Genomic DNA, 72,089 nt, shown 5'->3' with positions numbered 1-72,089 from the left:
CAGCATTGAAATAAGCTCATGGCACGCACAGAGCTCTGCCTTCTGTGCCTCCTTTTTTTTTCTTTTGACCTCACTGCTATCAGAAAATAATTAAAATCTCCAATCAAAATATCCCTCTAAAAACCACATCAGCAGTCGACTGTTTTGTCCACTCTGAAGTACACAAAAACAAAGAACAGCTCTTTCAGACTACCAGAAAGCAAATTCTGTCAGACTTGTCCCCATCCATGCTTAAAAAACATGTTTCCTACTAAATACCAGCATGAGTTCTTCTTGAACCATGAATCAAGCTCATTGAGCATGATCCTTGTTCCTACCTATACTGAAAGAACAAATATTAAAAAAATTTTAAAAAATGAATAAAACAACTCGACCCTCTAATACACATATTGGAGTCTCACATCACTGAAGACTGGTTCTCAAAGAACCCAGTTTGAATGCAAAGAACATCTTCCACTCAAGCAAAACAAGCACTTTTCATCCCTTGTTCAAGATTCTTCCTAGATTCTCCTTACTTATGTACAGCAGGCTCTGCTCACGATGCATCTTTAATTGGCCAAAACCAACAGCTTACTAAAGCGATGGACATCCACAAGAGCTCACAGACAGAGACATCGACTCGGCAGATTTGTAAGGTGTAGCAGCCTGAGTTTTACACTTTTCTCCCTGCAAGAAGAAGTGCCACTTGCGCTTCCATTACTTTCTTTCTTTCGCCAGAACAGAAATCTGTGGCCTTCTCGACCAGCACAGAACGTTCTGTTACATTATCACAAACCACCTCCCTGAAACATGACATTCCATGCAGTACAACTTGAAGTTGGGTGGGTGGAATAACCTTTGATTCTGGCATCACCACTTTCCGACCCCAACCTAAATGAAACACTGTTTGAGGAGATGATAGTTTCTCATAAACCAAAAGGAATTATCCTCTGGGTCACACTCAGTTTATTTTTTCTATTTTGGTGTTAGATGTCTTAATCTCAATTTTGGAGGGCTTGAGTGTTTAAAGTCATACATGCCAACATGGAGGTTGTCCAGTACTGCAGGGGCATTGACAAGGTGCAATGACTGAGATACCCCACCGGTCACCCTATGGTTGGCGTGGAAGGAAGTTTTGAATATCATGGAGGGTTACATGTCTATTGCCCTTTGACATGCTCTGGAACTGAGGTCCCTGAAACAGAAACCTTCCCCCAGACATCAACAGTTTGGGGTATCTTTGCAGAGGGACCATTCAGTATTGTTTGTCAATTCTTACCAACCAGATTTCTTTGATAAATAACCAGTAAAAATACAGTTTGGCTGTTCCTGGTTGGTTGGTTGATTGAGCTTATTAAAGGGACTTTAAGCAACCGTATGTTGAATGCAAGTTTATCTGTAAGCACGAGACACATACAAATAACTCGTGTTGCTTTCAGCCATCAATGGTTTTCAACCTCTACCCATCTAGCAAGACAAGGCACGCATACAAGACAAGAACCACGTGTCAATCACGGAACATCTCTGCAAAACTGCTTTACATTTTCTTGAATTGCAATGCCCTTCTTGGCTAATGCTGAGGCCTACCATTGGCATGCATACCGATTCTATTTGTTACATAATGTGATTTGTACTTGTTGATGCTGCTATCCGTCTTTCGCTCCTCTCTCCATTCCTTCCTTCCTTTCTTCCTTCCCTCCTTCCTCCTCATGAGCTGCTGCTTTCAGCTGCCGCATTTTTTTTTTTTTCATCTTGATAACATTTTGTTGTTCTCACTGCCGCCATTTTCTGTTAATCATCAGCGCTGCTGCGATGTGCTGAGAGTTGGGAGCGTCCTTACTCCCAACGACGTCTGGGTGCTTCCGTGCCTCCTTCGTCTGTCTCTGCTTCTCTCTTCTCTCTCTTCTCTCTTGTTTTTCTCTCTGTCGCCTCCCGATCTTCCGGTGGTAAGATGAGCGTTGATTCTGGTTTCTAACTCAGCTTGGTTGGTGATACACGCCTCTGTCCGCCACGGGGTGGAGGGAGTGCCCACTCCCCCATCCAGCCTGGGAACTAATAGCCGAAGCCCTGCGTGTAGTTGCGGTCTCCCTGGTAGGTGGAGTCCTGGGAGAGGGCCGCGTCAAGCTGCGACTTGAACTCCGACTCGCCCATGTAGCTATCCTGTTTGTAAAACATGCCAAACACAAGTTGTTTGTCAGTACTTGGGATGGAAAGTAGGGGTTATGTGTTCACTGAAGTTCCTAAATTGTCAATGATTTTGATTTCAAGAAGCTTAATTACATACTGACATCTTGCAAATGGCAAGTTCAATGGACTTCACTAGACAGAATGGCTAATCTTAACCATCATTTTCATAAAATTTGTAAGAAGAGGAAATCTTGTATTGGATATTGTAAATACAGTAAAAGTGGAAATTTTTGCAGTGTGGAAATTTTTGCGCATTTCGTGCAACCAGGAGACAGCACGAAAATAAAAGCACACAAATATTTTTGCATGTCATATGTTCCACTAATTAAAGTCCTTACTCTGCTGTATAAAAAACACTTGAAATTCATCTTACCCAGTCGAGCACAAAAAATTACTCACGCGAAATGTCCATTACTACTGTACATAGTCTTAACCCATTGAGGATGAGTCCCGAGTATACTCGGGACTCATCCTATGGGAAATTTGTGTCGTAGCAAAATCAGCCCATTCTCAACAGGTTAAAGAATGCAATACATTTACACCAACATTCACGGATGGAGAATCAAATCATCAACTCAAAAGTCCCTGAATGTTTCCATTTGACATTAGGGATCTAGACTCCAAGGACTAAATGGGCACAAAATACTAGTACACATTCAACAGGGAATACCAGGGGCCCGTTTCATAAAACATGTTATCAGTGACAACTGCCACATTTCTATGACAAACTTGCTCTCAGCCAATCAGATGCAAGGATTTCGGTAGTTTGTCACATCTAGGACAACTTGTCACTGATGACAAGTTTTATGAAACGGGCCCCAGATCCAAGAACTAGAAGCAGAGGCAATCCAGTGGAAGAACACTCTTCTCTGCTATTCAATATCACACATTCTATTAGAGTACATACAACAACACTACATAGGGCCTCTGAAATATCTTACCAGGGCTGCCAACCGTCACACATCAAAATCTAGGAGATTTTGCAGGGCAATCTGGGAGATATTCCTGGTGAACAGGCACCTTAATAGGCCAGACTAAGATCAAGTTTAAGGAGGCTGACATATTCTACTGTTTGGACGTGGAGCAAAATTCCAGCATTCAGCAAAGCGTCCTACAGAATTGGGGACGAAGCAACCATACCTGGGACAGCTCTGGCTGGGATAGCCCTGGCTGGGAGAGGCCCATCTGGGAGAAGCCTGGCTGGGACAGCCCCGGCTGGCTCATCGGCTGGCTCATGGACAGGTTGCCTTGGGTCAGAGCACTCTGGGAGAAGGACTGTGAGACATCCGGCTAAATGGAGGCCAGAAAAAAAAAGACAAAAGAGTGAGGATGTGACAAGATGCTTGGTGAATCACTTTGATGAAGGGACAGAGAGAACGTCCTCAAAGTAGGATGCCATTAGAAACCACTTATTTCACTCCTATCCCCACTTCCCCATTTAAAATCGCTGTTTCACAATGTCTCCAATTTGAAAAATCTGAGCTGCTACATGCTACCAGAGTCTCCCATACTGCAAATATGAAGCTATGGAAACATTCAAAGTTGGAAATGAATGCTATGTGCTTAAAAAGAAGAGCTAAAATCAGTGATTGACCAGATCTATTATTCTTTTTTCATGTTTGCTTTAGGCATCAATGTTGGAATACACTACCAGTTGAGCATTTAGTAAATGGATTACCAGAATGTTAATACTTATTTATAGACCTCTAGATAGTGACAGCATAATCAGCAAAATTTAAATATGCTGGAGTGTCTTTACACACATATGAAAACCAGTTAACCTTCATACAGCTAAGTACCACTTGTGGCAGCAAATATTCACCACATCCTAAGGTGATACAGCTATGACTATAGCTCTTACAACTACTGCTGCACTGATACACCAACTAACCTGACTATTCTGAGTGCTGTTGAGAGAGAGGTTGTACTGCGACACATTCTGACTACCGCTCCCACCGGCCTTGCCCAGGCCATTGGCTGCCGCATTCTGCTGCTGCTGGCGGGGATGCTGGGACCCCTGATAGCCTCGCCCTTTCTTGCGTCCCGCTCCCGGGCCCTGGCCGGGTCCGCCCCTCAGGTTGGTGTTGTTCGGCCCGCTGCCCGGACCCCGGGCATTCGGCGGGGGCTGGTTGAAGAATCCTGCTCCCCCCGGGGGCATGGGCGGGGGCATGAACACGTTGACGGGGATGGGGAAGTTGGCGGCCGCAATGCGAGATTGGTTGGGCTGGATGTAACCCATCTGGTCATGCACACGTCCTTGATTGGTCGGGAAGTGGGATGGACCTAAAGCACAGCGGAGTCAAAGGTGGAAGATCTTCCAAAAATTTGCCTTCGACAAATGGCATTGACTTTTGGGTAAACTGCACCTGCAATGAAGTGCCACTTTCAACAGCGTCATCTACCTACTCTCCTCACAGCTTAATTTTACCTTCATCTTCTGTTTTCACCATTCTGGAATACACAAAATCTGAACATTTTTACAAAACAGAATCCATATTTCTTGAAAAAAAATAACAACAACATTACACTGATGAGCAACAACTGCCTTGCCAAACAATTGAATTTTTGATTCCCCAAATACATGCATAATCATATTTCACTAAAGAAGTAATGTGTGTCAACAGAGCCTGCTAAAGTTTTTCTTATCACTTTAAATAGTAAACAAACTATGACTTTCTTTGTGCCAGAGCATGAACCATTTTTAACCCTAACTAGGCCGGGGGGGGGGGGGGGGGGGGGGGGGGGCCTCCGAGGCCCCCCCCTCGACGTTTCGCGTGATGTATCGCTATCGCGAGAAGCTATCGCCGCGACATTTCATGACTTTTTTCTTTCGAGTCTCCCGCATCTTTTGACACCAAATTTGCGATGCCCGGGTGTGGGGTTCCGAAGTTGCGCATAAATATGCACGTGCATGTCAGACCAAAAATTGCTCAAAAACGTGAATTTGTGTACCATTTCAATGCAAACTGTGTTTCCAGGCAAATTTCATAAAAGCATGATTATTTGGGGGTTTTATTGATTAAAATCAATTAATAATGCATTTTCTTGTTCGGAACAATGTCATGGACAAATTTCATCGAAAAAACAATGGAAAACATAAAGTCGAAAAAACAAAGAAATACATAAGAAATTCAAAAAACAATAAAATACTTAGGAAAATTTTTCTGATTGCGCAATTTTTTTCTCTTACATTTGCTAAGGACACTAAAAAGAATATTTACACAAAAAATGTGCCTGTTTTGAGCTTTATTTAGTGATTTATACCAAATTGTCTGATTTCATGCATCATTATGAATAAATTAGCATAATTTAGTGTAAATGATAATTTTTGAAAAAATTAACTTCATGGTACTTTAGATTACATCATAGGCAATGCGTGTGCCAATTTTCGTCGCGATCGCGCGGTCGACGGCCGAGATCCGGAGGGGGGGCCTGGGAGGCCCCCCCCCCCCCGGCTCTATCATCTACCTGAATAGCCCGGCCTAGTTAGGGTTAAATATTAAATATTTATAAATCTTTAAAATACAATTTTTTTTTTCTCTTTTCTATCTAATGAATAAATGCTCAACCATTTCCTCGAACAAAGCATGAAACAGTGCTGGCAATGACAAGAAGTGCCAAGCTGCATCACTTCGGTGATCCCTCGCATTTATCCCCAAGTTGAATTATCCTTCGGGTTTATGCCAGGTTCAAGTGTGTGCGTGTGTGTCACACACAAACACACTGCTATAGCTTCTGACCACCCGAGCATTGAGAATTAAGGGTTTCTGGGACGAACACTGCACTAGGGCTTTCTATAGCTCAGTCGGTAGAGCACCGGTCTAGCAATCCGGAGGTCTCGGGTTCGAATCCCGATGGAATCCCATTTTCTTTGCTCACTTTTCCACTAAAAATCAGAACTCTTCTACATTCTCTACGAGATTGACTGCATACCTCCATTAGACATCCTGGAGCGATCAAAGACTCCGCCCGGTGCCAAAGCTTCCCTGGCATCAAACATGGCCATGCTCATGTAGCGCCCACCCTGTGGGTGTGATGAAAGAAACTGCATTATCAGAGATGATACTGGTAAAAACATGAGAACATAATTCCCTCAACAATTATTTAACTTTACAAATATCTATGAAATTAAAGTATATCTTGGTATTTGATGACAGACCTATGCGGACAAAGCTAAAAGTACGTAAGTGCACTTGATTGTCATACAAGCTTGTTCTACGGATGTTCCAGGAGTGCAACAAATGGGGTGAAGCCTCCTAGAGACCAGACTCACCGGATTGGATGGGTTGATGAGCTTGCGGGGCTTGCTGAACTGGATGAGGCTCTCCTTGAGGTTGTTGAGCGGCCCCTCCACCAGCACCTTCTGCTCCTTGTAGTAAGTCAGCAGGTGATTCCACAGCGGGTGGCGGGACAGTACCTTGGGGTTGCCCACGATGATCACACCATACCTGGTTGGAAAATCCCAGCCAGAGATAGTTAACTTCCTGCTCGTATATTTGAAGCATGAAAACGTCTCTGACAGGTACATTTTTTTTTTTTTTTTTTTTCAGATGAATTATCAGCTGCTTCAGCTCAATGATGCTTTCCATGATGTCATGTCACTGATAGTTTTACAGTTTCACCTTTACCCTGCATTAATTTTCAAAATACAATGTTTTTTTGTTTGTTTTTTTCTTGAATTTTTAAGTTGTGGAAATGACCCAGAAATAGGCTCACTGTAAGCTATTCAACACATCACAAACACATTATGGTTCTTCACAATCTCCAGAGATGCCACTCTTTGCGAGAAAAGCAATGTGTGCAGGTACTTTTTTTTTCCTATGACAGAAGATGACTACAGACAAAATGTACAGAAAGTCTGTACAGCGGTGCCGTTTCTACCTTCCCCTGGTGAGGGCGACGTTCAGGCGGCGGGGATCATTGAGGAAGCCGATGCCCTGGTGGTCGTTGGCCCTGACGCATGACAGGATGATGTAGTCCTTCTCGCGGCCCTGGAAGGCATCCACACTGGCGATCTCCACCTCCTGGTAGAGCTTGACATTGAGGGGCCCGCTGTACTGCATGTACTGCACAATGAAGGCCCGCTGGCCCTCGTACGGCGTGATAATGCCAATCTGCTCCGGCTTGACACCGGCCCGCAGGAAACGGGTTGTCAGCTTCTCCACATTTGCAGCCTCGGTTCTATGTACCAAAGATATACAACATATTCTCAACTATTGCATAGAGTGGTGATAAAAATACATTTCTGTACTTCGAATTGATTTTGTATGCATTCAAAATGTGTCTGTTGGTATTCATTCATGCCTTATCTAACTTTATACCTTCCTGTGACAGAAACAGGTCTCCTTTTACAATGACACTGTAAATATCAATTCGAATCTACAAAGGAACAAAGTTCTGCAAGGAGTCTCTCACAGCTTTGTTATATGCACGTAAGTGTTTAATTGCTCCATCTTTTTCCCTTGACATTCAACAATATCCCCTCAAAAAGAGAAGAAAAAAAAAAACAAAGAAAAGGAAAGTAATTATTGTAAGTCAATGAATAAAGTACAGACAATTAAGTCCAGTCCTTTTACATCTTAGAACACAACTCCACGGAAGAGAAGGAGATATTACCTATTGAGATAAGAAGTTCCCGAGCTGGCAATTTCCTCTTGTCCAGTGGTGGCATAGAAGAACATCGGCTTGTCCATCTGAGGCCAGGGGAAGTCCACTGCCCGATTGATCCTCTCAGCTGCATGGAATATGATCATCCATTTCAAAGGGTTTCAGCATTCATAGACCCAATGCTTTAGGAACATCAACGTAAGATCCCACAGTTCACAGAAACACTCCCTCCACCCCAAAAATGCGATTTTTACAATTCTACTTGCAAATAACATGAGAGACGAGAGACCAGCATGTCTAGCACTCATGTGAGTATTGTACTTTGACTTTTAAATGGCACTCCACCTGAGGCAAACTATCACACAAACAAAAAAGAAAAAAAGGAGATTCAGGGATTTCCTCAGGCCCCTAGGGAAACACCCTCCTAGTTTGGATTATTTGGAATCTGCCTGGGGGTCCCCCTGAGGAAACCACCACCATTTGTAAAAACTATGATTTCCTGCCCCCCCCCCCCCCCCTCCCTACTAATGATTCCTGCTACATGTGGTCAACACCCACCCACAAGTTTTCAATTAAAGATGAAAAAGGAAAGTGACTGCTCTTATACTATATAAGAGCTGCTCAGAAAGACAGGTGAAAGCTATTAGTATTATTAGTATTAACAGGTTGATCATTAAATATATCTCATAATCAACGTAATACAGCAAGCAGTAGTCTGCATAGCACCAGAGAAATTACAGATAAACTTCTCTGTGCTCACTTGTGCAGCACAACACAGATAACATCACATTAGAAACCAATTAAACTGAAACTCCTTTAAAACGAAGTCTTATCACACACGCACTAAATGGGCTCTCACAATCCAAAACTGCAGTGACACAAATATAACAGAAATGATACTTCACTGTCAGAGCAAACAAAAACAACTATACGTACCAGCAGTGACCCCATTCTGCAGGGATCCCTCGTAGAAGATGTTGGAGGGGAATGCACTGAGGGAGGGGTGCATGCGGTACTGCACCTGCAGACGGATGGGCCGGATGCCCAGCACCACCAGCCGCTCAAAGAGGGACTGGCACAGGCCCGCATTGGCCGCCTTCTTGCACATGACCACTGGGCCCAGCTGGCAGTGGTCACCTACCAGCACAAGCTGCAAAGAATCATAGGGGGAAAAAAGGTGATGTGCGTGAGAAAAAGTTCATCAACATGACTGCTGCATCGCAAACTGGCATCTTTTTGAAAGTTGCCTTTCACATAGGAGTGTGTAGTGAAATTATCAAGAAAAGTAAGAAACTCCTCTTGAAACAAGAGCTGGGAACGGTCAAAATTAATTGGAATCTTCCCTCCAAATTCAGAATGGTTGGGAGGTCTGTTAAACCATCCATATATTCATGAGCAGAGGCAGAATGTTGCAGAGACAAGTACGAAAGTAAAGCGGAAGAAGGGGGAGGGAGGGGGGTGAAGAGAAAGAGGGTTGGAGAACAGAAACACACCACAGTGAACCACTAAAACACAAGACACTGATTATGAAGACACAGGAAAAAAGGAAAAGGGAAGGGAAAAGAGACGAGTAAAGACAGGGAGGGGTAAGAGGGACGGAAAGGGGAGGAACCCACCTGTCTGCATCCAAGGACAGCTGGGATGAGACACTCGGGCTCTGTTGACTGGGTGCTCTCGTCGATGAGGACGGCGCGGAACCTGAATCTGGCAAAGCGGGGGTCGCCTGCTCCCACACAGGTACAGCAGATTACATCTGCATTCTGCCAGTGGCAAAGACGAGCAAAGTAGCAATAGTTTCAATTCTCTTTTGCATATTTTCCAATTTTCTATCAAAACAAACTGTGTAATATGTCAATTATGCAAGACAAAAAAGAAAAATGTGTTTCATGAAGTGACAAATCTCAGGACATGGTTGTGCCATAATCCACCTAGCCTCCTGTAACAGTAGCAATCATTGTGACTTCTACGACTATAATCAGCAAAATTTGACTTTTGTACTGTTGTCATATTTTGTGCATTGTTCATGAAATTTAACTCATGTCATTCAATGTATTCCCTCAGTTAACACTACCAGCAGGATATAGGAAAAAAAAATCATACATAAATATGCAATAAGTGCTTATTAAGTGTTACAGAGATGAAGGCAATTGATTACCCAGCTCAATATCTTTACTCCAAGAGGACCTAATTTTTCATGGTCAAAATGAAAAACATGGAAACTATATGGCAACACAAAATTACATATTCCACTGTATCTGGTGTCAGGCATGTCACTGCATGCTGCATGATGAGGTCATCATGTACTTTCATCATATTTTCTAAAGTAATGAATGGAGGGATACAAGCTGGCAGAAACATGTTCTGGATCTGTGAGGTTACACAAATAAGGTTTACTGCTTGATCAATGCCCAGACAGCAACATTAGAGCGAGTCTTGGGTTCAGGACACCCACCTGCAGGAGCTCTCGCTCGCAGTTGCGCTTGAGGGTGCGGTAGCGCTTTTCATCATTACTGGAGAGCTCTCCCATCTCATCCTTCAGGGCCTGCAGCTTCTGCATCTCCTCGGCGCCCTCCATGTTCCGCACCTAGATAGCAGGGTCAAGGGTCAAAGCACAGAAACTCGAGCCTATCGAATCTTTAAATGCTCTTCCCTCAATATTCAGCATTGAAATATGATCATGGTCACCTATTGTTACTTTTCCTTTAAAATATTTCCAGTGTATGATACTCGCGACAATACTTACTCTTGTGGAGTACATTTCTACCTATGAACTACAGACCACTTTGCAGGGCTGGAAGTAGCGGCTTCTGGCCTGCCACATTACTTTTCACAAAGATGCCATTTCTTTGCAAAAATACAGGCTGAAAATTGACAAAAAAAACTGACAAATCAGTTTTGATACATGGAGGAATTTTGTCTGATCTCACACCTGCTTGTGGAGTGACAGGAAGGAAACTGGGGAGTCAATGGCCTCTCTGCTCTTGGCACACAGCCGCACGACCTTTAACCCCGTCTTGTGGATCTTCTCCGTCAGTTGGTCCACGGCGATGTTGCTCGGGGCACACACCAGTACTTGACTGAGATGGGACACAACAGAAGAGTTTTATATCAACTGCATATTACAGTGTTATGCCATTGCAAGTGAAAGTCGGAAAAAATAAAAAAGAGAAGACATTTTTTTCAATCTCCCTTACTTCACAATCAACAGATTGTTACATTAAACCTAACTTATGATTTAGTCTTTTTGCCCATAAAAAAAAAAAAATAGAATATTCCTATATAAAAAGGAATAATTGGCAGGTACGAATATACCTAGCATCAAACTCAAACATGTCTTGCAGAATTTTTGGTACAGTAGACAGTGTTATGTTCTCTGACCAAAGTGTAACATCAGGGACTTCAATGCGAATCTTACAAAAGCTTCCTTAGGCTAAAACCATTGGAGACATGGTACTACTTCCTCATGTGGATATCTGTTTCGATACTTAATCCAAGAAAAGTAGGTGACTATTGGACATACGTGGCATTTATAATCATCTGTACTTTGTTTCTCTGATTTTTTTTTTCTTCAGTTAACAAGGCTCTAAAAATGCACATCATCAATTTTAATTGAATATGAAAATACATGAAGTAAGGAGCAGTTTCCACAAACACAAACAATGAAACATAAATGCTTATGAAAAACTCTTTCAAGCTGTTAACATAGCCTGGTCATATTTTCTAGCACCTTACAGAAGATACATGCATCTTTCCCTTTCCTTAATGCTCAAAGAAAAATACATGCATTGTCCTCCGTTTTGTTCAATATGCCTTCTGCAAAACACTGCACCAACAGTAATAGATTAAAAACACAAAATGAGTTTGGATAAATGAAGTAAACATGCCTCGAAAGTTTTGCAATAGTCTGTAGTATGTGAAAAAAAAATTACAGTTTATATCCCCTCATAGTCCCTTGTGAGATATACACATACATCTGGGTTTGGTCCTGACTTATACTGCTGAAATATCTTCTATGACGATACCATCATCAGCAAGTCAGAAGTCTTCTTGCAGAGGACCTAATTCATATATGGCAACAAATATGGTGAAGATTTTACATAGAACAGGTCAAAGGTCAAAAGTTCAACATGAACTCACCCTGTCCCCTGCTTGGCCAGATGATAAACAATGGAGGCCGAGGTAACCGTCTTTCCTGTACCAGGAGGGCCCTGTTTCAGATTGAAAGACAAAAAAGCTAAAGCGTTTGCATGAAATGTATTTCCTGGATATCAAATATTCCTGGATAATAAAATTAGGTTGGCTCAGAAACAGTATATTCATTCACGTCATTGGTCTTACATTTTGACTTTGACGAAAGGGCATGAGGAATCATATATTCACCCTGATTCTTATCTACTCATCTCAATGAAAAATAAGAAATAAATGCTACTCTAATGTCTATTATCCACAAGCACTGGCAGAACACTGAACGCAATCAGAAATGCTACAATACACAAGTTGCAATTACGACAAGTACTTGTATTCATATTAGCTTCATAAGCATAGAGAGTGAAAGAATTGTTTTTAACAAGCTGATTTTGCTATAATACCAATTTCCCACTAACATCTGCCCAAGTATATTTGGGACTAGTCTTCCATGAGTTAAGAATACTGGAGACAGCATACAAAACAGCCTGTAAGCTACACATGCAAATCTAATGTCAATGATATTCCTCATCTCAAAGAGGGTCTTGAGAATGACCGGTCACTGACCTGGATGAGACTAAGGGGGCGTGTCAACACCGTGCGGACAGCCGACACCTGGGAGTGGTTGAGCTCAGGGAGTCCCGGGGCAGAGAAGCGCTTAGGCAGGTTGCACTTGAGCACCACATTCTCCAGGCTGTGACCAAGCAGCCGGTGGTAAAGGTAGCTGGACACGGCCGTGTCGTCCACCGCAAGGGTCTTCAGCGCGCTCTGCATCCTGCAATATGCAAACATTCAAAAGATTTTTTAATTGCTTGTTGGGTTTTTTGTTTCCTTGTAGTTGTTATTTTTCTTACCCCACGGGGCAAAATGTTCTCTTAGCTATTCAAGGGTTAATTCTAAAAAATGCCACTGACAATGTATACTAACAGGCTGCCAATAGTTATGACAAAACATGGCATCAATATTTTTTTTTTTGAACAAGCTCCCTTGATTCCTACATATATACAAACTCACAAACATACACACACAGACACAGGTATAAGCCACATTTTTTTTTTTTTACAAGTCCCATGCTATATGCACTACTTTGGTAACAGATTGAATGCAAACAAGATCAGTGTTTCTTTTTGCACCAGGGCAGGTCTGGTCTTGTCTGTGTAAATTGCTAACACTTGACTGATCCTATACATTCTTATCTTATTCTTTTATCTCTTTCGGGGGGGGGGGGGGGGTTGAGTGAGTTCAATTTACCTGCAAATTCATCAAGACAAAATTAAGTAGGGGGAAAAAAAAATAACAACCTACAGTGTGTCCTCATCTTTACCTGTCAAAAGATGTAGACTTCCATACAAAATCCACGGCAAAGTTGGATGTGTACTTGACTGGGACATTCATGGCGCTCTTCAGCTCCACACAGATCTCATCACTGTAGTCTGGAGTTCATTTGGTATTAAGGTATGCAACTGCTTCATCTTCTATGTTGGCATCCACTAGACAGAATTATTTCCTCTTCCAGCGCAATGCGATTACTGTGTACCATGAATGGGTACTGTAAAAGTGGAAATTTTCGTGGTGTTGAAATTTTCGCGCATTTCGCGCAACCAGAAACTAGCGCGAAAATAAAAACACGCGAATATTTTTGCTTGCCATACGTCCCTGTGCGTGATGTCTTGATTCCGCAGAATTAAAAACACGCGAAACTCTTCTGACTCGGCCTAGCGCGAAAAATTAGTCGCGCGAAAATATCCACTTTTACAGTAAATGCATCTCAACGCCAGCAACAGTTCTAGGGCAATTACCCCCGGACAATTACCCCAGACCCTTTCCCTGACCCTCACCCTAATACTGAATCTAATCCAAACCCTAACCAAAACTCTAATCCTAACCCTAATCTTTACTCTAACCTTGTCACTATTCAACCAGTATTTAGCCAGAGGGATAATTGTCCTCCTGGGGTAATTGCCCTGGTACAAAGTAACATGAGCTATTCTGGTATGCAAATACACAGTACTTGGGAAGGAGTTGGAAACATGATCTCTAAAAACTAAAGTAAGTTTTGTAATTTTTTTCCTGTCCGCCAGTATATTCGATACATTTGTCATTTGTAAAGACAAGAACATAGACTGGTAACTCAAGGTACCACTGACACATGACATGTCGTGAATTGAGGGAATTTCTGTAAAAGCGAGTGTGCATTTATTTCCCTCTCTTCTGGTTTGCAACCTTGGATAAGGCACTATGAATCGGCGATGCGAGTCTTTACTTACTGCTGATACAATCAAATATTTCATATTGGCAAGAGATGCAGTGTGTTTCCTGGAATGCAAATACTGGCACCAAACAAAACACCAACTTAACGATGACAGCACTTTTCAAGTACCTACGGTAGCAAATGAAAATTCTTCATGCCCACTGAATGTCACCATGGTAACTACTGTAACTGTATGTGACTATCTGAGAATTTCATGCTTTAGGGCTTCAGTACTCTTGATGGTGGGATTGGTCAAAAGGAAGTACTCCAGCCTAATTCATGGCTTTCTGTTTTCAAGTTTATCATCTCAGAAAGTCTCGGTAAATCCCATACCCAGAGAAATTGACAAGTGACCATACAGGATTTTAGCAGGAATACTGTTAATGACAACTGAAAAAGTGTGTGCTTTCACTTCAATAGGATAGTTTCATTATTGGTATAACTCTAAAGAAAATCCACAAAGAAAATCATAAATCCAGCAGCAGCAGTGCTGCCTTCCAACAAAACAAGCCAGCCAGATACACGCACTGAGGAAAGGATACTGTCTGGTGTTTTCACCACATGAGCCAGCCCGGACCACGGCTCACGGGGATCGGTGTAGCGCAGTCGCAACTCATCTCCATGCATCAGCTTCAGATCTGTTACAACAGGTTTCACAAACAGTTCACATGTCACAGATTATCATAATGGGGGAAGGAATCTCATACTACACAATAGTAGTATAAATGATAATTGAGAATTAAAAATAAGTCCCTAGCTAAATGAGTCCATCACATGAAAAAATCAGCCACATATTAAATGTTCTATGTCTTGCCCAACATAAAAGCCTATTGATTTTTAGCATCTGTTGTTGTAAAGGGATACAAGAATGTTGGTAGAACTGAAAGCTTTGAATCAAATGATCCATATCAAAATTTATGACACAACCTCATACAACAGTGCATGCAGTATAATAGCACGTAAACGAAAAAAAAAATCAAAATCATTACATGTGGGTACAGTGCTGATTGCTCAGTTCATACCGCAAACCAACAATGTGCTTACTATGGCACCTGTTCAAATACGAACCTTCTTTCTTGGGGAAGTTGAAAGTGGCCCTGGTCTTGCGGTTGAGGCCGATGTCCCAGCGGACCGTCACGCCTTCCTGGGTCTGGGTCTCCTTCAGCTTGCGGTCATAGTCTGCCTCCATCTTGACCAGGGGGCCAAAGATGTTCTGATACATGTACGCATCCTCATACCTGAACACCAGCAGGTGACAATGACGTATATATTCACTACATGATGCATATAGACTTGCTGGTCACAGATACAGAGATAGTGAATAGTTCTGAGTGACATGTATCTAGATCTCACAAGAAAAGAAAATGTTCATTTGCCTAAATAAAGACCATTCACTCTTGATACTGCACCTCTGGCACTGACAGGTATCTGGTCCAAACAATGGTAAGAGTATTACAGCAACCATATATCAGGGCATGGCAAATGGGATACTGTTAGACTGATGAAGAATCTATGGACTAATTCACATGGTTGGTGACCTCATAACATGCTATCCAAAGTGCTCAACGGCATCTGAAAGCTTGCACATATGATACTGCTAGCGAATGTTATGTGATGAGCAGTCAGCCAATAGAACAGCAAATATCTTTCAAGATGTTCGTACAAGTCCACATGAACTCAAATTCATATAACTGTCTGAAGGCAATGCATCTAAACAGCATCTCACAATTCTTTAATTGCCAAGTGGTTTCTGTATATAAACTGTTTGATCTTGCAAGATAAAAACAAAACCTAGGTGTAACAATGTTTGTGTCCAGCAACTAAAATGCATCAAGTTGGACAAAATAAAAATATCATGATGATCATTCCTGGTATATGCTACTTTTCAAGCAAACCAAAATTTGATTTGGCAAAAAATTTTAAGCTAACTGCACTGAGACTGTATCCACTGGACTAGATTCTCACAGTAAAGAAAAGAGCAGGAAAATGAGCTAGCTCCCCTCCTCGGGCTAACATGTAAAAATGCCAAAGCCTCCACATCAACATTTTATATCAGGAGCATCTCAGCCCACCTGAGCATGACGGATGCGGGCTCCTCGTCCACGCCCGGTTTCTCCAGGTCCTCCAGGGTGGCCTCGGGGTTCTCCTTCCACAGCTCCTCCAGCCGGTTGATCTGGGAGGCGGAGATCTGGCGTGCCCGCAGCTGCTCCTGCTCCGTGGGGATCTTCACCAGCCACTTGAGGAAGCAGCGGTCCTGGATCAGCGGCTGCCACTGGCTGGGATCCCTGGGGGTTAGAAGTGTCCAATAAAAACAACATTACCTATTGGTCCTCGATACTGTAGGGAGAAAGCCTTGGAGTTGAAGTATGCATGGCCACAAAAGAACATCTCCGAAAAGCAGCTTGTTTCCACCCATATACACATATGCCATATAAATGGCCATATAATTTCCCACTTATAAAGCATCCTTTCTGGTAGCTCCACCATAGCTTCTTGCTGCACCTCCAGCGCGCTCAGTGCACGTATGCTTACCTCAAATGCGCGCAGTTTGAATTCCCTGTTTGTCGGTCCTATTTCCCAATATCAAAGATATCCTTCAAAAAATTCAAAAATATGCCTGGATTCAGACAGTGATTTGGATCACTACCTAAATTCAATCAATCTTCTTCAAAGAAGAAAGCAGGTGAGACATCTGAAAGAATCTCATAGCGTCAAAAGGCTCTTTTCTCACTCTAGTTCAACTAACATGGCATGTCAATGGGCACAACTTTTTTCTCTTCTTTTAATGATTGCATGAGCTCACTAAGATCCCAAAGTCTTTTTCTTTGGGGGGGGGGGGGGTGGGGGTTTAATTCAAAATAACCTTTACTAAGGATGGGTTTATCATTCAAATCAACACAGAAAGTATACACCAGTAGATTGTCTTTGCATATTTGGTGATTTAAAACCATTTTCGATGCTAACCAGTTCATGTCCTTGAGATTACTCTGGGTGGCGCAGGGCTGGCGGCACAGCAGCACCACCACGGAGTCTGCCTTGGCTGGGATGAAGCCCAGCAGGAAAACATTGCGGCAGCCGCAGTTGTAGCACTCCAGCACCGTCTCCCCCAGTGGGCTGTCCTTGTGCAGCGTCACCTCCTTGCACTTGGCCCGAACCAGGTGGTTGATGATGTGGCTGATTGGCGGGAGGGAGGTAAACATGAAGTTAAGGACAGATTGGAAGGAAGGACAAAAAATGATGAGAAAAGATAAAATTCCTTTGGGCACAAATAGTATCTCTACGCAACAATCAGTTGACCACATGTATCTATGCTTCAAGATCACTGTTTACCAGTTTCATCTGAAACCATGCAATCTTATTGTTGTCATGCCACATTATGAAAAACATTGATGATCTAAATCATCTGAAGATTTATGGTACTACATTGTAGATAGTGGTAAGCATCCTCCAACTATATAGTTCTGTAAAATAGCATAAAACAAAATAGGATTCTGCAGGATTAAGATTATAACCATTCACTTGAATACTGCTTTGTGTGCAACATGAAGGGAAGCACAGGTACATTGGTAACTACATAGTACAGGCAATGACCATGCGAGGGTGTAATTGCCAGGCACTCTTTCACTGAAGTCATTTCAACCTACCTCCCCGACGTATTTCCTCTGCCATTGCAGAACCACTTCTTTGTGCCATTACAAAGCACAACAGCTGCTGGATCATGGATGCCACAGTACCTGAGGGAAAGAGATCACATATCATACGAGCATTAATGTCTCGCCAACACAAAAGGGTCTACTGGTTCTTCCCTTTCATATGATACATTACAAGTGAACTCAATACAACATATCTATAAACTATATGACATATAAACTTGATATAAGTGCTCTAAACAGGAGAAACACACAATGATCAGGTCAGCCCTGGTGATACCTAATACTACAAGTACAGTCATCACAAATGCACTTACCGGTACATTTGTATATATAGACACAGTAACTGCCGAGTACAGACAACTGTCATATCTCTGACACATAAAGTAAATGCTGTGATGCCACTGTACTCGGCAGATGCAACAATTCACCACACTGGTTCTCGTCCTTACTTGCATGCGTGATTTGGCAAATCCTTTGACAAGACAGTGGCGTCTTCTTCATCCTCCTCAAACGTCAGCTCCTTGACCTGCTGCCCCACTGCTGCCACGCTGTCATCGAGTCCATTGGGTTGGCTTGCATCCACCTATTCAATTTCAAGGAAATGTTAAGCAAAATGCTATAAATACATGTGTAAATCATGCTACGCGAGTCACTTCTGCATAGATGTCTTCGATTGCATTACCACTAATTCAACTTCATGAAAACAAGTTAAGAATGGAAGAGTTTGAGCCATAACATACATGTACAGTTGATCGAGGCATTCATACTCATAGAGGTAAAAGAAATGCTGCTACCATAAAACTAAAGATTATGACAATTCTGTCTTCAACATTCAAGCATTCGCATGACATAACTTCAACAGCAATGACTTTCAAGAAACAGACATTTGAATTGCTGAATTTGTGATAATTTTAATTGATAGCTTGTGAATCTTTAGTCATAACTTAACATACTTTTATCTCCAGACTGAAGGAAGATTAATAATGATAATTTGCCTGTGTGTTCAATGCCAGATATTGCTTCCTCAACTTCAACATGAAAATGGTTGGCTCGCATCCATCCTCCTGGATCCTGATCCACAAAGACTCCCTTAAAGCAGCAATCCTTCAGTACACCCAGGAGCAAAGCAAAGTCAATTCCACACTTCTCTCTCCACGCAATAAACACCAGCGCATTCCGTGCAGTTGGCCCCCACTAATTTACTATGGAGTGTTGGACAGTATCCAAGAAGAAGGATACTTAACAAATGCTTAACTGGCTGGTAGTAGATGGTGTTTGTATCAAGACAGCATCTGTGCTGCTGCTAATATTTTCTGGTCTTCAGTTGGTAGAGCATTCACTGCACTTCAGTGTATTTCACATGTGTTTAATTGGCCTTGCCTGCATGCATCACAAAAATGTAACATTAGAATCTGGTTTCTATGATTGAGTATGACATCATGACTCTGGATGAGAGATGGGGATCCATCCCATGCTGGATGCCTTGCTCAAAACTTTACCAAGCAAGTAGGTCTAATATATGACTGAACAAGTTGCAACACCATGCAGCAATCTTCCAAGTTCGCGGGTTGACAGTAAAATTTGGTCATGGTCAATCAATGTAATGACAATACTGTGATTCTCTTGTGAGGTTCAGCATGTTCAGTGAATTTGGAAGCTTGCTATAAATATCACAAATCAACGCCCCTAATTTCTTCCCTTATATATCCCGTTGTCATCCATCCATCCATCCATCCACTTCTTCATACATACCTGACTCTGAGATTGTGATGCTAAGTCGAGTTGCGAGGCTTGGCTCTGAGAAGCCTGTGTTTGGGAGGGCAAAGTGAAATCTGCCACATTGTATTCAAACTCGGTGCCTTGCGTGTCGGCGCCCAGTAAGTCATGTTCTTCCGTGTCGAGAAACGTGAGTAGGCTCTGGGAGCTGGGTCCGTATGCATCCACACTCATTTTCGATTGTTCCAGCTGGTCTCCGCTGTCGATTTGGCCGGCTACACCTTCTCTGAACTTAGCTTCATATGTCACTTGCTTGATTAAGTTGAAAACTGAATATCAATTTCCGAATTTTACCAAAATAAATCCGTAACCTAATTTTGGTAATTTATTTCGCAATGTGCCCAGATATGCAGCCGTACACAGAACAGGTACCCAATGCTAGAGTACGTACGCCAGCGCTATCGCGCTATAACGTTAGGCTGTACGTGGAAAGCAGGTAGGTAGGTGAGGAATTCCTTTAACTACGTGTCCCGTTTACACGCGTGTAAACCAACTGCGCGCGCTGTTTGTTTCTATAAGATGCAATTGTGCGCTCGTATTTATAGTCTCCAAACAGTCGTTTTGGTTATATAGGTATTGAGTACTGTGTAATGAAAAATTATGATTCAAGTTTTAAAAACACTTGTAATAGCACTAAAATAACGACATGAAACATGCAGGAAACGCCGTAATGCCGCAATCAAAGAGCCTTTAGTTTCTGTCTCGATGATGAGAATAATCTCAAAATTTTGATACAAGGATGTATACACATTTTCCAGTAATCTGTAGGTCTATCTCCTGCCTGGGGTCCATCTATTAATCTCTTTTAGGGGGGAGGGCGGAGAGAGAAACATAAAAAGTGAGACTACAGTATAAGATAACTGTTACTAATATGAATTTAAATTTCTTGCTCCGCTCTCCCCCTTTTCTTCTCTCTCCCCCTCTGTGACCTGTCATTAATTTTTCGTTTGTTTGGTCAACGTTTTGCTTTTATTTCTGCATTAATTTTCCCTTTTAATTTCCCTTTTAATTATGTAGTAATAAATAGATCCATAATATGCAAAGAAAGTAGAAGATACGCAGTTATACAGGAATTGACAATTAGTGATCAGTGACTGATGTGGTAATATGATGTAACATAAAAGCAGGAGAAAGTCACGAAAAACTTATGTTTTACATCTTCATTACGAACAATACATATCGTAAAAGTAGGAAAATTATCACCGCACATAATGCGGGTATATAAATGTACTGTTATTGGGGGTAGGCCCTATGTAGTTCTAATTAATGTTATACACACATTTTCATTGCAAAATTCCTATATGTATGACAAAAATGAGAATGAATATGTCATTATTTGGTGATTTGTAAATCTAATGAAAATCAAGAATAAACGTAAAGACACCTATCGTAATCCTTCAGTGGGTGGGAGGCCTTTATTTCCTTTACTATAGTAGATTATGGTATAGAAGTAGTAGTAGTAGTAGTAGTAGTAGTAGTAGTAGTAGTAGTAGTAGTAGTAGCAGTAGGAGTAGTAGGAGTAGTAGTAGTAGTAGTAGTAGTAGAAGTAGTAGTAGTAGTAGTAGTAGTAGTAGTTAGTAGTAGTAGTAGTAGTAGTAGTAGTAGTAGTAGTAGTAGTAGTAGTAGTAGTAGGAGTAGTAGGAGTAGTAGTAGTAGTAGTACAGTAGTAGTAGTAGTAGTATACAAAATACTTTGGTTTGAGAGGCCTATTATCTTAAGAAGTCAAAGTTAGGTAGAGCAAGGCCTATTTTGTTTTCTATTTTGGATGAAAAAAAAATAATCAAAAGAAGGGGAAATGTGAGACGAGAAGTAGACCTCTGTGATGGATGCGATCTCTTGTGGAGGGTTCCTACACTGACCGTACGACACAGCGCACGATGTCAGAATTCCTTCGTGATGTTACATATTTTGTTTGGGTAGGAACTGTTTTATTTTACAGACTGACGGTACGAAGCAGTGCACGATGCCAGGATTGCTTTATGATGTCACAATTGTTTTGTTAGGATATTGTTACATTTCATAGAGTGAAAGTAAGACGCAGTGCGCGATGTCAGAATTGCACTGTGATGTCACAATTGTTTTCTAAGAAATTGTTATATTTCACAGGGTGACTGTACGAAGTAGTGCGCGATGTCGGAATAATTGCTGTGTGATGTCACAACTGTTATATTGTTACAGTCACAGACTGACGATACGAAACAGTGCGCGATGTCAGCATTGCTTTGTGATGTCACAATTGTTTTCCTAGAAATTGTTACATTTCACAGACTGACATACGAAGCAGTGCGCGGTGTCAGGATTGCTTTGTGATGTCACAACTGTTATATTGTTACATTCACAGACTGACGATACGAAGCAGTGCGCGATGTCAGAATTGCTTTGTGATGTCACAACTGTTTAGTTAGGATATTGTTACATTCACAGACTGACGATACGAAGCAGTGCGCGACGTCAGAATTGCACTGTGATGTCAGAATTGCACTGTGATGTCACAATTGCACTGTGATGTCATAATTGTTTTCTAAGAAATTGTTATATTTCACAGGGTGACTGTACGAAGTAGTGCGCGATGTCGGAATAATTGCTGTGTGATGTCACAATTGCTTTGTGACATAATTTCACCAATACTAGTACTACTGGTTAGCATTAGTTTGGAAATTGCCGTCATGAAAGTGACGTCAATTTTCAAATAGTACTCCATGGAGTGTCAAACGTGCAAGCATTCTGACATAGCTGAAAAAACCCGTAATCACGAGAAGCTCATTCAACCATTCAATATAGAGGATAAAGTTTTGACCCAAAATATAATAGTACAATATAGTAGTACGTATTAGTAGTACGTATTAGTAGTAGTAGCAGTAGTAGCAGCAGTAGGAATAGTATAAATTTCATTGTATAAAACAAAGAAAAAGGATGAATAATTTGATGCTGATCTGCCATGATGTGGGTGATACAACACATAAATTGGAAAAATAAAGAAAAACAAAACATTTACAATCGAGCTATCAGAATCCGGATAAAAACCGTGGTATTTTATTAGAGTCTGTTCGAGTCTCATCGGTTGTGAGCAAGACGCTCTGTAGCGATATTCCCTACAGGTGAATATCATTATGCGTGCAAGTGTGGTTTCGTGTTTTATACAAATTTCAACTTTTGCCTTATTATGACACCTTTTCATTTGTATCACAATTTTATTTGTTCTTCAAAAACATTGATTCCCTTATAGGGAAGCAACAATATAAGAGCAAAAGTAAAAAAAAAAAAAAAAAAAGGAAATCACAAAAGATGGTTTTTACAATAAAGGGCTTTAATTCATCATTCATGTACAGTGATTTATGGTCTTTTTCAGATCGAAAATTGTTTAAAGGTATACTCAAAGACAAGATAAGTTATATGAATGTGCGTTGGTGCACGTGCCTGCATCCTAAATGTGTGTGCGTGTTTGTGTGTGTGCGCGCGCGTTTTTTAATGTGTTTATTTTTTCATGTCTTTCTATGTATGTCTGTGTATGTGTGTGCGTGTGTGTGCGTTTTTAATGTGTTTGTTTTTTCATGTCTTTTAATGTGTGAGTGTGTGTGTGTGTGTGTGTGTATGTGTGTGTGTGTGTGTGTGTGTGTGTGCGTGTGCGTGTGCGCGTTTCGGTCACAAGATGTTTATCTTCCATTTTCCTGAACTCGGCACCCCTTGGTTCATCAAGAGATCGTCGTTGTCTATACAACCTTAAAGAGCTCCCTCTCTCGACAATAATGTACCGACGCCATGGTCACGTCAAGCTCATTATGTTATTACTAGTCTCTTTGGGTAGACCTTTCGACATATTTTACTCCTTCACAGAAAATCATCTTTGTCTGTGGATGCATCAGTGCATGATTGCGGAGTTAGTGACTTTCACCTCTTGCACGATTAGTTTTTACTTGGAGATCCTATGCTCTCTTAGTTCATATCTCATGAGCCAGTCAATTAATTATGATCAACCCATTCACCCAGTTACAAGAAGTGACCTCCATGCAGACGACCCGTGCACTGCCTCTCAGAAGTGTTCTTTTGAAGAAGTAGAAGAGTCTCAGCAATGTCCTGGATAACATCATTCCCTACCTCGAGCAAAGCAAGTCAAGACTCAGCTATGTGTTTCCATCTAAAGAACAGACAAGCAGATTGTCGGCTACTTGTCAGCTGGAATTGGAAGCACCTCAAACACACCACAAAGCCCATTCATTTAGGTGTCATCTTAGTTCATCACTTACAAAGACCATAGCTATAATCTAGACCAATTAAGTGGTATCCATAGGAACAGCATCCTCCGGAAGCTAATGAACGCCAAGTGGGGAGCAGATGCCAGAACTATCCGTTCAGTGGCTCTATTCTTTTGTGGCTTTTCAACGGCTGAATATGATTTTTCTGTCTGCTGTAGATCAGCTCGACCAAGCCTTAAAGGTACTATTTACCATTGGGAGCAGTGACTTAAAAAAAAAAAAACAAAAAAAAAAAACAACTGTTTGAGATATCACATTTGATGCATATGTGTAGGTCAGTTGTATCATTAAACATCCTACCATGTAAAAATTTCCCAATAAAGCATAAAACAAAAGGTGATATTACTATTTTTCTGAATAAAACATAGCTGTATATGGTTTAGTCTAAAACAGTTTTATTTATAACTATTGTTCACATTTAGCATGTGAACAATACTTGACATTACTGATTCAATTTTTTACATTGCTTGTTTGAATCCCAGACTCACATTTTATAGAACTATTTTGAAGCACTAAAGCTGGGTTTTTGTTTCATCTGCAAATGTTGAATAATGCCTTTAAATGCTGCCTGCCAAGCTATTACTGGGTGCCCAACGGTGGAGAAGACCTTTACCTGCATGCTGAGTGGCATCCCCCTCTAACATCAGAAGAAAGGTGACATTTTAAGGAGAGAAACTAAAGCAGGAAACTGCCCCTCGACACTCCCTTTTAATCAATGTTATGCCAGCAAGGAAAAGGTTGAAGTCAAGACATACTTTCATCCACTCAGAGAGTTCGCTGATAAGAGGCCTGATATCAAGCCATTGCCTGGCCCTGTGGAAAAACCAACTCGTCGAGACCTTTCACAATATGTGACCACTATCCTCCCAAAAAAGACTCTATTCGCTGGCTATCAAGCGATGCATAATATGCATTGTATAGCCATTTTGGTCCTGACAAAATCGACTGAGAACTGCAGTCGGCCGTTGCAAATAGAACCTTGTATGAGATGGGGTTAAAAAGATGAGGGAGATACCAGTTGCAAATGTGGTGAGGATCTAGCAGACGATGGAACATCTTGTCAGTTGTAGCCTGCCCTCTCCTGCTCAGAATATGCAAACGCCCACAGTCATCGACGTCCATCAGCAGAATGACGGTAAGTAAACAATGAATGAATAAATAATTGAATAAATAAATAAATAATGATGATGATGATGATAATGATAATAATAATAACAATAGTAATAATAATAATAATAATAATAATAATAATAATAATAATGATAATGATAATAATAATAATAATAATAATAATAATGATAATAATAATAATAACAATAATAATAATAATAATAATAATGATAATAATAATAATAATAATAATAATAATAATAATAATAATAATAATGATAATAATAATGATAATGACAATAAACTCACCCCCGCATACACGCACACATGCACTAAACGGATCACACATGCCATGCATATCTCAGTATAAAATCCATACCACGATCATTACAAATTGAATAGAAAAACGCATAAAAACTGTTTTGAGAATTAGTATAGCATATAGGTGTCTTGAATCAAAAAAAAAAAAGAAAAGAAAGAAAGAGAAAGAAATAAAAAGAAAAAGGGGAAGAAAAGGGGAAAACACAAGATGAAGAGAATCTACAGGAAAAAGGAAATAATTAGCAAAATCAGAAACCGCTTTAATAATCTTCGATGCAACCTGTTGTTGATGTTGTTTTTCCGACATATTAGTTATCCTGCAGGGACATCGCAGCTGCGGAGCTCTAGGTTATCTTGGTTGAGGGACTGTGACGTTACCTTATTTTTGTTAGCTGTATTACTCTAGTATTGATTCGCTCACTTAAAGGTACTCTTTACCTTTTGGAGCAGTGATTTTAAAAAATGTTCGAGTTATCACTTGATGCATATGTGTAGGTCAGTTGTATCACAAAACATCCTACCAATCAAAACTTCGCAGTAAAGCCTAAAACATGAGGAGATATCACTGTTTTTCTTAATAAATCATAACTGTAGACGGTTTAGTCTAGCAACATTTCATCATATTTATTGTTCACATTTTGTACATTTTAACAATAGTTAACATTGATTGTTCTGACTCAAATTTTTACATTGGTTGTTTCTATCCCTTACTCACATTTTATAAATATTTTGGAGCACCAAAGTTGGGTTGTTGTTTCATCTGCAAATGGTATAAAATGCTTTTTGAGATAACTACATACACCTTATTTTTCTCTAAGCTTTGTGAGATCAGCTTCCATTTAAGGAGTAAATTGCTATTATGGAGGAAAAGGCACGATCGTCCTTCAAACTTGATAATTTTACAAATCATAATTTATAATGTTGAACTCCACCCCCTGAACGATGCGAAATGGAATAGTCGGCATTCCAGTGACGACGTGATACTGATATCCACCTCAACATATCTTGACCACTTTTGTCGCTCATCCGATCTAACAAGACCCCGATTTGCGACGGTACAAACGCAGCTTGCGACGACCATTATAGCAGGGAGGTGGCACCTCCCCGATTATAGCATGAAGCTACGTAGCTTCATGATTATAGTGAACCTCTTGGTCATCTGAGCGAAAAACTCAACATGACAGGTATTATTTTGAATGTACAGCCTATTGTGTACAGTCGTACTTTTTGAAATCTACTTCCACCGCGTTTTTTTTTTTTTTTTTTTTATGTCGACTGTGCTGCCTATATCAGAATAGTGACACTAGAGTTATGGCACATTAAAGTTCTTTATGTAATACTACTACTACTACTACTACTACTACTGCTACTAATAATAATTATAGTAATAATAATAATGATGATAATAATAATCCTTATCTTTATAATCAGCACGGGAACTCCTTGAAAATCAGATACGTGCATGTAATTTGCATAATGCAAATTAAACTTGTGCGTCTATAATGGTCTGTGGAATATGTCGTGTGAGTTATAAGGTATATTGTGTACTGCCTATGGTATTGCATGCTGTTCTGGTATGATAAATCTGTGTGATTATCCATATGATGTTTCTCATAATTCAGTCGTACTCGAAATTAGTATGGTGTTTCCTCCCTCTCTATACTGCATTTAAAAAAAGAATATGATGAGTATTGAGAAAGAATAACACAAAATAACAATGTTTAAAACTTATGAAGACCCCATACTTAGGCCCCATATCGTCTGAGATTGTGTTACCTCCATTTCCCTAATATAAAGAAGAAAAAAAAACACACACACACACACACACACACACTGTACAACTGTGTAGGCCTACACGTCGAATTTAATTTATACATTACTATTGCATAATATCCTGTCTTCATCATTTTATTGTAACTTTTTGTGGCATTAGATTTAAAAAAAAAAACAAATATTGTGTTAAAATGTCACATAATTTGATGTGTTCATAGCGTTATCCGTGATGACGGTCACAGGAACATGTAATTCATATTTCATCGCATAGTATTAATTCAAATGTCAGTCTGTACCCGACCCCTCACGCACGGGAAGGACTGTACCCCCGGCGAATGGGTGTGGTTTCGGGGTGCACCCTCTGGTATTGCGAATAGTCTAACGTTTCAAGACGCAGATATCCACAAATCTGCCAATCTTTGGAAATTAATTTGTCGACAAATAGCTACAACTCTAGGTCGCAGTAAACACTTATATATTTTAGTGACCTGCTAACCTTGGTAAAATGGAATCTTGTGATAGAGGAGTTTTCAGGGAAAAGTTCGCTTGCAACCTCTGCATACCGAACGAAGTAAAGACTAAACAATAATGACAGTTGTCTGCTTGCGGAGTGCGACCTTTGATACCACTTGCCAAACTATACGAGAATAAAGAAGTGTGCGGAAATCATCAGGCACGGAGATCACACTCGGCGAGTCAGAGATAAAGCGGGCGGCCAAAGTAGATGCCTATTACTTCATGTATAATTAATTGTGCAGAGATATTGGCTGCATAATAATCATCGGCAGCGAATGCGAAGGCTATTCAGCAAGCATCAGCTTTCGCACTGCTTGTGGCTCGGGTCAGGTCGTATGTTGATGAACATTGCACTCACGACGGTGGTCGCAACGGCCGATCTGCAGCGTCGAAATGTTCTATCTCAGCGGCAGTCGATCCTTGTCGTCCGAGGGGAAACACCATCCGAAAACGGTAGCTCCTCACACGCACCTCCGAGACCTAGCGGCGCAATGTCTCAGTACGGAAATACAGCTCCTGCCTTGGAGGACCTGGAAAATACCCTGGAACAATCCGGCTTGTTGCTCACCAAGAAAAATGTCGCCAGAGATGAGAATTTTATCATCGAAGTGCAAGAAGTGTGCAACGTGGGCTATCTACCCCTGCACTCGTTGCTAGCGCTACCCGTTTGCTGGGCGGCGGCCAGGATTTTACCGGCACCCAATCGCCCGCGAAATATGGAATTATTCAGTGAGGATGATAGCCTTGATATCGCCCTCGTTCTCGCTTTCCCTAAGGCTGCTCAGAATATGCGAACTCCCGCAATCATCGACGTCCATCGATGCAGCAGAATGACGGTAAGTAAACAATAAATGTGTACACTTATGTTGTCTGTATTTGCCGGTTCTGCCATGTTTGTGTTTATTAGCATAATGGATGCTGCTGTGCTGTGCATGCAGCGCGAGCCAGTTTGCGATGATGATGGTATTACTACTTGAGGATTAAATTGCAGCCATCAAAATCTCGACACGGTCGTCACGCCTGTAGACCCAGCTACGGAGTATTACAGCATACTTACCCAGGGCAGCTCTCAAAACCTAACTGTAAACTGTTACCCACGACGCTTTGGTCTGTAAACTGTGGTTATGTGGAGCAGGGTGTTGTTGAATGAATCTGTAAACAATACTTAATCGCTTGAGAGATTTGCCCTGCATCGCCCAGCTTCCTTATTTCCATAATAAAACAATTTGTGGTCAGCTGTGATGTAACACTATCCTATGCAACTGAAATGGACAAGCCAATTCAATCCATGTTCAAGGGCCATAAGCAATGCAGATGGTTTAGGGTATCAGGGAGTTGAATGTAGATGTTCACTTCAAAGCCATCCAATGATACTTCCTGTGAGAGTCTGCTGTGAAATATTCTCCCTCTAATATATTTCCTCAAGCTCACACTTTCTCTCCAAAGAACTGTAGTGATATAACAAGCTTCATGAGAGCTTGAATGCAAAAAAAACAAAACAAAACAAAACAAAACAAAAAAATGATATATCCAGTTTCTTCAAGCTGGAGATTATTGATACTGAAGCTGCTGAAAAACAAAGAAAATAGTTACAAGCATATGTCTTCAAAATATTTCTTATTATGTAACAAATTCAACATCATGAAAAAGTTATTTTTTCATATATTTGATGAGAACCTTTGTTTAAAAAATAATTTATCTGTTTTTTAATTCAGACTCTTCAGTTTAATACAAGTGATGCTTTACATGTAAGCTCAATTAGCAACTTTGCACATAGTCAAATATATTTTTTTTTAATACATTTACCTGCTGATGGATTCACATTTTCCTACCTATGAAGTTTAAAAAACACCAAAATTCTAAGAAAAATGGTATTATGACACATTTATTGACCTAGTTTTCAATATACATGTATTTGAAATTCTGTTCGTGGAAAGAAAACCGTAAATCTACATATCTGCATCGAAAAAAATAGTTTAGCCTACTATTCTTAATCTAAATTGACTCCACTGGTCCTGACTTGCTTCAGTCACAATGTTCATAAAAATCGCGTTTCATATCTCAAAAGTTCTTGTGATTATCATTATCATTTTTTTTTATGAGTTTTCTTCTTTTTTTTTTTGCTTTTATGAGTGTTTTTATCCTTGTACTGCACTTCCAACTTAATGAATGAATATATATAAATACTGTCATTGAGCTTAACAACTTATTTCTAAAACTACTTCCCACTGATAATGCACAAGCAAATGCTGTGTTTTGTTTGTTAAAAGTGTGGGAGAAGACATTGCTTACAAGATCATAGAGAAAGTAAGCTTGGAGTGATATTTTTCAGAAGTTAGTAATCAATAGCTGATTTTGGTTCTAATCAGCAAGGATGTGAGTGTTCAGAGTTTGATCTGACTTTGGACTTTTCTACTTACCCAGAACCCACTTTCAGACTTTCTTGCAGTTCAAATACATTGAAAAGACTTTTTTTTTTTTTTCGTGTCAGATTTTACAGACTTTTTCTGCAAGTACTCTCACACCCTTGAATCAGGCATAATATATTATTTTACTTAAAATACTCATAGTATAGTGCTAGTTCTATTTTTTATTATGGTTCCAGTCAAGCAATCATGTAGGCCTACATTTATTTCATATTTCCTGTTTGATCAAGCCCTTGCGTGCAGTTGAATTAGTTTTCAGCTAATTTTAGAAATCCTGATTACTAGCATACTCTTGGACTTCTTAGAAAAAAATGAAACATGACAATAACACTGTATAAGGTAGTTTGGAAGTACTTATCAAAGTTCAAGTATGAGATAACAAATGTGTATTTCATATGCCAGTCTAAAGTTCATCTTAAATCAACATTTATTTCGGTGACTGAGATGTTGCTGCATTCTGATAGACCCATTCCCTGATTGCACTACACTGTCTGCGAGCAATTAAAACTAATATTAAGCAATGTCTGATAAGTGATAAACCACTCATTGGAAGATTGCCCATGAAAGGTTGCCATAGCAACAGTGGGTGTTCATTGTGCACTCAATATCATGTGCTGCATTTCAATCATGCTAAGTGGTTGACAGTCACTGCATGCTTCATTGTGCTTTGAGACTTAAAATATGTGTATATATATATTTCATTTATCAAAGTAAGGAAGTGTGTATTAACTGTACATCTTTTTGTTGTTTGTGTGTGTTGAAGAATTTTTACAGGGTTGTATGTGACACTGTTACAGTAACTGCAAGATTTAACTACTGTAACCATTCATACCACTAGGAAATAGAGTGAAATTTCCTTCAATTCTTCTTTTCAGATAAGACTTGATATTGCCCTATATAAAGTGATGAATCATAAGAACAAAAACTTCAAGGATCTTTCTCTGTTTTTGCTGTATTTTTGTCACAAAACCACAGTGCAGTATTGAGATACTGAGCTTTGTCATAATGTCAATATCCCAATAAAAATTGATACCAACGATGAAACTTTTTATAGGATTAGCAGCAAGGAGTAATTTTTGTTTTTTAATGCTGGTCTCCACCTCATGCAAAAAATTCTTGTGATGTTATGCATTAAGCACGTTACAAATTGTAAATGTCCCATCTATAGGATTTTGTGTCAGTACCATGGAAGGTCATTTATAGTAGAGTTTTATCCAGTCTGAGAGTGTTAAGGACATTTTTTTTCTGTTAAAGGACAAAGTAATGACACATTTTCATCATACCTGCAGGAATGTTAGAAGTATTTTTTTTTGGGGGGGGGGGGGGTTGTTGAAATTTAACAGCTTAATTCTTAATTTTGTAGCAGTTCGTAAAAGTCTGTAAGCTAAAGATTAACAGGTACAATGTAATTTATAGAATCAAACATTCAAACAGTATAAGGTCTTTGTCAAATAGATTGGCAGTATTTCCTGCAGTATAAGGGAGCTTTAAAGGCATAATTTACCATTTGCAGATGAAAGCATTAGTGCTTTAAAATAGTTCTAAAATGTGAGTTAGGGATAGAAACAACCACTGTCAAAATTTGAATCCGTATAATGGATGTTAAGTGTTGTTAAATACACAAAATGTGAACAATAGTTATAATAAAAATGTTTCCAGACTAAACCGTATACAGTTACGGTTTATTGAGAAAAATCCTGATATCTCCTTATATTTTAGGTTTTATGGCAAATATTTCATATGGTAGGATGTTTTATGATACAACAGACCTACACATATGCATTAAATGTGATATCTTGAACATTTTTGAAATCACTGCTCCCAAAGGTATACTGGACCTTTAAGAAGGAAGACAGGCCTACCAACTGTTACTGAAAATAGTTGAATTCCTTGTCTGTGCAGGGCCTATATTGTACCTTCAAATGCTGTTCATGTGGAAGGGTTTTGCCTGCGTCTCTTGAATAGCTGACATATTTCTGTATTGTTGGCTGGTCAATTAAGCTCACTTGTGCAGTCGCTGAAGAAGCTGCATGTAAAAAGTCAGCTAGAAAACCTTCCCATTGTTCCCTATTTGTGTTGGAAGTGGGTATTGAGTAGAATCAGACGGCACTTTGTTTAGTGATGGAGATCCTACCGAGAGAATTGAGTCTGGTCCATACCAATCCTAATACTTACATTCTCTAGTCCTTTTTGCATAGCACTCTGAAATATTTGCATTGAGGAGGAAAGGGATCTGCCCTGGGCATTTTACCATTTTGGCTTCACCTCTAGGAACTCTATTTTCTTTAAACAGTTATTCCAATGAACACTTAACTCATGCATGTTCATATGTTTTTAGTTAATAAAGTATGATGTAGGACCTACAGTAAAATTCAGAGTTGCCATATTATCGAGGACTTGGTAAAATGGGGAAAAAAATTGGGGAGGGGGTACCAGATTATCCTAGAACTTGATGGATTATAAAGTTTATCGTTTACGACCTCTACATTTATATGTTTATCATGTTGGTATGACAGGGCACAAACATACAAAGCAATAGTGTGGGAAAAAAAAAATGTTATTACGCCCATATCTATTCCTTTGTATAGCACATAATATGGAATGATTTAGGCAGCAGAACGTAAGTGTCCTCTGATAGATCATGGAGCTGTTGCTCCATGGTTAGATCCAACATCACAAGTGTGTAACGTTTTATGCATTAATACATATGAAGCTAGGAATCAGGCATGAATTGGATACAGAGCAGTGCAGTAAATCTTTCTTCTCTGGATTATGTCAATTCTGCTTATTCAAGGTCAAGAAGCAAGGGCAGTTGGGGGGGGGGGAAGATGTTTCCTACCCCTTCACGCTAAGTAATAAAGAAAATAGTTAGAGCTACTAGCAATATAAATGTCTGATTCTTTGTCGGGTAAAACATGAAATGCAAAGTTTTTCTCCCTATAGCACAATGCGATATTCTTGCACGCAAGGCTCATGCAGGTATAAACGTGGAGAAAAGGTCACTTTCAAGGTCACCATGAGACTTACCCTTTTTCCATGCAGTGTTTTTCGCTGAATATTTTGTCGACATCCCACTCCAGTTGCAGATCGTTGTGTTTATTTTCTTTGGCATGATAAATTATATTGTAACTTGGCATACGTGAGGGAAATGACCTGTATACTGTAACTTTCTTCCACTTGATGGTATCCCTCTGTTAGCTCCTTCAGTCCTGTGAGCGTACATGACTATATTTGATCAGTAGAATTTTAGGTTGATAGTGTTTGGAGAGTTAGATTCTGATTTATAACCAGTATAACTGTTGTATTATACTTCTGTCTAGTGACATGATTTACAGAAGTATCTAAATCTCTTATATAGTATGATTGTGTGTGTGTGTGTGTGTGTGCAGTGGCAGATCCAGAAGGGGCACACGCCCCCTCTTTATTTTTAGTTAAAACAAAAGAAATAAAAAGAAAAAATGGGGAGGAGCGCATGTGCCCCCCGTTTAATTTCTGTAAAGGCGCCTCCCCTTTAAGTATTTCCTGGATCTGCCCCTGGTGTGTGTGTGTGTGTGTGTGTGTGTGTACATATAATGTACATGATTGTACATGATAAACCTTCATGAAATGGAGATTAAGTACTTTCTGTGGTTATAAATTGAATCTCAAACATTCCCAGCTCCTCGGTGGTTAGCTCTAGCCTCGCAGAGAAATCGGTCAAGATCTTGTGTGCTTTTCATGCTCACAAAGCATATCTGTCTGTTGAATATTAAATGGCTGTAATAGGATATTCAAGTATTGACAAAGTGAGCTGTAGAGGTAGCAGAGAAAAATAGGAGAAGCGTCTATGCAAAGCAAATGCACCAAAAAGACAGAGAATGTAGAGGAGGAAAGAATGTGGGTTCTTACAATGAAAAAAATGAAGTATTTCATCCTTATTTTTATCAATTCACTGCTGATTTGTATAATTCATATTACCTGCTGTTGCAGATTGCCCCCAACTGGTGGTTGTTATGAAAGTACAGCGGGCTAGGAGGTAGATTTTCCCCCATTTGTTGAAATGAAGCAGTTTATTTCATAATTGATGTATGATTTGAGCGATAACTTCCTCCACCATGTCTTCATGTGTCGTTTGTCTGCACCGTTTAGCAACATGTCTGTTTAGCTGTTCTTTGCGAGCTGGTATGGCACATCACAAGTTGTGGGAGGTAATGGAGGTCACATCAGGTCACAGATAGGAATACCGCACAGCTGGAGCCAACAGCCATTAGCAAAGCCGTCTGTGACTGAAATGGGTGCAAACCTGGGAAATGTATATTGTGCGAATGTGGAGCATAAAACTTAACTGCTATTATTCTGCTGAGTTAATTCTGAGGAGAAGAATATATGATCCATTTACAGTTTGGGAGATAAGTGCAAGGAAGCCATTGTTGGCTTTGCTGTATATTGTAACGCAAAATGAATTCTAAACAGTCTGCATCCACTTTGTCGTTGTTGTTGCTGAAATTATAGTGTATGTCCACTGTCCTGTTTTCTCTAGCCATATGAGCTTTTTCACACCTGTCCAGTAGATTCAAGTAACGATTATCACAGCTCACCTCTTTTTGGAGCCTGCACAAGGCAACTGCACTTTTATATGATGAGTTCGAATTGATTTGTTATACTTCTCTGAAATGCGGCATGATTGTAAACACTCCGATATTGACGTTCTTGAGTTGTAGTCAATCCAGTGAGCTGTCTATTGGGTACCTCAGTATCTGGGCTATTGTATAAACAGAGTGATACGATTGTGCATGCTTCTGTGCTTTTGGCAACGAACACTCACCACCAGCATTTTGTTCTGAGGTCAGTTTCTAAAAAGGCCTACATAAATTGGAGCCAAAGTTACACTAGCTGGTATTCAATCCTAATCATAGTTTCCATTGTATTGATGTTTGAAGAGGTTAGTGGCTATAGGATATGTGGGAAATGGAGTTCCCATTTTTCTGTTTTTCTTTTTTAACTGAGAAACAGTCTGGAAGTTCTTCTTCCCTTGACATGGATTATGACTTACAAGAGATTCTCAACTAGACATGCCACTATCTTAATTCTAGCCCAAATTACCTTAGAGCACAACTCCATAGCTTTAATGAATGGAGTAAAATCAGATGGGCAGAATGGTAAAAGTTTCTGAAATTTCATAAGAAAGCCATGGATTGCATGGAGAGGGGAATATGTGATGGAAATAAATCGCCATGACCAAAGGGTAATGGTCTATAGGGGCCTACTGTGGATTCATGCAATTCTGGCTGGAGTGTTGGTGTCATTATTTGTAGTTATTCAGTAAAATGCTAGTTGTGTATTAAACAAAGTTTGGAAAGTAGGAGTGCAAAAGTAAGCTTTTCTTAAATGGTTTGATCGACATTTCTTCGTGATTTACAATACTGTACGAGCTGAAATTTTTGCATACAAATATTTTTGCCAATTGCTACTTGGAGGACATTTTTGCGTGTTGTTAATATCGCGGTTGCGAGGGTCTAACTGAACTTAGATATTTGTGCGTTGTTATTTTCGCGGTTCAAAGACGATTCGCGAAATTCATGAAAATAAAACCACCAGGAAAATTTCTGCTCGTACAGTAATACACAGTGTACATCTGGGCATTATAAAGTATATTTCTCCCATTTGCCCATCTTGGGCAAGAGCCCCGTATTAAAACAACAGGTGTCAATTCATTATTACTCACTGGGTAAGTGAATATATAGCACACTTTGCATGAGTAAATTAAGTGTGTTTGACTGACAGGTGCATGGTCCCATATAATATCAGAATTACCATATGTCCACTCTATTTATTATGTTTTCTTCTGACTTGCAAATTTGAAACACTTTGGAATTAGCAGGCTATGACAGGCATGGACTCCCAGTGATTTCTCTAGAGGCCTGACTAGCCGACTTGAGCAGCCCAAAAAGCGAAAAGTGAGCGCATGATATGCAGCATTCAAACGGCAGAGTTCAAGACGGTCGTGCCATTTCTCTCGGCTCCCTCTATATGGTGGCTTGACAGGATCAATAAATTCTAGGCAAGATGGACTGCATCTAAACACAGATCTGAGCATTGCTAGCTGTGGCGTACTCTTGGGAGTTACGGTGGCTTTCATGAGTAGGAGCCATGTTACGGGGAATGCGTGTGTCGTATAGCAGGTGCATTTCACTGTAGAATTGGGGAATGATATGCTATTGCTTGCTCTGCATGCTCATAGCATAGTGCACAACCATATGCTTGCGTCCCAGCAAGAAGGTCACTGTTGCTACAGACAGAGCAAGGCAAGAAAGACATTCATGCAGTAACTGAGGAAAGCATCTTGTTGCAAGATTCAGCTAGTTGATTCATGCCCGTACAAAATGCTTTTGTTCAGTAGGATCTATTTGATTTTCAGTACTTTCACAAGAATAAAATGTCTGTCACCTCTAATACAAAGAGAGACTTACAGTATTATGGTGACCGATTCTTCTCTTCCATTGCCCCCACCTTTTGGAATAAACTCCCTCATCATATTCAGAATGCCTCACCTATTGAATCATTTAAAATTCTTCTCAAAACTCATATTTTTAATCAGTTGTAACTTTTTTTTTCTGGAGGTGCACATAGTTATTAGATATTGTATCACTGTATCACATGTATCTTTTTCTTCTTTTGGTTACTGTTATTTTGGTTTGGCATTGTTTTTATGTTATTGTGTTTTCTAGTTTTCTTGTATGATAGCACCAGTGCACTTAGAAACACCCATATAAGCTCAATATAAATGCAGTTATCATTATGTTATTATTATTATTATTATTAGTAGTAGTAGTAGTAGTAGTAGCAGTAGTAGTATTATCTAATACCAAGATTAGAAATATGAAGATGAAAACACCTACCTATAGTTTCTATGCCTATGATAGATTTTTTTTTCCAATGGATGTAATCCAGATTTTCTAGTATGTACCCTTGAGATTATCAGTTAGCATATCATGTAACTATTTGATGTGTCTCTATATCACACCCACAAAACAAGGGGAATTTAAAAACTGACATCATGAATTGAGTTCCAAAGAATAAACTTGGGCATGCTGATAAAGCATCCTGAAGAATACTTCCTCAGGGAGTACATTTACCAAAAGTAAATAGACCTTCAGGACTTTGGACTTGACAGAACGAGATGCTTTTTTTTAAAGAGATTATGGCATACTTTGGATGGATAGCTGGATGTTGGTGCACTTTGAAGGTAGCTCTTTTTCAAATGCCGAATGTAGGCAATGAGTACTTGTCAGTATGGCATTGAAGTAGAAGGCATTTTGCCACGTGTCTACCATACTACTTTATATCGAGGTGCAGTCCATGAAGGCTAGTGTTGTCTCAGAAAACTGCTCATTTCATTTCATTTCATCCACTATCTGACAGAAATGATAACAAAAACAAAGCTGACAAACATGTCAGCAAAGTTAAATAAAAAAGAAGCACCAAACGTTCACTCACTTGCCCATTTCAGAGAGTGGTGGAATCAACAGAGGTCTTTTCCAAACAAGAATGATATAAAAGGGTTACATGAAAAGTATGAGACAAAAACATTACAGAGAACAATGAATGTGACAAAGGAGAATACAGTTGACTTTAATAAATGGAGTAAATAAAGTAAAGGCAAAGAAACAATGGTAGACATCAACTTGCAACTATGGAGTTGCAGCTGTAAGGAAATTGTAGCAGCGTGTAGCAATGTGTTATCTTTTTGCTCTTGGCAATTGGTCATCTAGAATTTGTGTCGACTTTGTGCTGTAAGATAACTTAAAGGGAAGATAAACCCCAAGAACAATGTGGATTGAGTGAAAGCAGCAACATTAGTAGAACACATCAGTGAAAGTTTGAAGAAAATCGGACAATCGATGCAAAAGTTATGAATTTTTAAAGTGTTGGTGTTGGAACCACTGGATGAGGAGACTACTAGAGGTTATGACGTATCAGTGGACTACAATATCAAGAAAATATAAAGAAAATACTACAAAAATCCATTTTTCATGAAAATTACAAATTCCATCAACTTGATATTGACATATGTTAAGGGTAGCAATTATTCCCCCTGCTTTCTGAAAGCGGTTGGTCCACTGCTCTTTCATAATTCTAGAAAAGTGAATTTTTGTTGAATATCCTTTATATTTTCTTTGTAATGTTGTCCACTGATACGTCATATCCTCTAGTAGTCTCCTCATCCAGTGGTTCCAACACCAAAACTTTAAAAATTCATAACTTTTGCATCGATTGTCCGATTTTTCTCAAACTTTCACTGATGTGTTCTACTGATGTTGCTGCTTTCACTCAATCCACATTGCTCTTTGGGTTTACCTTCCCTTTAAATGTGGGACATCATTTTAACAATATTTTGGTTTTGATCTGTGTCAACAATGCATTCAGAAGAAGCACCTTTATATTCTTTCAAGAGCATTTACACAAGAGATATTTTTGCCACTTGCCCGAATTGGCAAGGGGCCCTTTCTTTATTACAACAGCATTGTGAGATCTGTTTCGTAAGTTCTTTTATGACTGAAGTACATGAGCGATGATGCTTGTAAACCACACACAATCAGAATGCAAATCTTGAGTTGCCATAATGAGAATGCTGTACAATGCCCACATTCAAGCACTGTCTATATGTATCTGCACAGTCCCAAGCCTGCTCAGAGTATGTGATATATAATGGAACATGAGAAGATAGAGGGATACCTGTCTCTTATGCTGCAGTTTGCCCCTCGCGAAAAAATACATAGCACATAATCCTGACTTGTCACACGTGTACACACACACCCTCCTCCTCTCCATTAGTCTAACCATCCCTTACCCATCCCTTACCCATCCCTTATCCACGTCATTTCTGTCCCTGCCCCCCCCCCAAAAAAAAAGTTCAAGAAACCAAAAAAAAAAAAAAATCAACTACAACCCGGCAGTAATGATGTTGCCGTCGCCACTGCAGCTTCTGCGTTAACCCACCTCAGTGTGGCATGACTAATCGATACGATTGTGAGATCTCAGTTACAGACGCGCACATTCCAGCCGGATAGCCTGCTGTCAAGGCTGATCCACTTAAATTGTGAATCTTCATGAAGGAATGTGTCGTATTATTTCATTCTCTAATGCACAGAGTTCAGAGTACAACAGGGCCTTAGTGGTGGCATGCTGGATACTTTCCTGTGTAGGACGAAAATGTCAGGCACAATCCCAACTTTTAATACTTGAGCACAAGCTCTTACTCGGAGTATATCTAGTGCACAGTCTGAATTTCATATTGGTAAACATTTGTGGCGTGCTGACATTTTGTCCAGTGTATGTGCAGGTGTCTCTTTACCTACTGGAATAACATTTTGGTAAACAGTGTGCAAACTTTGCAGGCAAAAGAAAGCAGCACAGAGGTTGTGTGATGATTTGTTGATCGATTGGCAACGTTGGCTCCTTTTCGGCTGAAGGCTTGTGACATTTTAAAATAATGGATTCTATTTTAATTGCTAATGGCATTATTTTAAAAAAACAAACATTGTTATGCTGATTCTCAACAATTACTATTTTGAAATGATTCTTAAAACATTAGAAAGATTGCAAAGAAGAAGAATGAAAAAGTGCAAAGGAGGAAACAGCTAGAGATATAAAATTTTGCACTCATTGTTAAAAAAAAATTTGGGGCTCTATAAAACCAGAAATTTTTGTAAATTGGAGCCAAAGGCCTTTTATTGCAGCATGAAAATTTTGCAAATTGCCACTGGCATTCAATGTCAGTAGTGTAGACAAGAACTTTCATGTGCATTCTATTTTTTTCTTCTTTTTTTTGCGAATCTTATCTTCTTGCAAAATTTGCAAAAGTTTTATGCATGCAAAAATTTCTTGTTTTACAGTAAGTACTACATGGACATTTTATGTTTAATAGCATATGTCACAAAAATTGATGTGCATGCCTGTAATTTCACATACATTTGACAAACTTACCCCACAGAATTTCCCAGTTTGTAACAGTAAGAAATTTTGTAATATATTCATTTTAAATCATTACCAGTATTTTCCTTTGCATGAATATGTGCAGCTTCTTATAATCACCATGACAACCTGTTATGATGATCTTTGTATTGAGATATCTGTCTATCCCGCATGATCACGAAATGAATAATGCTGAGATATATTTTTCATGTAATGATCAAGTTTTCATTCACTGCTACAATGAACTTTCAAGCCTTACAAGTGTACATACAACTATTTTGCCGTTATTTGAAAGACTAGGTTATACACTATTGTATTCTACAATGTACACTCATTACAATTGACTGTGGTAACATACACTCTAATACCCCGTTTATACTGCGAGCGGGTTTTCGAGCCGCCTCGAGGAGGTTCGAAAACCCGCTATGAAAAAGCGGGTTCTCGTCTGTTTATACTGCGCGAGTGAAAGCAGGCCCGAGCGGGTCTTAGCAGGGTCACAGCTTCCGTTCCTATGGTAACCGAATTCCCCTCCGAAAACCGGCGCGCGCTTTCGTGGCATCACTTTCGCGCGGAAACGTGACTGCTGAGCGCGAATTTATAACAACGTGGGTTCGCGATCCGGTGCAGTTGCTTGTTTGCATTATGAGCGCGCGATGACCTCCAGCGATAACTTCCGGGTCGGCAAAAAAGCGGCTTTTCGAACCCCCTCGCGTTTATACTGCAGTCGAGCCTCCTCGAGCCGGCTATAGCGGGTTCTGAAACCTCCCCCTGTAGGAGGTTTCAGAACCCGACCGGACCCGACCCGACCGGATCGCCTTTTCTGAATTCTGTCTGTTTATACTGAGCTGAAAGCCTGCTCGAAGCGGCTACAGGGGGTTTCAGAACCCCCTTTTTCCTTAGTATAAACGGGGTATAAGATGATGGCAGTTACAGTTGTGTCCAATGATTGCTATAGTTATAACATAAAACTGTGTGACCTGTCTGTTTTGAAGTATAACTCAATAGTACTGCCAGTCAGTGTCTCAGAACAACATAATAGGGAGCTTTTTATTTGCGATGCTGGCATTTGAGATGACAGTTGCATTGGCCATTTTCTTCTCTCCCTGCATCGTGTTGCAAAGTAGCTTTAGATTAGATGAGTATGCAACCTATGAAATTGCTCAGAACAGGTTTTTTTTTTTTTTTTCCCTCTGAACGTCCCCTTCGTGAAATTCCAAATGGATGGGGTTGGGGGTGTGAAAGCCCGGCCCAGTAGTGACAGGAATGCTAAAATAATGATCCAGTCTTGGAGGAGGCTAGGCGATGGGTGGGGTTTCTGATTGAAAAGGGGAAGGATGATGCTCGTCTCAGAGGAAGGATTTAGAGCATGCATAATTCAATTCCGTGGCCCTGTCTTTACAGGTGGTAAATCCCAGTACTGTAGTAATTACTCAGAAAGGAAATTGATATGTTTATATATACATGATACACAACACATAGATGTAAAAGGCAAGCTGTGTGAAGATTGTGAGATTGTATTCAAAGTCACATTTTTTTCTCACACTGAAAAAAAAAAATGTTTGCTGTAATAATGGTAAGAGAATAGGAGGAGGGGTTGAAGGGGAATGTTCACATCTGCTCAAAAGTTGAGAATTCTGGAGCCACATCACTGGGAAGTGCAAGCAGAGGGATAAATGCTCCAGTGTGTGGATATCACAGAAGACAGAAGTCGGACAGTTTGTTTACATTCAGTCAGAGAAAATTCACAGAAATTGGCCCATGAATAAGCACTCAAATGCCAGGGGTGTTCTTGAATTTCTCTTGTAGTACGTAGGCACAGGCAAGATAAAAAAAGGTACCCAAAAGATAACTTATTTTCTTTCTGCATTTTATATAAAAAGACCTGAATGCAGTTTTATGTTGTGAATATAATCAGGGAGGTGGGAAGCAGACTGTACTTGTAAAATGATGGATAATAGAATCTCTCTCTCTATTATATTATATACACATTATATATGTGTTTGTGTATGTGTGCTTTTTTTAATTATGTATTGTGTGTGATATTTATGTGCAAATTTGTAGTGATGGTGAAGTATCACCAAATTTACCGCCATAGTAGAGGGCCAAAATGATTAAATTGACTTTTTTTTTAAATCCAAAAAAGGGAAAAATAGATTGTATATTGTATGAAGTATGTGGGCCAGGCATTCTTGTCCCCCTAATGTGAGCATCATAGGGTGATGAAAGAAAGAAAAAAAGACTAATGCGAAAAATTCACACAGTGAGAATGTGATGATCAAAACTGGATCAGTTCTGCCCAAGCAGAAAATTATGATGACACCCTGACTATCTGGGGAGAAAGGGGCACCCCATAATGAAATTTGAGAAGCGACAACAGCTGAGCCATCCAGCCAGTAGGCTGCGTTCACATTCTTTTTGTCTTCCCGTTAGTATGACAGCAATATAGAGCTTTGAGTACAAGTGGTAGTTTTACTCCATTCCTCCTTCAATCACCAATCTTCAATATGCCAAATGCTCATTATGCTATACAGAACTGAAACTTTGACACAAAAGGGGAATCTATGACAAATCTAATATAATGTTAAGCTAATTTGTAAAGCCATTTAAAGAAATGAAATAAGGACATTCATGACTTTCATCATCTCAATTGATCTAAGTTCAGTATATGTTGTTGAGTAGATAAATTATATTATCCAAATGAATAATTTTTTTATTTCTTTTGTCTCATTCAAGGCATCATCATCATCGCTATCACCATGGTAGGCATGGAACAGCTGTTCAAATTAGCTTTATCGTTACATATTTTTCTTTTCTTTTTTTTTTTAATTGGTGTTTTATAATGGCTTGCAAACACTCTTTTTGCAACCTGCACAAGGAAATCCTCTTCTATATCGTAGATTTCGGGGGTAGGCAATGTTTGTCTTGGAGGTAGTGTTGAGATGAGATGACAGGACCGCGCAGCTTGAGTGCGCCTTTTCTCTGACGGCACCCATCAGAGTGGTGTAATATTGTTTGACTTTTCATGCTTGAACGGCCCGGCAAGCTCAGCTGCGCTCCCCAAGATGTCTCGTCACTTATTTTTTCCTTCCCCAGCTTGTCTCTCTCCACTGACTTTGCTTGCTATGATGAAAAGAAGAAAAAGAAAAAAAAAGAAGAAAACGGAATGATGGCAATCCTGACACAGGAATAATTGTACCTCCCTCCTGCAACGAAGATGGAAAGCATTGATAATCATACTCCCTATTTCGGATGATGGATGGTGTAGTGTCATTTACAGTCTCTTTTTTGAGGATGAAGGTCACAATTTAGTATCGGCATTCACTAGTCAAGTCTATGAATTCAGCGAAGCTGCACTGACGCAGGTTGGTAACTCTAATCGTGGGGTGATAAATTTATGAATTGTGTGAAATGTTTGTCCCTCTTCTACCTCCCTGATCTGTTAGATATACTGATTAAAGCACTTTAAAGGGTGTGTACAGTTCTGGTCGGGGTGAGGATTTAGCTTTTAACGTTTTGCGAGATATTCGGAAGCCACTCTATGAGATGTCAAAGAGCATGCAATTCTAAGGAGTATCAAAAGTTTATTTGATGAAAATCGGTTTTGAAATGTCTGAGATATCCAAAAACAAGGTGAAACAAAGAGATCCTAATAAAGGTGGGGCATGTCGCCTTTTATTATTATCACTTGTGGGGATATCTCAGCCATTTGAAAACCAATTTTCATCAAATAAACATTGAATCCTTCTTAAAATCACATGCTCTTTCATATTTCATAAGAGGTTTCTCATTATCTCACTTAGAAATGTTCAAAACATGAATCCCCACCTCAACCACTACTGTACCAGTCCCTTTAAAGCTATGTCCAATTGCTCTTCGTGTTCTTTCTGATTTTCTTCTGATTTTCTATGGTCATGCTATTTGATTTGCCTCATGAGAATTTTTAAAATATTGTACCAGCTTTCTACCCAAATGAGTCATTTTCCTCCAATATCCTACGATAATGTGTTTTAACATCTATTCCTGAGCAACATCTACGTTTATGTTTGGTGAGGAAAAACACATATATGGCCAAGAGATTTTGTCCAAAAAGTGTCACAGACAAGCAAAGACAAAACAAAAAGAAGAAAAAAAGGTGAATATTCACTCGATAATTTAGATAACAAATCATGCTGTGAATTTGATAGTTTCAAATCAGTCTATGACTAAGAAGAAACATCAATTCAACATCATTTTCTAGATGATTAGAAAGTATGATGAACTACTTTAATTAGAGGAAAAACATAATATGCTATCATAGTGATGTGTTTATGGAAGATCTTTTGATTCATCAGCTACTTTTGCTTTTGCTGAACTCCTGAAGCTTTTCATATAGTTCGATGTCACTGATGTAATTTTGATCAAATAATGCCATCAACAAATATCAATGGAAATATTGATTCAAACAAACCACTATGAGATTTCAATACCTTGCAGATTGCCAGTTTAGAGTACAAAACAAAAAGAGAAAATAATACTGTGGACCAACTACCATTAATTGATCATGATAAAAACTGAATATTGATCAATCCCATGTCCTGTAAATAGTGGCCCTGAGAAGTCATTATGAAGTGCGGGGCGACACAAACTACTTTTTTATTGGAATTGCGAAGACAACGAAACAACCGATGTGAAAACGTTTGAATTGCACTTTGATGCGATTGCTCCATTCCAGCAAGATGCCTGTGAACTCATCAAGGCACAGGAACCAAGTTGAATGAGAGCAAATTGTGCCAAATTGCATTGGCTCCGCTCTAAGGTCACATTTGTAGACCACGGTACACGAATGTTGCGTTCTTTGATAAGATGGTTGGCTCTACATGGTTTGAACCAGTGAAACTATATTTGAAAAGATTTTGCTGAGCAACATTACACAATTGAATTTCACATGAATTTAATGGCTGCACTTTTGGCAGAAACAAAGAGGATGTGTAAAATGATTGCAAAAGTAAAATCTACTCCAAGTTGAATGAGTTGTGGTGTATAAACAAACAAACGGACAAGTGGAAGTTTGATCGAGATTGGACATCATCAGTTTTAACCCGTTGAGGACGGTTTCATTTTGCTACAACACGCATTTCCCATAGACACCTGCCCGAGTATACTCGGGGGACTTGTCCTCAACGGGTTAATGGCTGGCCAGTAAAATGGACATCTAGGCCAATAACTGTACTCAGCATCTTGACTAGGAATTCATGGGCTGATGTTGGACAGCAAATAAAACAGGATTCTAGGCCATCAGAAGACTGACTCTGTGCCCTCCATCAAAACACTAAGTACATTCACATGCAAGAGTAATCAGTTTATGGATTGCGATGCAGAAACTGATTTTACTCACCACTGTTCAAACATTGGTGAACCACTTTAATCTCTGAATTGTGCATACCTAATATCTTTGATGCCCTCACTGGGCTTATTTTGACAAACTGAACCAAGTAAAAAAAAACACACACACAAACAAGCAATAAGTTTTGTTACAGTATAAAAAAAAAAAAATCAGGGCGACTGATTTCTGCATAAGGATGTGGATGGGATTAGTGATTTTGTGTGTGTGTGTGTGTGTGTGTGTGTGTGTGTGTGTGTGTGTGTCTGCACATAAACTTATCCATTTTTTAAATTTTGTTGCAAGGATAGAATTTTCAAACCCTTCATTTTCAGGTGTGTATGAACAGGGCCTTATGTGATTGAATAGTAGAATGTATCTTCTGTTAGCTTTTTTTTTTTCCTTCTTCTTCTTCTTTTTTGAAAAACCAATAGTTTGGAATCTTGAATAGTGACTGACGTGCATGTTGATTTGGGGAATCCCCCACTGAATCTCAGATTTCTTTCTTCTATGATTTAGACCTAACCTATATTTTTATCCTCACCAGAGAGTTGTCTTTAAATTGATGCAAAGTTTTGTAAATGCATGTTGAACTTCCCATATAGTGAGAAAAAACCAAGGAGACCTTGGAAAAACAGCATACTATGAGAGAGATGTGGAAGAAATGAAATTACATATTTCTGGATCATATATCACTTGTCAAAGTTTGCTCCAGGGAGGTATGGACTAGATTGTAGGCAATAAAAAACACTTTTAAAGACACTTTTCTGGCTATGTTTAAGTGGTGTTTGTAGTGATTTTCATATGCTAATGTGAGAAGAGAAAGCAGTGCTGTTTAGATCAGTGCATCATCACTATGCTATGCCAATTGTCAATACAGTGGACCCTCGATACAACAAACTCTTTGGAGCCTGTGAAAAACACTTTTGTTATATTAACATTTGTTATAGGTTTAAAAAACAAAAACAAACATTGAACTATGCTATTAAAGTAAACATTACTTTGTCACATCTGTGTGATTTGTATAGTGACAGCCCACTGTACCTTCTGGTCTTTCTTTCTTCTTTTCTTGGGGGGGGGGGGGGGGCTAATACTATGTAGATACAGAGGAGATAAAATGATATTGATGGTAGTTTAGTGTGAAATTAAGATTCCAGTATGTGATGTGACTTAAAGAGAGCAATTTCTAAATCATTTTGCTACAGAATATATCCCCCCACCCCAGGTTTGACTAGATTTTTTCAGATTCTCAGTTTGTTTCTTCAGAACCAGTGGGTATTGGCTCCACAGATGCAGATTCTATTGAGAGCATCCCAAAGCATGATGCACAGTCTACATGTTTGCATTGTCCGTCATTGGTACTTCACCCTTTAAATTTCTCATTTACTCCCAAAGCGCCGGGAAGGCAAATCTATACATCAAATCATGGCATAAAGATTGCACCCCGTCAGCTGGAGCCGACAACATGGCTTTCCAAAATATGTTTCTCCCCTAGCTCCATCGTTGTTGCAGCGGCGCTCTTTGCCAGAATTGATCAAGCGCATCTGTTTGCCGCCAGTGTCGCATGCTAATGGACAAAACGAGCTCCCAATGTGCAAATTTTGTCACATTATGCTTTGCCAGATTCGTGGGACAATGCAAGTGAAAATTGAGACACATTGCTTAATTTGTGCCCGATTAAACAAGTCGTGTACCTCTGAATGCTGATGAATCCACAAAGAGCGAAGTTACCACAATTTATCCTCTCTTTCTGTTTTTTCCTCTCATTTCTCATTCTCTGTATTTTTTTTTTCTCTCTCTCTCTGTTAGTCATCAGGACGCTTTGATTACCCCCACATCCTTTTTGCACTTTCATTATAAGCTCCTGTTTTGTCATACTGACTTCACACCAGTGGATAGCCTTGAGATAACCAACAGATAGTTATTAAAAAAGTCAGGGCAGGATAATTAAACAGAGGGGCAGTATGTGCATTGTGAGAGAGAGAGAGAGAGAGAGAGAGAGAGAAAAAAAAAAACAGACAGGCGGAGCCGCTTTATGGGTGTGAGGACTTTTCCGGTTGCCATAGGGATTTTCACTTCAGTTACTGCATGGCCAGTAGAACTTTTTATACACCTAAGCAAAAGCTGAATACCTGTTGTTGTTGTTTTTTTTTTTAACCCTGTCATTGTATCAGAAGAATCAAAATATCAGACAAAAATAAGAAATTTACAGTCATCAAATTATTTGTGCATAAGAAAAGCTGCCCCACGCCCCTAAAAAATCTGTTTGTTCTACAAATGCGATAAATAGTGTGATAAATTTTGCTGTATCATTAATTGTATATCGGTCTTTACATGAAGTTTCACCGCAATTCATGTTGATTTGCATAGATATGTTCATAGCATGGAGCTACTTAACCCGCTTTGGGCGTACTGATTTTGCTACAACACGCATTTCCCATAGACACCTGCCCGAGTATACTCAGGACTCATCCTCAACGGGTTAACAGTTGTTTATTAGCTCCATGCTCATAGAATGAGAAGTTTCCATGTTCTTGTTCTTGTTGTTTGTCCAGATTTTGTCTAGCAAGAAATGTATAAAATCATAAGGTTTAACATTGCCAGGAGGCAAACACCATGCTTTTGAGCTTTAGTGTAGTTGTCTGCCGTGAATGACAATGTACATAGACTGACAGTGAATGTAAAATGAATGAAAAAAAAAATAAAATTACCTAAAAGGTATGCACTTTAGATTGGATTGATTTGTTGTGCATGGCCACCAAAGAAGCAGTGAATACTTGTAAGTAAATAACCATGGGACTGTTACTGAGCCCCTTCTGAAGGACTCAGTGCAGTGTATAACACTGAACTGTATTCCTTTTGCAGGTAACATATATTTCAGCATATTTCAAGCAGTCAAAATATTCCAAACATAATGCCAAAGTTAATTTGCTTGAATGGAACCATAATCCATATCTACTACTAGTCACTACTACTACTACTACTACTACTACTACTACTATTAATTGAACTGTGCAATACATCTTGCAAAACTGTCTGCCGATTCTTTAACTCCTTTACATGTATCAGTGTGTTTGTGTGAGTGAATATATGTGCTACTGTCATACATTGTATGTACATGTATGTGTGAATAATGCAGCTATATTTACCATATTTTTTCCTTTCATCAATTTCGCATTTTTCACGCAGGAAGACATTCAAAATAACACAGTAACAGCAGATTTGTGACGGAAAAATTATTTAAACAATCTTCTATGTCTGCAGATTATCCTATTCTTGTTTTGATAGCAGAAATTCTAAAGAATTTGATAGGGTTGGAGTTTTAGGTGGTGTGGAATTATTAAATGGTATTGTTAAATTCTAAATATCAGAATGGCTAATCACTTTCGACTTCCAGCTGAATCCCTCTGCATTGCTAATTGGCACACTCTCTTATTGCCACAAACTAGCATGAGACTAACGTGAAAACATATGAGAGGGACTGTTAGGACAGCAGCAATTCTGCTTAATCCACCACCTAGGCTTCAGTTTCTGTACCCGTTCACATAGGTGAACCAACATTTAAGAATTTATAGCTTGCAGAAATGTATCAATACATTGCTTAGAAAGTGATTGCTAAACAGAATCAGAGCATATGTGAGTTTTGTCCTGGTAGCTCATATTACAGAATATTTCCACTGGCAAGATCATTATCACATGGTAGTTGTTAAATTCATGTCCGTGGTAGTTGTTGAATTCATGTTCATGGAGTACAGCAGTGAACACAGAAATGTACACATGCATGTTACATTCATGTTGGGATCAGAGTTGATATTTTCACTTGTTGTTAAATTTGCAAATAGTACCCAGATTGCGAAATTTGCGCAAATAACCCCAGGATATATATATGTGTATCTGTGAGGTCTCATCTATTAATGAAGATTGTCTTTAATGAGTCTGAGGTGACAAAAAATGATGTCAAGTATCAAAACTCAATGCGATCGTAAAATTCTCTTTGTGTTTGCTCTGTGTTGTGGGCTGCTCAGGTACAGCCCTGTCGCGATTTATTCAGCGACTGGGCTGTGTATACTAGTAGTTAGTGTGTTTACAGTGTATTTACATGTTGATGCCTCTGGCTCAGTCTCGGGCCCTGACCTCGGCCCCTGGCCTTGGGCCCCTGGCCTTGGGCCCCTGGCCTTGGGCCCCTGGCCTTGGGCCCCTGGACTTTGGCCCCTGGACTTGGGCCCCCCGGGCCTCTGGCCCCCGGCCTTGAACCCGGGCCTAGGCACCTGGCCATGGGTCCGGCCTTAGGCCCAGCCTTTGGCCCGGTCTTTGCCCCATACCCTACTGTACATTATATGTGGTCTATGTGTACCCAAACTTGTCTGTTCCTGTACATGGACGAATTTATATTAATACCAGGTCCTCTAAATACTCCTTACAAACTACTGATACTGCACATATGATATATATATCAGAGCAAGAAGTTGAAGAAGTTGAATTTACAGATATTTTTAAAGTAATCGTGATTATTTATGGTAATGAGAATAATGATGTTAGAAATTGCATATATATGTATAATGGGAATTGTGTTTTTGTTTTGAATGTTGATATTGTGTGACGAATATGATTGATATTCATTTTACATTCTATGTATTTTATACAATCTTGTACATATTTTATAGTATCGTGCTTGTTTCTGTAAAATGCCTGCAATCCAGCCTGCGGGCTGCAATGGACATTACTCAATAAAATACCCTTTCAATATATATATATACTGCATATACTACTGATACTGCACATATGATATATATATATATATATATATACTGCATATATTGCATGTATATTGTATACTGCATATTGTTATGGTGTAAATTAATATGGTTACTAGGGATATGGTTACTCATCACAGACTACTTATGCTGCATATATGTTACGGTTACTAGTGATATGGTTACTAAAATGTGCTAATGTGTTGAAAACCCCACATGTCATTTTACATCAATTTTTTGTTGTTTACGACCGTTTTTGAATGCGTAAACCAGCTATTACACATTTCATTAACAAAATTTTTGAAGTAACCCATGAAAATATATTTATCAAAACACAAAAATTGGTGTCGCTCCTCAATGGGACAAGTGGTGATTTGTGATTTTGGGGGCGCTCTGCAAGAAAACCATGCATACTTTTTGGCCGATTTCTGGTTGGTCTCTAGAGCAAGTGAGGATCTTTAAATATGCATAATATTGGGTTCTAAACTAATTGAATTTTGAAGTTATCAGCTTCCAAACATGCACCCACAAACATTAACTTTAACACTCAACACCATTTTCGTTGACCTCTTGCGCAATAACGGATTGTCAGATATGCGCCATTACACATTGTGCATGTTAAGATCGTAAAGTTAGAACTTCCAATTCTGTTACAGAAAATGAGCAATGTAACTCATCTAACTTGGCTGCAGCAGTCAATCTAAAAAAGCAAATTTTATTTAAACTCCATTGTTCGACTGCGCATTGGTTGCTAAGGGAGTCCATATCTTAGCAACCGTTTGACCTTGGGGCAAAATATCTCAGAATCTTTGGTCAGACACTTGGGGGAACATTTGGCGCGAATTTAAAAAAAATTGAAGGGGTCCGGTTAACAGCGTTGGTTGATTTGACGTGGATTGACCCATATATTTCCCTCCCACAAAAGTATATTACTGGTTCTCACTCCTTCTCTTCAAATTTCTTTGAGAAATAGAGAGCTGGGGACAAAAACAAAAAACTGAGAGTTTTGTAGATTTAAAAAAAAAAAACAAGGAAAGAGATTAGTTTCATTCATTGAGGCCATCCTTTAAAGTCAGCCCGGTTTTGACAAATTTATGAATCTTTGTGTTAACAGCTAGAAGCATCCCCCCCCCCCCAGGTTAGCTCAATCTGATTGCCTTGTGTGCAAGAGCAACTGACTATCTGCTAAAAAGTTTGTCCTCAACTCATATTAGATCCTTGCATCCTGGGTAGTGTTATGAAAAGTACAGGGGGGAATGTTGTACAACCCAAATGAGCCAGAACTGAACAGGGTGTTCAGACGCAGAAAATTTATACTAGAACGGTATAGCTATACCAAAACAGTATAGCTATATGATGAATTTATACATCTGAACGCTGACTAACGAAGCAACGTATTGCGAAATGACGGTTAGAGCATCGTTGAATCTAGAACTCGATAACGAATCAGCATTCTAACGTGTCCATTGTGCATCGAAACGTATGGCGACCATAGAACGGTATAACTGGGCGGGGCTTAATGGGAGCGAGCACGAAAGGTGACCTTGTACCTGTCACTCATGACCACAACAGCATGCGCAATGAGAAACTACACATCTATACAATGCTTTTCCGGAATGGTCGAAATTAGTGTCTGAACGGTCTGTTGGCTATACGATGATTCTTCATACATTGTTTCTTTATCGAGTTTTGGTATAAACGGGCGTGCGTCTGAACAGGGGGTTAGTTCCACCGTCCTCCTCTGCAATCGAAGAGACAAATAGGGTCTGTCATTGTTCATTACGTCAAGGATGAGTGGAAGCATTTATGAGGATGAATGAAACAGTAGTAGGCCTACATGTACCGTATGTCCCCAAAAAATTACAACGGGACCCTCCGCAATGATATCTTTAAAAATAGTGAATCAATCCGAATACAAATTCAGGGTATGAAACTATAACTCATTGCCCAAATCTTACAGAAAACCCCATTTGATTTGCTTCAGTGGTCAAGGAGATATGAGGAATTTTGTAGAGGATGTCAAGAATCTCTTCCCTCCAAGTTCTGTCTATTGCATTCACACATAAAAAGCATTCAAGTGCTAAACTTGGAAGAATCAGACTCATGACATGCTTTACAACATTCCACTTTTCTGTGTGACCGCTTAACCAAATTGAATGGGGTTTTCTGCAAAATAGAGCTAAGATGTTATATTTTAAGACCCTGAAGTAGCATTTAGACAGTTTAATCATATTGGATGTTATCAATGCGAACATTTGATTGTAATTTTTTTGTTGTTGACATACTGTACATGGGGAGAGTCAGGTATAGTGCTCAGTGATCCAGGGCCCCACGTATGGCTCGATACCACTGAGGCATGACATTTCATGCCCTCCCCTTCTTCTGCTCTTGCAATTGGAATATCATATTAAACGTTTTTGATGGTAAGCGGGGTTATATAGTGTTCTACAGCACAGATGATGTGATATATAAATGACGTCAATTACCCATATGCCGACTGAACTTTAGTGCACACCCACATGAAAGAATTAAGCTTTTTTTTCCCATCTGGTTTTGTTTAATATGGTTTCTTTGTTTTCTTGCCCAACATTGATGATGCAGAAGTGTCTCCACAAATGGATATATTTTGATGAATATCCAACAAGGAAAGGGTGTTGCAGTGGGATGTAATTAAAATGGTGTACAAATGGATGATGCAATGTTAAGTTATCATTACAGTGGCCTTCAGGCTTATTTCATTGAACATTATAGAAAGCAATGGATGAGTTCAGCTCATCTGAGCAACCTGCATGTGTGTGCTCACCCCTCCCCCCCCCCCCCCACACACACACAATGATGCACTAATACAGGGCTCGACACTAACGGTGTCGGGGCACCAAATTTAAAAAAGGCCAAATTTGGTGGCCCGCCTGGGGCCACCAAAATTTTGGGAAAAGTATCAATAAATTTGTAACTTTTTGCGCCGGAAATTAGCAGATAAATTTGTTCAAAGAATGGATGAAAAGGACTGAATGAGTGCCTGAGAGTGAGTGTTGCAAATTTGTTGAGGTTTATTTATGAGTGTATGTCCAACTTTCAATTCTTACTATGATAAAGCTTAAATATTTGACACATCAAAAAAAACAGGACTTTTAATTTTTTTTTTTTTTTGCTTTTTTTTTTTGGGCCACCAAATTTTTCTCTCGGGCCACCAGAAATGTGAAATTATGGATCTTGGTGGCCCCATCGGGCCACCAAAAAGAAAAGTTAGTGTGGAGCCCTGACTAATACATTACAAACAGTAGGGGCCCCCATTTCCTCTAACCTTGTTACACTGGAACACTGTGTGTATCCATTATATAGACGCAGATATCCGATCCATCCCATTGTTCTGCAATGTTCATAAACCATATTCGTCACAAAATGCGCCTTTTGTGTGCGTGCTGTCACGATGCATGGACCCGCCTTTGTGTCAGATTCAGCCCGGAGCATTTTACATTAGCACTGCATGACCGCACTTACTTTGCTGGGATGATTAAAGTGTGTGCTCGATCTAATCTGAAAAGAGTACGTTTGTTATGCACATTGGGACACTCATGCTAAATCTTCATCTCAGTTAATGCAAGTGGCTGTCTGTCTTGTCCATAGGAAAAGTCCATCTGAATTCCTTTTCCGACCAAATGAGCTCAATCCGAGAAATAACTGGTAGTACGTGAGGTGTGAAGCATATAATGAGGGCCTGAATGGCCCAGTGCAGTGTTTGGTTCTTATGCACCATTCTCCGGCAACCCTGGGAGTGTGGTACCCATTGTTCTCGGGGAGTCAAAAGTGCAAATCTGCACTGGATGGATGTTTTGGTTTGCTGCAGGTAGTTTGTTGGACTCACAAACCCCTCTAAACAACCCCCATCCTCCTTTTCACCCCCCCCCCCCCCACTTCCTCTATGGTACTCACTGTTTTCCCTCACCTTCTGAGATGGTGAGCGCACTGTGAACACAATGTAAACCTCGACTTACGTTAGACCGGTGCGGAACACCGCTTTGCATCAGTAAGGGATTAAATCTGATGACCGGTGTGACTGCTGTACTAGTCATCCAGAGGCTAGCATCTTTCACTGTTCACAGAAAAGGCCTGAAATGTATCACCCCATGAAATCTTTATACCCGTTGCACACTTCTTTCAGTAACCCCCTACCCTCCCCCCACCTCATGGCAATTGTTCTTCAAAAGTTTTATCAGGCGCGGTGGAGCACTCCAATTTGCATCTCATTATCGCCCCGTTCTATTTGAATTTCCAACGGGCATCCACGGCTGCCCGAAACTGTGTGCATGAAAAAGTCAAATCTTTACATTCTTCTTGTGCCACTATGCGTGCCGCTAGTAAACTCAAACTTCCCACACTATCTAAGTTTTTAAAAACCTTCCTTTTGATGAAAAAATTGTGAAATTTGCTGCACTAGAACTTGAGATATTAAAGCGTTTTGAAAATCACCTCTCGCAACACATGCTCTCTGTTTTTTTCCGACTGGACTATGGCCGGGCTCCAATGTGTCCGAAATTGGCAACATAAGTTCACTCAGGCCTCAATCCATATATGGTGAAAGTTTTCGCTTGGTTCCACCTGTACTTTTTGAGAAATCAACTTGTTTCTACAGGGTTTGGAATAGAAAATTATAGTCAGCGAAACAATTGAAAATGACGTCATTTCTTTTCCCGTAATATTGGGCATGCGTGGTACGTGAGATTCAGGATTTCATGCTCATTGTTGGTTTGCATGTGACGCAGTCAATTTTGCTGAGTGTCGCACGGCAGTACGGTGACTGCTGAGCTGCTGCCGCGCACGCTGCATGCAGCAATGCGTTGTGTGTGCTGTGGCTGTGACATGCAATGCTATACAGTGACGCGATTATATATACATGGGACCGACCTGTACGCTTTGCGTTCGTGTCATTTTTGACATCACCTTCTGTTTTTTTCCGACACAACCATGGCCGGGAATATTAAGGTATGAAATTTAAAATGCAAGCAGATAAATAAATTTAGGTGTACTTTGTTCGAATGGCGCTTTGGTTCCGCAATCACACTTCGTGAATGTTAGGATGATTTTCGAGGCATATTTTTGGTGATTTTGCTCGCCAGGTTTTCGCTAAAATTTCACATTTTATCATTGTCAAATCCTGTAATATGTTATATGTGCATATTCGGACATGTTTTCAAATTCAAACTAACTCAATTTTAATCCGAAAATAGGTTTCCTTAAATTGTTATTAGCTTGAGAAGTTGTTTACTTTTTCGCAACTACGCGAGTACATGTTGTTTACTTTATGCAAATGAGGCTCGGCTGCCGATGGATTTCTGCGAGATAATTGGGGTGCTCCACCGCGCCTGTTATGGTGTAAAGGATGAAAAGTATACTGTATCTACAGATTACATTTTCCTAGTTTTGTTCTTCGAAAGTTTTATGGTGTAAAGGATGAAAAATATACTGTATCTACAGATTACATTTTCCTAGTTTTGTTCTTCGAAAGTTTTATGGTGTAAAGGATGAAATGTATCCTGTATCTACAGATTACATTTTCCTAGTTTTGTTGAAGGCACAGGGATCAAATACAGACACCAGTGATAATCATTATGATCATTGTAGACCTGCTGATAAGTTTCCCTGATGCTGCAGGAGTCTCCCCGAAAAGAAAAAAGGAGACTGAGTTCTTCCTGCCCCACCCAAAGCAAGTTAAACTCTTCCTGGGTCAGAGGTCATTATTGCCAACAAAAGATACACGTAACACACAAAAAACATTTCCGGGATAGTTGCTCTCGCTGGGAGTACCCTGATTTTGTTGTGTGAGTGCTGGGAATGGTAGCCCTGTTTGAATTTACATGCATTTTGGGCATTTTGTCAGAACAAGATTTCTTGAGGGGCACCAGTACCCTTCCAGCTCCCCCTCCCCCCCCCCCCAAAAAAAAAAGAGAAACAAGAATCCATACCATAGGAGTGAGCAACCATTATATTAAGTTATATATACTTGATGGATTTTTCATGAATTCATCTCTTTCTGCCATAGGGTGTAGGATCAATGTCTGCGAAAGAAGATGATAAAAGTCTCATTGGTAATGTTAGAGAAACTGACTCCAAATGAAGTAAAAAAGAAGGGCAGTAGAAATGAAAGATAGCAAATGGTTTGCAAAAAGGAAAATGTATGCCCCATCTTTCTCCAGCAAGTGCTATTGGCTGAGCTTCCCACCATTACAGTCATCGTGAATACAAATGTTCCACAAGCAGAGCTGCACAAGTTCATTTAGCAGAGTGCACCATTTGAGCACATGATTTTCGGGGCCGCGAAGGCGTCTGCCTCGCGCAGTATTTCATGTGAATTGTGAGGGTGATAGCGACCCGCTCAGACAGATGACACGATGGATGGGTTTGGATGTTATAGTGTGAGCACACGACAGTTACTGTTTTGCTTATATGACCCATAAATCACCTCTCAAAAAAGGGGGAAAAATAAAAAATAAAAAAATAAACAGGATATGCATGACATGACATTTTTATGTGTATCCCCATTGCCTTTTCAAGCATCCACACAGTTCTTGTTTACTGTGTGCAGGCGTGCATTGCAATACAAATCAAAATGACAGTGTCAGAAGTCACGATGAATACATTCTACCATTGATGCTAAGTGTCTGTCTTGACTTTTGTGACTTTGTGTGATTGTTTTGTCCCTGTTGTTACAAAGATGTCTATTTAATTTTGCCTTTTTTTATCAGTGTGGGATCACACCATTTTGTGTAGATACAAGTAATGTTAGATTATATAATTGAAGCAAAATGTAAATTGTAGATTATGTGAGTTTGCCATTCATAGCATTTTTATTGGGGGAGGGTAAGGCTAGAATGATTCTTACTCATTTCTTGTTGCCTTCTGTTCCCCATATGCATGAATCTTGTGTGACCTACCTCTTTCTAGTCGATTTCCTGACAGTAAACTGCAGGTTACAAGGTTTGCTGTCTCATACAAATTTTTTACTATTACTGTAATCCAAAAATTGATATATTTGTACTACTGGGGCAATCATTGTGTAGAATGTTATGAGATGCTGTTGAAAAAAAAAAGAAAGAAGAAAAATCATGTTTGGCTAAGTCCTGATATATGTATCGAAGTGAAATACCAGTCAATCAGTGTTCGTTCCCACTGGAGTAACCCCATCCAATTCCATCAACTCCCCTGGCATACAAACAAGCCACCTGCACATTATTGGACATGGCATTCACATCCGTACCATTTTGATCCCCACCCCCATCCCCCCCCCCCCCTGCACCATGTGGTGATTGTTGGATTTGGAATCCTATACGCTGACTAACTCCTCCCTTTCATTTCCGCCCGTCTTCCTTCCCCCATTTTTTTTTTTCACACCCCCCTTATTCTGGTCTCTTGTCTCCTTTTGCAGTTGCCACCCAAGAGTCCCAAGGGCCCGGCAGAAGATGCCCTCCTCGTCTTCTCCTGGTCATGTGATCAAGACCTCAGCATCACCATGGAGAAGAGTGGTCCAGACAAATACAAGCCCACCACACTGTAGGAAGAGGAGGAGGAGGATGAGGACAGAGAGGAGGAGGAGGAGGCGGAGGAACTGGAAGAGCTGGAGGAGAAAGAGGAAAAGTAGGATGGAGGAGGAGGAGGGGAAAGAAGAGGAGGAGGAGGAGGATGGATGAATGGATGAGAAAAGGAAACAGTTTCTTCATTGTATGTAAATGTGTTGATAGATAGATGGGAGAGAATGGCACAATGAAAACTGGGAATGTTTTATCTCTTTGTGGACAGGTGGTAGCAGACATAGACGGATGAGAGGGGAGGGGCTCTTTAGAAGAATCACATCAATCCTGTCCCTAACCAGATTCCCTTATTTGAAGGTCCAAACATGCCCACAGTAACTTGCTTCAGATTTCTTGTGACACAAAAACATTTAAGAATAATTCTTACTAGATACATATGATAGTCCAAACAGAGCAATTCTGTTGTACTTTGTACTTGGAGGATGCCCATAGAAGTATATCAGTCAAAATTGTCCATTATTTCTCAATGAGTTGTGAATAGCTTGATATATTCCATGCATTACAGAGGGCATATTTCATTTTGAATATGCCATGAAGCATTTGTGATCTGACCCCTTTGTAAATTAGTGCTACCCTCCCCTCAAATCCACTCTCTAAATCAATCTCCAATCCGTCTTGTTTGCTCCCTGAAGTACGCTATTAAATGTCATTGTCATTCACCTTCTGCACGTATGTGATGAGAATGTGAAAACAAATTTCCATTGCATGTCTCTCGGGTGGATAACTGGAATGCCTGTATATTTTCTGTACATACAGTAAAAGCTGATCAAGTGATCTGTGTACACATTTGTTGAGTCCAACATACTTTATCTCAGACATTTTGAATATGGCATATTTAGATGGTTTGTGTGATGAAATCATCGAGTAGAGTAGTGTAGTGACTGTTGAGCAAAGCATATATAAAGAACTTATTTCAACTGACTAACAAACATGGCGGATAATGTAAGTGATGTTTTACAAAAGAGGAGTTCTTGAAGTTTCACTGAGTTATATGTATATCATTTTCATTGTCAAAATTAAAAGATCCAGTACTGAAATTAATAAGTTCCATACCAGGGTGAATGCTTTCTTCAATAATTATATCATTATACACAATTATGTACTCCACTGGTCGAGGAAAATGGAAATTGTAAGTGTTTTTCGAACAGTATGTGGGACTGGGCCTCTACACTGATGAAATGCCATACCAGGGTGAATGTTTTCTTAGATAATTATATCATTATAATTATGTACTCCACTGGTCGAGGAAAAATGAAAGTTGTAAGTGTTTTTCAAATAGTATGTGGGACTGGGCCTCTGCACTGAGGAAATGCCACTTCCCTTGGAAAAATCAAATTTTGGAACTGTGATGCATTTTTCAATGTGGTTTACTGAATGTGGATAATTTAGAAAAAAAGATAGAATCTCTTTTTGTACAGAGAATTTTGTTTACAGACAGTTTGATGGCACATACAACTTTAATCAGTTCTTTGCCTGACTGTCCTGTTCTCGCCGCATAGTGATTGCACATTTTTTCCATCGAGTAAATCATTCCAATGAAGTCATACGACTTTGCAACACAGTCATGCTATAAAGTGGGAGGTGATGTGCCAATTTTCATAGCCCTATAGCAGCATTGCATAGTACCAAGCCTCTTTTGTATAATTATGTGTGTGTGTGTGTGTGTGTATTCATGTATTTCAGATCAGAGTACATTTGCATATTATTTGTCCTTTTCCATCATCCCAACGCTCTTTTTTTGTTCTTTTTTGTTAACAACAGAATACATCAAAAATTGCCTGTTTGTGTTTTAACCCTTGGGTTGTATGATGGAGGTTGAAAAAATTTCTGTTCAAAACAGTACTTATACATTGATTGCTTTCATACTTTTATGATATGCTTTTCAGTAACATGAAAGGGAACATACCATACTTTTTTAAAAACTTTTTATCAGCTCAAATTTGATTTGCTGGCTGTACATACATTTGAAATAATGATGAAATTAAGCATGCATGCTTACTGTGTACATGTATTGTTGATACTCTGTACAGATGGGTGTTGCTTTACAATTACTACATGCTCCTATGGAAAAAAATTAGTGTAATACATATTATAACTTGTCAGCTTCATTGAATCATCATTTAGGTATGGCTCTATTGTGAATTATGGGCCTTGCTTCTCAAGGCAAACTCTAATTAGTATTACTTTTTTTTTAATTGCTATTATGAAACAGGCTAGAAAGTATGATTTGGCTGTAGAATTTCTGGTGTGATTAAAATAAGATATGCTGCTGGAACTGACTCGCGGCTCGCTACTTTCTCAAATTAGAGGTTTGCACCCCAAGCTCTTTAAATTTCCAGCTGTGCCACACTGTTCCCTATGTTGGAGGTATGAAATGACATATTCTATGCAGAATTTCTGATTCACAGCATCATATTATACGAATATATACTCGGGGGTGTACTTCATCCTACTTTTTAGGACCAACCAGCGATGAAACCTCTACCTTGGATCGTATTCTACTCAACAAGAGAGCAAATTTTATGAAGAACTCAAGTCAGGTTCATAGATTAATCATTATTTTATTCATAAAAATATTTCTATGTGCATATTAACAAAAGAGAGGGATCGGGTGGTATATCGGGTGACAGATTGGCATCATTGACTTGTCAGCGAATTCTCGCACATAAGGAACGATGTGCCACGAAGCACTTTCAGCCATCCTTGCTTAGTATGTGCATGAAATATGAAAATATCTGTTTGAAGACCAATGTCTATATTAGAGTTGTTGTGGTAGGGAGGCTTGTCATGAAGGGGGGGGGGGGGGAGGGGGAGGAGGGGGTTGAGGGTGAAAGTCCTTTTTTTTCTTTGCAAGCCGCACATAACTAGGCTGGTTTATGAGGGGTTCAGGGGCACGATGGCTATAAGACTCCCTTACAGCATGACGCAGTGACACACACCCACACACACACACACACACACACACAGGTGTGGGAGAGGCATATTTCAGATTTATCTAGGGCAGCCCATATTGGAGCCTATAGTCGTGCCTCTCATCTCAAATAATCTCTCATCGGCGTAACCCAGACTTCCTTCTTTTTTTCTCTTTCATTCTCCACATTACATGGATGTCACCCGAGCACACAAGGGATAAAAAAAAAGAGGGCATAATCTTATGCAGAAAATTTTTCTTTGCCTTGTCATCTTCTCTCGTGTCCCTTTTGCAACAGACAAAAAAAAATACTATTATGTTTCTGTGCTGTTGTTGTTTTGCAGGGAGATGGAGAGTGGGGTAGACAGGGTGCGAGGGGGAAGTCGGAATGAATGGATTTTGCTTGTAGGGGTGCACTTTGCCCACGCTACCCCACCATCAAGCTCGCTGATGAAAATGTGCCGAGACATTGATGATAACTCCTGATAATGGATTGTAGAAAATAAAAAAAGAGGGGATGAGGAGGTTGGGAGAGTCCCAAGGGGGGATGTAGTGCTGTCTTTCAGCAGGTAATCCAGTGCGCAGCACTCCCATAATATATGCTTTAAAGATGTGCACCCGTTGCCATGGCAACTGCATCTAGGGATGCAGATTAGTAGAGGATGAATGGTAAAAAAACGAGAGAGATACAGAGCATGCTGAGTACCAGAAATCATTGCAATTGAATGTCTGAATGGATAAGTCAAGTGAAGACTAATGAGAAATGCATTGGCTGCTTTGGGGTTTTTTGTGGGTCGTAATTCAAGCAGCTCCACTCCACAAGGAAAATCTTGGCGATACTTCAAACCCTCACGAATGGATCTTGAGTGCTGAGCGTCGAGCCAGACTGCACTCAACCAATTTTATACTGCAACGCCTCTGACTAGCATCTAAAGCCAAATTCAGAGAGAGAGAGGGGGAGAAAACGAGGGAGAGAAATGGAAGAGAGATTGGGGTAGCTAGGCTCTGTGCTCCGAGTTTGAACTGGCAAAGGTGAGCAAGGTTCGTTTACAGTGGGCTATTATTGTTCGCAGGGAGAAAGCGTGTAGTGCTGAATGCTCCCATATGCAGCTGGTCGTAACGAGTGAAACATTTCACTCTCCCTCTTTTGCTTTCTGCCTTTCCCTGTCTGTGTCTCTTTTTTCTTCCTCCTTCCCCTCCTGCCTCTTTCATCCTCTATGTAACCATGACTACCACATTCAGAATATTCACTTTACTATGGCTATACAATTTAGGTCATTATTGGAGCAGACTTTATTATGAGATAGCTCTGAAGGAACAAATTCCATATAACCTCTCAAAGTCATAGTGTGAAATGATGTTTAGATCAAGAAAATGGAAATATTCAAAGAGCATTTTCTTTTAACCACAAGAGAGATACTACCAGAGTCATGCTACCTACATGTTAGACACAGGAGCTTTTGTTTCAGTCACTAGAGACTAGAGACTGAGTAATTCATTTTGTGTACCTCCACTTCCAGACTCATGTAAGCTGAACACCATGATCTGTTGTTTTTTATCTTGTCTTCTCATGTTCATTATGGATGTCATGTTCTGAACGTGGTTATGGCCGGAGACAATGTCGTGGCAGCTATGTTTACTTGCGAGTTAAAAAGCAGGAAAAGCGCTAGATCCATTATCATAATGTTGGCAGCATTATGTGAGGGTGCAGTGATTCCGATGTAGTCACCTTAAGCGTGGACTGTTGGCGAGGAAATTTCATCCCAGCTGTGTGACGGAGTCAGGTATCCCCTCTCTTTCTCTCTTTCAACAAAACCACTAAATCTCAAATTTGCCCACAGCCACCTCGGCCCAAAGAAGAGCGAAAAAGTAGGGGACAAAAAAAAAGAAGGATTGGAGGCTCGTTTGGACGGAGGGAGCGGGAGGGGGGGGGAAGATGGGGGTTAGGAGGAAAGGAAAGATTCACAGCATCGGGAGGAAAAAAAAAAAACTTAAATGAAAAGGAGAAGGAGCTGAAGAAGTACAGTGGATTGAGCCAGAGGACCTCAATCGTCATAAAGCCACGGGCCGGCTTCACGCACAGGATGCACGGAGTGGTGGAGCGAAATTGAATTTGAGATGTTAGTAGCTCGTCAGACGGACTGGCCAGTGTGAGCTGGAAGAGCGGGTCATATATCTGTATATTTCAAAGTCGAAAGAGGAGGGAATGGATGAGAGAAGGAACAGATCAGGGTGTCCTGAAATTGCAGCAGACGACGACTATTATTGAAGTCTGCCGCAAACTGTCAGAAGTGTTGTATATCACACTCAGTAAGTAGCTTGTTTGCTCTGCAGCTACTTTGTTATAAAACCTTTCTTTCCTATAATTCTTTTGCCTAAAAACAAAACGTTGGGGGGGGTTTTTTGTAGGCAAATGGTAATGTGGCAGAGTGGGGGTGGGGAAATCACAATGATAGAAAAGCTTATTGTCTATTTGACCTTTTGATAATTTGGGTTTGTTTGCTTGGTTGGGGTGTTTTATAAGCTGAAAGAATAGAACTGGGGGGGGGTATGAATCTGTTGATTTTTGCTGTAATGTACAAAACTTAACAATGGTAAATATCTCTAAGGGTAGGATTTCAAAACACAAGAGAATGCAGTCAGTCACAATGGGAAATAATGTGCAGAGACAGTGTTTACAGCATCTTTGATTTGTCACGTTGTTAAAGCAGGTGTCAGAAATTAGCGATCTCGATGCAGATTTATGGCAGAATTACTCCGTACTCCATCTTGCAGAGAAACTTACTCCTGGATGGACAAGAATGGTTTGACATTCACAGCACGCATGATCACTGATGAAGATGAATACAGCAAGCGCTTGCCCAGTGCAACTGCAAATGGAAATGGCATACCCAGAATCCTGACATTAGTGAGCTTAATATGTTCTCCATTTAACGACTCATCCAGGCACGTGCTCACCTGCCTCTAACAGGTGCACCAAGAGCATGATTCAGGAAGTGAGTACGAAAAATGCAAAGTTTTAATCTTCTTAATAGCGCATCTGCCCTGTCCCTTGGCTGGAATGATATCTGAAAGACATCTTGAAGTTCAGCAACGACTGAACTGAACCAATTTGTTCGAACAGGTAGCAGGTAGGAGGGTTTATTGTAGATGTTTGAAAAGAGGATGATCAGCTGTATTGTTAGCTGCTTAATTTTCATCCTGACTGAACTGGGGTTCAATATTTCCTAATGGTGTCACTGTTGATGCTCCCGATTAGAGTGTAGCTGTCTTGTCTTACTATACAATGTTAGTCATGCCCAATTGGAGCTGAGAAAACAAGTCCTTGAACCAAATTAGCGTGGTGTTGTGGTCGGACAGGACGCCATCTTGCGAGTCTGCTCGAGGGGGCATTAAAGCCGGATTGAAACTCGAACAGACTTTGAAAATTGGCAATCTAATTTGGCCTGATTATGCCAAACAAAAATACAGCCATTGCCGTTTAATTGATCCAGTCAGGGCGTGGAATGCCGGGCACAGATCGCGTTGCTCTGCAATGACAGATCGGTGCACAAGTCAGGCATCTAGTGACATTGCGGGAGAGCTTTGGCAGGGAGATTGGGTGAATTCATGGTGAGGTGAGATCATACCTCCTCGTTTTCCAATCTCTCACAGTGGTATACTCGTCTCCTTTTATCTCTGCCAATTTCATTTCCGACCGATTCACCGCGGCTAGCCCTTTATATACGTTTAATATGAAAGTGCTTCAAATTGATTTTTTCCAATGCACAAGGCAGCACCTACGAGTTATCTGCAATCCTATTTTCACCCCTCAATCTCTCTTTTTTCATTCCAAATGGTTATGCTATTTTTATTGAAGTGGAATAACTGCTATATCACTTGACATTGTATGTGTTGGGAGATGACTGATGCCCCCATTGACAAGAGCACTAAAGCACAGAAATATATTTGTCATAAAATGTAATGTTACTTCAATCTAATGTTTCTGAATAATGCAGACATTTCCTTTGCCAGAGCTCATGAATGACTCAGTATGAGGCATAGCGCACTGCAGGACTGCGTTGTCATAACAAAATGTATCATCATGTTTTCAAGAAAGTAGATAAAAAGTAAGACTGTCTCATTGCTGTGTTTCCCAAAGTGTCTGCATCTATGCAAATGAGGATACCAGTGCTATGGAAACAACCAGGGACAAATGTATGTTGCTGAAATGATCATGAGGCTGTATGAGTTCTTTCATGGCCTCAGACAGCCCTTTTATGATTCTGTTATCCACACACACACACACACACAAACACATTTTCATATTACATGTTATCATTGTAATGAAAACTTTCTGGAATTTTGATGCTTATCAAGAGACAAGCAATACTGGCTGAGATGATACAGATTGTGGATGATAGTAAGCACCCTTTGATGACAATGTGGACGAGACTGCCTCAACAGGGAGTGACGCAGAAGATATAGCAATGAACTGGGACAGAGAGGGTACTCCCACATCTCCTAGGTTTAGAACGACAATAGGGGAAAATGAGAACAGAGTCAATCTGACGGAGGGGTGGGGATGAGGATGAGGGGAGAGAGAGATGCGGGATGTGTGCACAAGCCTCCCGGAGCAATATCATCCGTTGCCACCCCAGCTCGGCAGTGCTATGCATCATTTATGCAACCAATTGATATAATGATGTGTATTTCCCTCTACCATCCACCACTGCACTCTTTCCTCTCCTCTTCCCTCCTCTTCCCCGGACATCCCTCCCTCTCCTCCCCCCCCCCCTCCTCCTCCTCCCTGCCCCCTGCACAACCAGATTTCAAGGCAACTACAGCAGTATTCTCTGCCTCCCGAGTAGAGGCAAGTTCTCATAATCGCATTTCTCCCCAGATGGTGTCTGCTCGAATCGGTGCAAGAAATACATAACCTATCCACGTCACGGAGGTGAAGTATACCGCATGCATCGACGGTGGACGAGGAAGCGGAGAAGTGCGAGAGACTCTTCACGTCAGACAAATATTGGAAGAAGAAAGAGAGCACGGAGAATGGGGAAAAAAATCCAAAACCTGAAGAGTTCTAGAAGTACAGCTGAATTCTAGAGCAATGTAGGAATCTGGCTGAGAAGATACTAACGACGTTGCTATGCATCCTGCTATGTAGAGATGAGTTGGTTGCCGAATTCTGGCTGTTTGGCCGTATATTGATCACCTGTTTTCCCCTTCCTATTGGCTGGTCTTTCTCGAGGGTCGGCGCATGCTCCCCTCCCATTAAGGCACTTGTGCATGTTTCGAATCCTAGTTCATTTGACCAGGATGTAGATGCGATGACAATGCCCCAGAAAGGGATGCAGCTGTCGTAGATGCCCGCAAATGCCGAAAGTATCGATGTGCATTTACATGTCATTCTGCTGGGGACCAACCAAAAATCCTTCACATATACTTATTATTGTAACTGTAGACAGTGGCAGGTAACTGTGGACACTGATACTCATGTGAGCTCATTTTCTTTATCTATCAGCAACAACAACAACAACAATGTCAAGCCCCAGTCCCTCCTCTCTTTTTCCCTCAAAGGCCACAAACCATCCAGATGGCGCATCAAATGAAAATAATGAATTTGGGATACATGCGCTGGCACCTGTGCGAATTGCAGGCACTCTTATTTGCGAGAACCATGGGGATAGAAATAATGAATGGCCTAGTCTTCGAGACTAAAATATTCATGCGCGCCAGAGGATGAATCATAAACAATGAAGACGGGACAAAGTTCATACCCTCGCTCAAACTAATCTAAAAGTGAAATGATATTTTGCTGCCTTTAGATCAAACGGACAAGGAAGGATGAGTACTTATGAGCACTGTTAGCCATCATGATGGAAGGTGATTAGGCCAAGGTGAAACGGAATGAGCCCGGGGTTTAAGTAGATTTCATCGCAAATTGGTAAAGCCTCGGAGGTAGCGTTCATCTGGCACGTGCATCATCTATTTGGGGTTGCGGATGAGGCCGCAACAACTCATCGTCGAGATTCAGGGTCGTTGAGCGTTGGCGTAAAAATAAAGACGATGCTCCTACCTGGTAATGCACTTCGCATCCCAATCTGTCACCTATGCTGACGAGTATCCGATGATGACCTCCGCAGACCATCCTCTAGTCTTGTATTCATCCCCATTCGCCAGAATCTATAAAATAACCAGGTCTTCTAGAGCAGACTAGGTCATTATTTCACCCCCTTCTCTCTCTCTTTCTCTCTTTATGCACTCTGCCATCTAACTGATCAAATCAAAGATGTGCAGATGACGGCATAATTCATTTCATGTTGCTTGCTAGAAGTATAAAGAAAGAAATAAAGAGCATTTGGAAGGATTCGGTAGATAAGTGAGACTTGTGTTATTTGAAATTCAGGCTCATTTCCCAGTAAAAACTCAATTGGAAAAAAACAACAACATGGTTTGTAGATGTACTGTTCTCACTTAGCAGAAAAGTCTCTGAAGACCTGTGGATGTTTGTTATAACCATCGTAGCAACTTGTGAGGTTGTTTGGTATGTAGTGGACACACGCAACGTGTCGCTGCTCTTTGATGGGACGTGGAAAATCTCCAAACCAGGTGCAAATTTTAGATGAAAGTAACCATTTTATGTGCACTTGAGGAGAGTCACATGACCAACACATGGCATTTTCACTATGAAACATGTAGGCCCTATATTGAGCCCTCCCCCTCCCCCTCCCCCCCCCCCCCAAAAAAAAAAAATAAAATAAAATAAAAAGGCATTTTAACAAGACAGACAGAGTTTCAGATGATCTCTGGGATGGGTTTTCTATTTTGACTTTTTTAAGCAATGTTGGGGTAGGTGATGAGCGACTTCCAATGATGGTCCAGCATGTCAGAAAAGACCACATTTTAATTTTTTCGCTGCCTGAGTAGCCTATATGCTTCTTCTGAAAACATCATTGAATTCTCAACATGACACTACTAAACTTTACCTCGTTGAAATGCAACAATGACTTGAAGCACTTTCAAAATCATGGAGATAGAACTGGTCATAGATACAGCCACTAGTTAAGGTATATCTGATAATGAAGTGTTACTACTACTACTAATACTACTGTATATGCTTTTATTTTTGCATGCAGATATTTTCGCAAATGAGGGGGTCACAGACATTTTCACAAGATGTTGTTTTTTGCGAATTGACATGGAGACCTTCATGAGCGCACTATTACCTTAGCTCATGGTGACATTTTTGTGTGTTGTTAAATTTGTGGTCCAACTGTGATTCGCGAAAATTAAACCCTTGCGAAAATAACAGCTTACACACTACTACTACTACTACTACCACTACTACTACTGGTATGCATAGAAATCATTTCATATATTTCCAGAACTCAAGAGACCTCAGAATCGTCATATCTTAAAATAGTGTACAAATCATTTTCATGTCAGGGTATTGTCTTTGTATTCCTTTGTCTTCAGAAATGTTTGCCATATACCCAGTTAAGGCCTTTTAAAGGTAGTAATGATAGTAATTATATGTAGTCAAAATATATCACTTTGATTGTAGAGCTACATCACGTTGTGAAGTAGGAACAACAGAGCTAGCAGAGCATCATTTTTTCCTTTCTGAAAAGTTTGTTTTGAAGCCATTTGTTGTAGTTTGCCTTAGCCAGACTTTGTTGAAATTTAAGTACATTTCTTTTAATCTACGAACTGACATAAACCAAGAAAATGTCAGTCGGTATTTCATATTTTATCTCAAACTTATGTTTCAGTCAGCTCTTTGGTTAGTGTATATTGTCCAGCACGGTGGCTGTTTTGGACTATATACATAATTCAAGGCTCATACCAATATTTTGAACATGGGAAGCCACATTAGCAATGATTCTCATGTATTCTTAATTTTGTTTCCAATTCCATTCTTCGCGCTTGTAAATAGAACAAGTTCTGCATTTTTTTATGCCTCCGCCACGAAGTGGTGCCGGAGGCATTATGTTTTCGGGTTGTCCGTCCGTCCGTCCGTCCGTCCTTCCGTCCGTCCGTCCGTCCGTCCTTCCGTCCGTCCGTAATGAATTTTGTGGACAAGGTAACTATCAAAACCTGTTGAGGTATCCTAATGAAACTTGGCATGTATGTGTATTAGGGGGTGAAGTTGTGCCTATCAACTTTTGGGTGCACATGCTCAAGGTCAAAGGTCAAAAGGTCAAGGTCAAATACATAAAATTTCACTATTTCCACCATATCTATTGAATGCCTGAAGATATTTTCTTGAAACTTAGTGTATACATGTATTACCCAATTAAGATTCTCTGGTGAAAGTTTGCGTCATGAAGTCAAAGGTCAAAGGTCAAAAGGTCAGGGTCAAATACATGAAATTTCACTATTTTCGCCATATCTATTGAATGCCTGAAGATATTTTCTTGAAACTTAGTGTATACATGTATTACCCAATTAAGATTCTCTGGTGAAAGTTTGGGTCATGAGGTCAACGGTCAAAGGTCAAAAGGTCAAGTAAAAATATCAAAACTTCTTTTTTTTCTCCGTGCCTTGGAAAATTGTTCAAGTTATCTTCATGGAACATAGTATATACATGTACTGACTGGAAGTGATTATCTAGAGAATGTAGGGTTCACGGGGTCAAAGGTCAGGGATCAAAGGTCAAGTGCAACACTTCAAAATTTTACTATTTCCCTCATATTTATGCAATGCCAGCAGGGTTATTATTTTTTTACACTTGGTGTATGCATGTGTAACCTAATAGAAATTCTCTGGAAAGTTTTTTTTTTCTTCTTTTTTTGCCTCAAAGGTCAAAAGGTCAAAGATCAAGTGAAAGTGCTGAACTAACTTTTTCCTCCATATCTCGAAGTGGCTCAAGTTATCTTGAAACTTAGTACATATATTATGCATGTTCTACCTGAAAGTGATTATCTTATGAATTTTAGGGTCAAGGGCCAGATGAAAATGGTAACAATTTACTATTCAATTCAGAAATTGCACTTTTTCTCCACACCTGTACCTTGAAAATTACTCAATGCCTAAATGTATGAATGGGTCAAAGTCGAGTTAAAGTCCTTAAATCCCTGGATACATGCTCTCCTATTCATCCAATTAAACCTAGGTCAAGGAAGGTGAACATTCAACACATTTGTGACAAACTTGTCATTTCAATATTTTGCCAATTTTGTGAAAATGTAATCACACATTGTCCACATGTACTATCTAGACCTATTGGGAAAATCATGCATTATGGCGGAGGCATACCAGTCGCCAAAGCGACATTTCTAGTTTACTCATTTTTTGATGTGTCAATTTTTCCCCACTTGCATGCTTCCACGACTACCGTAATTCATTTTATACCCAAAGCTGATTGATTTGTAAAATAAATGCATTACATTTATTTTGCTCGTATGTGTTTGTGTGTGTGTGTGTTGATCATATCATGCTGTCTAGACAGTAGGGAAGCTGGCTATGACTGTATACACACATTGTGGCTATAGAGTCTTCATCAAAGTGATGCTGTAAATAGATGCTAGCAGCACTCTAATAGAATATCCTCTCTGTATTTACTATGTACACCAGAATCATGACTGTGTTCGGAAAAAGCCAATCTACAATCATCCAAGGGAATTGAATGCAATCGCATCGAATGCAACTTACTTACAACAGTTTTTAGTAGATTAAGCCGTGGCCAAATATATACTGATCAAGTTTCGGGGTGAAATAACATTGTGTCTAAGGTCTCAGGAAATAAGCAAACAATGTGAATGCAGGTCTTTTTTCTAAATCTGTTTAACTTTTCCAACTAGCAGTGACAGATAACTCTATTTGTATTTTGGTATGAGACAAAGCAGCTGTTGATACACAGACTCAAACTTATTACAAAAGAAAATATTGTTCAGAAGGAAATTTTTGTGGCATTACTAATATGTCCTCTACAGTTTACATGAGGTCACAAGAACAAAACACCAAATTATGCCATGTGATTGATGTTTCATCCCAGGACAATCCGTGAGAGAGATAATGAAGATATCTTGAATATGTCCATCATTTGACTTTATGCTGCAGAAAAAGAGATCCTTTAATGGTTATTTGGTGCCATTGTTTATACCACCTCATTCATCTAATCTCGTAATACCGGGTAATGATTTTTCTTGCTGAACTGTTTCACCCAGTTCCGTGTTTTGCTGCCAAGCACTGCAATAAATCCAAGATACACTGACAGGGTACACTGTGAAGTAGGCAGTGGTTTGTAATTAGTCAATGATGAATGCTGGTCATCTAGGTAACAGGTGGCCCATCTCCACAGCAATGTGGACAAATAACTTTAGGCTTTATATGTTAGATGTGTGAGTGACAGAAGGGCATATAATTATCATGTTTTAACATAAATGTGACCCACTTCGGGACTAAATTAATCTTGACTGATGTCTATCATGTTTCCAAACCTCTTTCCATGAAGATGATGTTAGGAATAGAGCATTGATATCTGTACGAATTACAAAGTGTCATCATCTTTTGATAGTTTGGTGTGATTTTATGTAAAAGCCCTTCTGTGTGTTGCATATTTTCTCTTCTTCTTGTTTTTTTTTTTTTCTCCAGGGAGGTGAACTGGCCTTTTAACAAAAAAACTTTCTGAAGGAACTGTCTAGAAACTTTAATGCCTGGTAATTACATTTATATTTTGTTGATCAGATACTTATGAGCAAACTTTGAAGGCCATAATGAAATGCTGCATTTCTACTGGTAATCCTGTTGCATTTCTATCCTTACTGTATAGCAGAATATTACAGAGCAATGGTAAGCAACGGTTTCCTTGTTGAAAAGAGAAAGAACTCCCTGAAAGATGGTCTCGGACAACTTTAAAGCGTGATAGATCTGTACCTGTCGGGGATCATGAGGTGTTTCTAACCACATCAGACATTCCAATCACTCATATTGCCCTTCTATAATCCTTGCCTGCATCTAACTTGTGCATATTCCCCCCATGTATGCTTGCAGGAATGTATAAATCAAACAAAATTCAGTCAATGCTGCACTTCCATTTGCATTGGAAAATGCCGCACATATCTGCGGGCAGATCAGCCCAAACTAACAAGTGCGGATTCGCGCATGCCGGTGTTGACATCCTAATCAATACTGACAAGCCGGGGCTGTGAAATGTACAAACAGGAGTGGTATTTCGGCACGATTTGCTCAGCGTGTGTCTGTTTAGCATGTAAACATGTGATCGGACAAAGTTACGATGCTCCATTCACCCCCCCCCCCCCCTTGTGATATGTAAAATGAAATTAAGGTTTGATTTTTGGGGAAGGAGAAATTGTGAATGCTGATTGCTCTAGGGAGAAGTCCTGCTGTATCGTTGATTTTTGTCGATCCCAAGTCGCCATCATTCATCCATCTTTTAGCTGCACTCGTCAAACTATGGCATAGGTCTTGGGCCTCTAATTGTGTTCTCATAGAGACATGTTACAGAAGAAAAAAGTGAAAGAGTTCCCCTACATCT

General features: G+C 39.9%; 1 protein-coding gene and 1 pseudogene across 1 annotated transcript in view; one reads left to right on the top strand and one right to left on the bottom strand.

The window, feature by feature from the left end:
• Window positions 1-19,969, bottom strand: part of LOC140231266 (regulator of nonsense transcripts 1-like) — a 22,116-nt gene extending 2,147 nt beyond the window's left edge. Inside the window, exons 1-21 of the mRNA XM_072311411.1 lie at window positions 19,615-19,969; window positions 18,312-18,445; window positions 17,854-17,943; window positions 17,174-17,383; window positions 16,282-16,494; window positions 15,278-15,447; window positions 14,752-14,847; window positions 13,283-13,391; window positions 12,526-12,733; window positions 11,911-11,981; window positions 10,703-10,850; window positions 10,226-10,357; window positions 9,390-9,533; window positions 8,710-8,923; window positions 7,783-7,900; window positions 7,048-7,347; window positions 6,440-6,614; window positions 6,100-6,190; window positions 4,058-4,449; window positions 3,307-3,456; window positions 1-2,139 (exon numbers count right to left, since the gene is read on the bottom strand). The exon at window positions 1-2,139 is cut by the window's left edge and continues 2,147 nt beyond it. Coding sequence (XP_072167512.1) covers window positions 2,032-2,139; window positions 3,307-3,456; window positions 4,058-4,449; window positions 6,100-6,190; window positions 6,440-6,614; window positions 7,048-7,347; window positions 7,783-7,900; window positions 8,710-8,923; window positions 9,390-9,533; window positions 10,226-10,357; window positions 10,703-10,850; window positions 11,911-11,981; window positions 12,526-12,733; window positions 13,283-13,391; window positions 14,752-14,847; window positions 15,278-15,447; window positions 16,282-16,494; window positions 17,174-17,383; window positions 17,854-17,943; window positions 18,312-18,445; window positions 19,615-19,812 — 3,471 coding nt within the window. The 5' untranslated portion in view covers window positions 19,813-19,969 and the 3' untranslated portion in view covers window positions 1-2,031. The remainder of the gene's footprint in view (window positions 2,140-3,306; window positions 3,457-4,057; window positions 4,450-6,099; window positions 6,191-6,439; window positions 6,615-7,047; window positions 7,348-7,782; window positions 7,901-8,709; window positions 8,924-9,389; window positions 9,534-10,225; window positions 10,358-10,702; window positions 10,851-11,910; window positions 11,982-12,525; window positions 12,734-13,282; window positions 13,392-14,751; window positions 14,848-15,277; window positions 15,448-16,281; window positions 16,495-17,173; window positions 17,384-17,853; window positions 17,944-18,311; window positions 18,446-19,614) is intronic.
• An 8,035-nt stretch (window positions 19,970-28,004) lies between these two features.
• LOC140231270 (uncharacterized) lies at window positions 28,005-57,712 on the top strand (annotated as a pseudogene).
• The last annotated feature ends 14,377 nt before the right edge of the window (window positions 57,713-72,089 follow it).

This window comes from Diadema setosum, chromosome 7 (genome assembly GCF_964275005.1).
Source record: "Diadema setosum chromosome 7, eeDiaSeto1, whole genome shotgun sequence".
NCBI classification, from domain to species: domain Eukaryota; kingdom Metazoa; phylum Echinodermata; class Echinoidea; order Diadematoida; family Diadematidae; genus Diadema; species Diadema setosum.
The sequence above is the reverse complement of the archived record's forward strand: the minus strand, read 5'-3'. Positions and strand labels throughout refer to the sequence as shown.